The sequence below is a fragment of the Apodemus sylvaticus genome, chromosome 4 (genome assembly GCF_947179515.1).
Source record: "Apodemus sylvaticus chromosome 4, mApoSyl1.1, whole genome shotgun sequence".
Classification (NCBI taxonomy): domain Eukaryota; kingdom Metazoa; phylum Chordata; class Mammalia; order Rodentia; family Muridae; genus Apodemus; species Apodemus sylvaticus.
This window is the reverse complement of record NC_067475.1, coordinates 12,618,604-12,690,692: the sequence shown is the minus strand read 5'-3', so window position 1 is coordinate 12,690,692 and position 72,089 is coordinate 12,618,604.

The following is a 72,089-nucleotide window of genomic DNA, read 5'->3' as shown; positions in this document are numbered from 1 at the left end:
CAGAATTTCTATTGAATTAATTTAAAACCAAAGGTTAAATTTTGCAACATTTAGGTAAACATTTACCTAGTATAACATTACAGAATAAGAAAAATAAATAAAACCAAATCTAATCTCAAGGCAACAGATTTTTCTAAAAGCAAATGAGTCTTGTTGGATCTGCCCGTGTAGGATAAGAAAATTCTAAAGAATGAAATTTGTCATCTTCAAGCTTTCTTTGGGAGAGTAAGAGGATCTTATTGTCCCAGATTCTTTGTTTTAAATCAATACACACATGAAACATGCAATGTGACCTTCAAAATAAATGTCAAACTCAGTGTCAGTAGACAAGTACCCCCATTTTAACTTTTTCTCTCCATAAGATTTTTAGATGGAATGCTTCTTTTTCTTGAGTGCCTAAATATGACTTGATTTAGAGAAACCTGTGACTATGTGTTGGCAAGAAAATATTTTAAGAAGTAATCCATCAAGGCATGTGGTCACTGGTGATGCCTGAATCCAGCAAACAAAACATTTAATCAGAATGTGTATTTTGAACTAATATGTATGTCGTAATTCCTAGGCCAAGGGTTGAATGAACAGTTCATCTGAACATGATTATCAAGAAAAACATGATTTTGACTATCATCTTTCCAGATGCAAATGACTAATAAAGTCACACCTTGAAGATCAGAGCTCTCAAGGTCTAGGACTAAATTACTCTAGGTGAGGTAGGGGCTCTAGAATTGAGACTGAGCTTCTAGATCTGATCAGGTGAATGCACTGTCCCACACTAGCAGGCCTAGGCAGTCGACTGACTAATACATCTGTGACATTAATGGAAATTGGAATATGGTATCTTATCATATTTGTTGAATTAAAATAGAGAATTATCTAAAAGTCTGTTCACCAGGAATCAGAGACTATTTATTGATTCTGAATCAAATGTTATGATAATGTATTTGTCCTGTTTTGTAAATTACAATCTATAGCAATTTCAACTCATTTCATATTATTCTAAATAAGTGAACACTTATTAATTTTGTAACATAATTAATATGCATACATTAATGTAAACATGCTTATAAAATATACATAGACTCACATGATCAGAGGGCACCCAAGTTGTCAGATGATGCTATTCGTGGAAACTAGATTATGTCTTTCATATATTCAAAGAGCCAATTCTTTTGCTTTAAATCTGCTAAATTGTTCTCAAATCAATCTACGAATATATAAAGATTTTCTTCACATGGAAGGAAAACATTTCTTTCTGGCTGCTATTTATGTAAGCTATGCAATAAAAACACAGTCTGTATACAAAATGCTTTTATTTATACATCCATTGCAATTATTTTGAAATGACTTGAATGTATAATCTACTTTTCATGTGAACAAATTAAGGACACTAACCTATATTCTCCCTTGTAATTACCAAAGACACATCGTGACTGAGATCACTGCTTTCCCAATGTATAATAAATGAACATAAAGAAAATAAAATATTTAATTAACCTAATAGCATCCTTCAAATTATTTTTGTTCCAATTCAAATAAATTCAAATTAATGACACCAATTTCTGTTTATTCATTCTGCTGCAAGGGTGTTTCATATGATATGGCTGATTTGAAAAGGTAATATTACCACAACTTCAAACCATAAGGAGCAGACGAATCATAATAGATGTGAGTGGCTGGGTGAAGGTGAGGTTAGAAAAATGCTTTTGTTGGGAACATTTTTTTGCTTCCTTTCTACCATCAGTCCTAAGGGAACTTATTAGCTCTGTTTATCACGTATTTAGGAAAGACGGTGGACAACCAGTGGACTGTCCATGTCGGTAAGTATGGCTTCATGTGCTGGGGTTCCAAAAGAAATCGGGCATCTGGCCTAAAACTCATGAGGCAATGTTCCTAATAAAGACAAGGCAGTGGTCCTAATGAAGGCAAGGCAGTGGTCCTAATGACGCTTGAGAAGGGACACCATGAAAACCAGGCAGTAGGCCTAACGAGACTGAGGCAGCAGGCCTAATGGGAAGCAGGCAGCAGGCCGAGAGAGAGAGAGAGAGAGAGAGAGAGAGAGAGAGAGAGAGAGAGAGCACAGCAGAAACCATTCTGCTTTTTTGAACTTTATCCTAAGTGAACCTACTCAGAATCATGTTGAGATGAGCTTGTCTCACTAGTGCAGGAAAACGAACTGTTAGTCCATTGTCAGAGTCCGTATGCAGTCCATATGCTTTATCCTATTGTGGACACAGGAGGAATGGGACAACTGGTAAATACTGTGCACACCATCACAAGCGATAGCAATCAAATGTCACAGGTCCAATTTGATTTCCTGAATTCCTAAGTTTGTGGATTTTTTTCCTCATTCATGGTCTTTTCCTCCAGGTATTCATCATTATGGTAAAATATTAAAACTTTCACTAAGCATTTATGAAGATTTAAATGATAGGCATGGATATTGTCTTTTAATTAAAACAAGAAGAATGCAAGTTATAGTCTTTCTAATATTTGATATTCAAAATGAAACATTTATATAATTTCCATGGATTTGGGGTATAAAATATACAATACATAGCAGAAATGTGTTCTTTTTAAAACAACTTGAACTGTCACATGCTTTTCCCCTCACAGTTTGTATGAAATGGCTCCTCCTTTGTGGAATTTTCAGTGTAGTAGAGAGACAATGGACATAAAAGAACGGAAAGTGCTATCAACAGAACAGACATAGTGTAGATAATATCAAGCCTGTGAAATCATAATCGCTTGGCCAGAGAAAGAATCATTAATGTGAGCTAGCCTATAAGGCCAAGAGAGCAGAGCACTGACAAACACCCTTGACAGTCAAACCTGCGTGCACACAGCAAGACAGTGTGTAGTGCGAAGGAGGAATTAGGGATTATCACAGGCTTCTTCTGTCCCTGTGTTACCTGGTGAAAGTTTTGTGTGGCCTTATCTACTTACAAGTAAAAATTCAATCTAGAAACAGACCCTTTAGGTAGAAGCTTGTCCGATAAATCAAAAGAAGCATACCGAAGAGCAATCAGAGCCAGCTAACTTTCAAGAAAGGCAGGACAGGTTTACGGAAGTCTGAGTTTTATGAATATTTATGAGATGGACAATATGTGTGTAATTTAGGAATGACCGTTTTTACCTTCCCTAATTATGGTAGACTGAATATCCCCTTTACACTATTTCCATGACCCTTTTCAGAAATCGATGGGATAAGACTTTTAGGGATGAAGACCCTTTAGTCATGTTTGTCGCAACTGAGAAAAGAAAGTATCCCTGTACATTTGTTTCAGGTAGAACAAGATTAATCCATCCATTATTTTCACAACATTCAACCCAAGGAAGTGTTGTTACCCCAGTAGGCACCAATCCTGATGTACAATGGAAGAGTTCTTGCTCACTGCAGTGCAACTCCTTGCCCAACTAGAGAACACAGCTTCCTAGGTACAGCTGCAGTTTTCCTCATTTCTCTCACATCTAATTTGATAACATGGTACCACAGAATATTCGTGCTGTGTAAGCTGACACAGGGTTTCCTGGATTGTGTCATGCCACGTGGTGTTCAAAATGGCGACTACCCTAAACTACCAGCCTTAATCGTCATGTCACGTGTTCAAAATGGCGACTACCCTAAACTACCAGCCTTAACCTAACTTTTGTTAATAACATTATACCTTTTAAATCATGTGCAGTGACTTAAGCCAATACTCTATAGTCAAGACATGTAAAATATACCTTTAAATCTAATTATAAACAAGAACAAAGCATGAGTGGCGTTAGGCCACGTGTAGTTAGTTAAGATAGCTCTAACACTGAATCACCAGTTTTAAACTAACCTTTTCTTAATAACACTATACCTTTTACATAATAACCAATTAATTTATAACTCTTTAGTCAAGAAATGTAAAGCCTTATATCATTAAAACCAATTAGAAACAAGTATAAAGCGACTAGATGAATTTCACAAGTCAAACCAAGGTCTTCCCAAATCTTGAGGTTTCTGGGCTTTTAAGAGCGGCTTTTTCCCCAGCCATGTTTCTGTCTTGGGTGAGTGAGCTACGCTGCTGCAGCGTGGCTTTGAATCAATCCCCACACAAACTGTGGCTAGCTCAAGAGGTTACCAGCAGATGTAATCTTTACCAATTTTTTCTTTTTAACATGAAACAGTCATTCACACAAAGACACAGAGAGGACATAAACATACACATAGACAGACAGTCGGTGCACCGGGACAAACACGGAAAGATACACAGAAAGTTAAGCGTGCTTGTTAAGCAATTGTATCTATTTTCCTCTTTAAACAGCTCTTAGAAGCTGTGGACATATGTCTATTTTTAAAAACCCCTTTCTTTTCGCCGAAATCAGCTCTTACGAGCTTTGGGCAAATGCCTACCAAATTCTTTTCCCATATTTCCCTATCTTATCAACCCAAGCAGTCTTGTGCTGGGTCTACGTAGTATGCTTGAAAAACTGTATCTATTCTTGTACTCACAACCATAGACACGAATTCACTAGCGCTAGTTTTGTCCTCTATGTTGTTTACCGTGTGGACACCATTAATTTTTACCTTTTTCTGTGAAGCTTCGCTGGATAGGGCTACCTCAAGAAATTTTCTCGTGCCAGGTCGCCCCACGTTGGGCGCCACTATGTAGCCGCCCGCAGCCACATGTAAACTGGGTTACCTGTTGAGAGAATTTTGGGGTCATAGGGAAGAGTGGCGAAAAGAAAGTACGGCTAAGTCAATGTTCACTGATCAAAGCCGTAAACTTTAATGGCGCCGGACCTTTTAACAGTTTGGGCAAACCCTTCCCCCCAGACTCCAGGCTGAGTTCCGGTGGAAGTTGTCTAGCTTCTCTTGGAGGTCTTCGTCTTGACTGCTCCGGCAGCTGGGTGGGTCACCTGTTTAATTCAGGAATCCCTATACCAGAAAGAACAATGAACTTAACCTTTACTACGTACACTCCACCCTAGGTGGAACAAGATCCTGGCTAACTGGGAGAAGTTAACCTTGACCAAAGTCAAACTCTGACCAAGTACAAGACTGCCCCAATATGGCTCTGTACACATAGGTAGCCACAACCCCTGGATTTCACAGTCCATAGCTATTCACAGTCAAGGGAAACATTTCTTTATTCTTTCATATTCTTCCTGTTTATAATGCAGTGTACAATGTGATGACCTGTGAGACTTATACTGAATGAGAACTGACTGACTAAATATACTTTTTGAACATTTTCCCTTAACCATAATAATTTCATCATAATTATTACTGTTATTTTTTTAGGTAAAAAAAACCCCAAAGAATGGAAAACCACCTTTGTGTTCAAACAATAGAACTATTGTTTATAGTGTTCACACACATAAATATCTCATCATCAGAATAGTGGGTAGATTAATCAGGATTCATGAATTTGGGAGCTAGGTCTGCGGTATAACACTATGGAATTTAATCATTTAATTCTAAGATACTCTAGACCATACCATTCTTCTAGCAACAGCATCAAAGTTATTGCCATAGGCAAATATGGTACATATCATACAACAATATATAACATAAATGAAATGTAAACATTGTATCTTCAGAAATTACGTTATTTTAATTATGCTAGTAGTCTTAGCATTGCTTTACTTGTTTCTAGAATTATTATCAGAGAAAACCAACCTCAAGTATTTGGGATGTGATTCTTTTTTATTTCAAATTAAATTAGAAGAGAAAGAACACACAATAACAGAGAATAATATGTCTGACATGTGGTTTTCCTTCAGGAGATATTGAGTTTTAAGGTTTTACTAAGTCCCTTGGAAGCTTTAGGGTTCTTACGATGCCTGGAGTCAATTTTGAGCAACTTTCCAATTTACTTTAGGGAATCTTAATTCAAATTCAACAAAACACTGAAAAAAGGAATGCTTTGGGGGCAATCATGCTTCTCCAAGGGCATCAGGATGAGAGTCCCTGATGAGGAAATGGAAGATGTAAATAACACATCTCTGTAACACTCTGTAATGTGTTAAATGGCAGTGATGTTAGAACATTATTGTAAACTGTATCCATTTAATTGAGATGTTAAGACTAGGTCTAAACATCAAACAAAAGTAGGAAAGCCTTCATTGGAAACACAACTTTCATTTAGAGCTTCTATTTTTTTCTGATTTTTCCTTTCCTATTTGTAATTAACTTTTCTGACTATATTGTCATCAACTACAACCAGAACAGGATTTTTGTGTTATAGTTCCAACTATGCCCGCTCTCTCCATTCAAGCAGACATTCATTCAGTGCCAACTATATCAAACATCATTCTAGACAAGGATGGCATTGGTTAAGAAGAATCCAAAGTTCACCTGCTTCTGCCCCAAATAAAATTATAAAGTTGTTCTATGCCCTGATGTATTATGTTGTCTTACAGCAACATATGTTGAAAAGATTCATGCGTATTGAGGTGTTATAAGCACTCCTCATTAATTAATTGTGAGACATTGGTAATGTCTTAGAATCTGTCCCAGTTCCCTTGTTTCTTCCATACAAAATTCTTTATTAAAGAACAGTCTTCCTTACCAGTCCATTTACATTAAAATTCAAAATAAAATATGAGAAATAGTTAAGTTGTTAGTATTATTTGATTCCTGAACACAGAAACCATAAACAAAAGAAATTCTTTCCCGATCGCCGGGCGGTGGTGGCGCACGCCTTTAATCCCAGCACTTGGGAGGCAGAGGCAGGTGGATTTCTGAGTTCGAGGCCAGCCTGGTCTACAGAGTGAGTTCCAGGACAGCCAGAGCTACAGAGAAACCCTGTCTTGAAAAAACAAACAACAACAACAAAAAAAATTCTTTTCCTCTCCTGATTATAATAATCTCAAGACTATTGCCTTACTTGGTGAATTTAGATTCTAGTCCTTATTACTTTTATCCTGGTTACCTTGCTACCTGCTGTCTTTGATAGCCACACATTTTGATGCTACCTTCTTAGTCATTTGAAAACACTCTAGATATTATAGGAAATTCTGTTGTTTCCCCCTGTAGAATATTTTAGACTCATAAACTTCTTTTCCTAGTGTGGAGTGACTTATGTCTCCAGGGGTCTGGGCACCCTGTTAAGGGTCTTATTCAGAGTCTAATCTCCACTTGATGAGTGTGTCCTTCTCAATGAGTCCCACCAGGAGACCTAGTATTGTTGTTGTTTTCCTAACCAATTTATCATAATCTCATATTATTTTGATTAGTATTTAAGGCTAAAAAGCTTCTCACTGTAAAGCCATGCTTTCTTCCCGGTTCTTATAATCATGTAAATGGAGGCACAGATTCGAAAGAAAAGTATTGCATTTTACTTAATGAATACTCCTCATATCAGAAGTAGAAATGGAATCTAATTATTGAGTCTATGGCTATCTCCTGATCCATATATCATTCTTCTCAATTCTTCTTATACAAAGTACTATTTAAAATATAACACCATTATTCACTCAATATCTTGTGACAAAAGCCAGTCAATTAAACTCTGTCTCATCACCTTTAATGTTCTTTGTCCTACATCAATACGTATGTCACTTGGGTGTCATTGTCATCTTGGATTCACAATAGCCAACTAAGCATCACATAAGAATGACAACATTTCTTCTAACTTTCTTTGTTTTAAAAGGTTTAATGAATAGTCCTACAATTTGTCTTAAATTATTTCTGAATAATCACTACTGTGATTCACTAAGATAAAAGAGAAGACATCTTCTATATTATTCCCCTGTCCTTGGGATATTTAGTCATGATATAAATTATTTTAATGTAGATATTTAATTTAATGAAATTTGTAGTGATGACAAATGCCTAAGCTCTTAACTGCGGGTACTAAAATTCAACACAAAACTTTAATAAAGTCTGCAAAAAGACACTCTGAGTGATAACTCTATAGCAAATTGAAGCAATAGATTATGAAATCTCAACCTACATATCATCTACAATTGGATTATGTCTTATCAGATAAGATGATATCAACTACTATGTTACAGAAAACCTTCCAATGGCATTGTTTCCTTTAAATATTGAATATAATGTCAAATTTTTACCTGCCCAGAGTAAAAGCCATAGGAAAAATAGTTTCAAATATATACATGATGTTATATAAGTGCTAAGCAATTGTATTCATGTACTTGCCAAATATATTAAAATAAGAATTTTACATTTATCTATTTCTGCCTCTATCCAGAAAATGATCCTGTATTGAAGGAAGCAAATGTGCTCAAAATCTGAAAGAATTTTCTAATGAACATGACAATAGGTAAGCCATTCTTAACAGTGTGCATGAAAATCATTGTACTATACATGGGAACAAAAGCAGGTTGAGCTGGCTGTTCAAGAATCCAAGAACCAAATGCCATCAAAAGCACTTGCTTCTGTGTAAACCAAAGACTAAAAGAGGGACTAGAAAGTGTCTCAGCAGTTAAGAGTTCCTATTGCTCTTTCAGACCTGAGCTAAGCCCTGAGGTATTACAATATTATTGAAAGTGCAGGGAGAACAGAAGAAATTAGACAGAGAAAATGAAGAAGAGTGGCAAACAAAAATGTTCAAGGAAGTTTGGTGTCTCGAAGCCATTAGCTTTGTCAAATGTCAGGGTGAACCTTGAGGTTGCTCACTGCAATTAACTGATGTGGACTCTCCCCATGGATTGTAGAGTCTATTGGTGTATCTTTACAAAGAACAAGACCCTCTCTCAAATAAAACAAAAGGAGTATTTATTAAGAGGGAAGATAAAGTGCATTTTTAAAACAAATATAGAAGAAATTAAAACTTCTCTATGGTGATGGTGTTGACATAGTTAAATTAGGGAAAGAAAAAAACCTTGATCTTATTTCACAGCACTTTAGATTTCTAACATAATTATTTTCCGTTGAAGAATGGAAGAAGAGAACGTTTATAAAACATGCCTACTTTATCTGACTGCTATACTTTTAAAGATTCAATAAACTCTAGTGTTTCTTCCATCTTATCCTGCAATACTTTCTCCCTTCTTACTGGCTAGTTGTTGTGCTCTTCTTGTCTATTTTCATAAACAGAATGAACACTCTATTCCCTTAAAGGTAGATTTTGTTTTTTTTTAAACGTGACTGTAGGGCACACACACACAGAGGCATGCAGACAGACAGACACTGTATTTCCTCTCCTACATTTTATGTTTAAACAGGAAGTTTCAAACACAAAAAATATATAATATCACATATTATATAAACAACCAATTTTAGGTACAAAGTAATGTTTCCAAGAAGAGACATGACTGTGGACTTATTAGGTAGATTTTTGTGTTTCTTGTCCTGACACAAACAGCTTCAAGGAGGAAAGATTTATTTCAGCTCAGAGCTTTAGTAATTGTGACAGGGAGGGACAATGGGGAGCAGTTTCTATCATTGTGGGCAGATCTTAGGAGCCTGGGAGGATATCTTTAGTAGCTCACTCCCCTACCCTTTCCATACTTTTGGGTTACCAGTGTGTGGAAGAATGTCTTCCATGTTTCTGTCTCACTTCCTCAATCCTCTCAGAAAAGCCCCTGAGGTCACATCCAGAAGTATATTAATGATTTCCTAGGCACTTTTCAATCCAATCACTACCATCTTCATAGAAGACATGCAAATATAATTTAAAATTTAAAATAAAACCACTGACTCTAAAATCTGATACCATGTTTTATTGTGAAATTAAGAACTACCTAGGAAATGACTTTGCCTTTTCAATAGCAAGATCACTAATAGATAAACTGTTTAGAAAATATACTCTGAGGAAGCAAAAATAGATAACATCTACAAGACAAAAGATGAAGTCCCAACCTACACAAGCATCTACAAGCTCGCAAAGTAAGAAGATGCCTACACAGAATGGCTAAAATGATTAAAATAGGCATTTCCCCAAATAAAATATATAAGGCCAGCAAACATGACGGGAGTTCTTGTCTTCATGATCAAGAAAAATGGAAATTGAAATCATAATGACTAAGTGCCCACACCCAGAATGAGATACTCATTCTACGTGTTGACTAAAATCTGACCCAACTAAACTTAACACTATGAATGAAAACAAGCTGCAGACAGTGCTACTCCCAGGGTGTATGCACCAGACACTCACTCCTTTCTTCATTAAACAAGTTGCCTGAAAATGTCCATGGCCATATATTCCTAACACCATGGAAAATGTGAGGGAAGCAAATATTTAAAAAGGAAGCACCTTTATTAAAACCAATATATACACAAGTGCCTTGTAACTATAATAGAATGATACAATGTATTGTATTGGATGTAGAGAACCCTAATAACCAGATTTTGGTCACAAAAGAAGAAACTCTAAATCATATACTTATAATTTTATCAAGTATTATCACCTGTGAAATTGATCAATTGCACATTTATTGACATGAGAATCACAGTTTCACTTTCAAAGGTGGTGATGCTTACTGGGCAGCAAAGTTGCTTTAGCTCTTGCTTTGACACTAATTTCTAATATGTATTGAATTCCTACAAACCCAGTGATCTCTTCACCTAGCCTACAGAATATGTCAATAAAGAAAAAAAAAAACCTTATCGAAAAGTGAAAATAATAGGTAAGTGGTGTGTTGACAACAAGGCTCAAGGTTGTTCTGAATGTGTGACTGGTTTTCCTGTGTATAGGAGTGCTAGCCTGACACTTCCCTCATAGACTGGCTGAACAAACAGATGGTTTTTAAGATACCCTTGTGAATGTATGCAGAACACACTTGGAAAATGTTTGTTGGTGGAGGTCACATCTTCATTACTTTAGGCCAGAATCCATTGCACTTTTGGTATTATTTAATAAGAATATCACTACTCTGTTAGAAGGTTTGGGCAATGCTGATTAAATGGAATTAGTCTTGATGTTACCTCTGTCTCTGCTGTCAAAATCTATTCTGTGTCCTGTGAAAGGACTCATGGAGCAGAAGCTTTCCTCCAATAACTTATTTCATTCAATTAAAATTAAATTACACAATTGACTTTTTTCTTGTCTTTTCTATATAACATTTTAGTTAATTGCTTAATTAAAGCTGAAGCCTGACATTTGTTTCTTTCTCTTTAGGAAAAAAAGGAGGAGGAGAGAGAAGGGCATGTTCCTCGCCACTTTCCCAAATACAGTAGGAATAATTGCCATTACCAGGAAAGAAATGGATTACTCCTTTCCCTTCTAAAGACATACAAGAGTGTTGACTCAGAGTCAGATGCCAGTTCCTAAGACTTGGAACCACGTGCAACAAACGCCTCCAGTTTTCAGTGCACTGAAAGCAAATCAATATTCCAGGCTTACCATCCTTCTTTCCCTTACTATCTTTAGCAATTCTTAGTTGCTGTATTGAATGTGAGGATGTGACAGCAGGTTGCAGTGGCCTTTCTGTGAGTGATCCAGTCTCCATCAATATAATAACAGTTATACAACGTTTACTTTCTGGTCCCCTCAATGTTTTTTTAAGTGTTGTCCATATATTGTTGTTCAAAGAGGTTAGAGAGATGACTTAGCTGCTCAGAGCCCTTTCTGCTCTTGTGGAAAAATCACTCAGTTGAGTTCTACACATGAACACGGTGGCACATAACATTCTGTAATTCCTGTTCCAAGACATAAAATATCCTCTCTTGGCCTTTCTGAACAGATGGTACACATACATATGTGCATTCAAAAAGACTCTGGCCCTTGGAAATAAATAAAAAAAATAAAAATTCTTTTAAATATAATTTTATTTGTCAGTTTCTTACATTTACACAATACATTTCAGTCCCCTGATCACACTACCTCCCTTCAGTTTACTCCGATGCTGTCTAGGTTCCTTCAAACTTTAGTTTCAGAAGCTCTTTCCCCACACATACTAGAGTCTCAACTGTGTGAAGGTCTCGTTACATGCCCATAGACACCTTGCATTGTTGAATGCAAGAGCCCTGGCAAGCTCAGAAGTCAGTGTTTCACAGAGCTCCTCCTCTGCCTCCCACACTCTCTCCTCTCTATCCTTCTCAGTGTTTCTGAGCCTTGCATTGGAGGAGGCTATACTTGATTCTTTCATGGCTGGGTGCTCAGAGTTACTTATACCTGACAGTTTAAAATCCTTTTATCTATTAACTTTTTTGATAGGCATACCATGCTTCTCTGCAGTTAAAACCAGGTATTTGGGGGGTAAGTAGAGATGAAGAAATGGAAACACAAAAGAGTTAAATTATGTGCACGGTTAGAAAAGTTGGAAACAGATCTTGAACCAACACAGAAATATTCACCCTGGTAATTTATCTGTGGCAGTCACTCTGTTTCTTACTGAACATGTTTTTGTATTGTGTCCAGGAAGAGTGATCCATTGGGTAGCGTTTCCTTGAAGCAACAGGGTACATTTTTCTCATTTGTTCATTAAATTATCTGAGATTTATAGATTATACATCACATGATATTTGCTAGGCAAATATCAATGTGAAGATATATTATTTATTCCAATATAGCACAAAGACAAGATATGAGTAAAAATAAAAAAATAAATAGACAAACATGGAATTATAAATGACAATTTACAAATATTTTGACTGTGAGTCAATTTTCACTTTGCGTGTTCAGAATAGATGGGCTTCAGTTGCTAATGTACACTTTCATAAATCCAGTCTTGCAACATGGTTCTTATTTCAGTTACTATAATATTTAACTATGAGTAACTGTACAAGGTATCTGCTGCTGTTCAGTCCACAAAGAGCTACATTAATGTATATGATATATATTTATATATACTATATATGCCTATACATATGCATATTGAGGGTGTTGTTGACAAATAATATGACACTAGTTCTTTTAAAATCTACTAGTGATTGATTTCTCTCCATCTGTTATTTGGGTCCCATCCATAGGTTAAAATCTTGTGTTGTGGTGCTTTTCACTTCTCAGTGATAAACCCATGTGACCTTTAACAACAACAAAATATCATTTCAAAGAAAGAATTGGGGAGAAAGATGAGTGTGCCAAAAAGAAAGCAAAAGTGGTTATATGGACAGTGAAATTCAAATTGAAAATAAATGGAGTTATAGAACAACTGGCTATGTTGACAGTGTGTCCATATGTGAGTCTGCTTCTATAGCCAGGGGAACTTAGTGAAGGCAAATTTACTGACATATATGAGAAAAATGATTTTGACAGAAAGGATGTACATTTCAAGTGAAGGACCTGAGCAAAAACCTGTAGAATGGCAAACTCACAAAAATTATCCCATGCTGCCAACAGCGCATAGAGCTTAATGCTAGAATAGAGGGAACTGATTCAGACTCAGAAAGTCTGCCAAGGCACAAAAGCATTTTAGTATGTATTATATATTACACAAAGGGGGCAATATTTGTCGCACAACTTAGTTTCATCAGCTCCTTTTAACGGTCCTAAGGATGTAAATCAGAATCCTAGACATACCAGTCAACTATTCATTGATTTATTCGTTCATTCATTCATTCATTCATTCATATCCCAAATGTTGTCCCCCTCTTCCCAGTCCCTCCTTGCAGTTCTTCCCTCCATCCCCCTTCCTGTTGCCTCTGAGAGGGCTGTACCCCCCACCCTGGCAAGCCCCCACCCTGATGCAGAAAACCTCTGTAGGATTAGTCTCATCTCCTCCCACTGAAGCCCTTTGCCACATAGTTGTCAGGACTTTGAACTTGCCCTTGTATTCTTTGTGGTTGGTGGCTCAGTCTCAGAGCTCCCAGGAGTCTAGGTTAGTTGACACTGTTGATCTTCCCCAGGGATTGCCAGCTCCTCAAGGGCATTTAATCCTTCCCCTAACTCTTCTACAGGTGTCTTCAACCTCTGTCCAGTGTTTGTCTGTGGATGTCTGTATCTGTCTCAGTCAGCTGTTGGTTAGAGCCTCTCAGCGGCTGCTATGCTAGGCTCCTGTCTGCAAGCACAACATATTATCATTAATAGTGTGAGAAACTGGTGCCTGCCCCATGGGATGGGTCTCAAAGTCAGACAAACCAGACTTGTATGTCAAGCCTTAGGATACTCTCTCCCTCTCTCCCTCTCCCCCTCTTTCCCTCTCTCCCTCTCTCCCTCTCTTCTTCTCTCTCTCCCTCTCTCCCTCCCTCTTTCCCTCTCTCTCTCTCCCTCCCCTTCTCCATTCGGTTTGTATGTATATGTGACTGTGTATATGCACATGTGTATAGTGTATCTATGCCTCTGTATGTGCATATGCATGTCATTCTGTGTGTGTATGTGTCTTCTCTATATACATATATGTGTAGGAATACACACACACACATATACACACACACACATATATACACATACACACATATACATATGTGTGCAGGAATATATAAACACACACATATATTATATATATATATATATATATATATATATATATATATATATATATATACTATATATACACACACACATATACACACACATATACACATACATGCACACACACACAGACATATGTATATATCAGTGTATTCAAGTCCAAATAAGGATGTTAACAGTCTCCCTCTGTTGTTCTCCCTCTTTCTGTCTGTGAACCAGACATCACACTGAGCCTGGAGTGTGATATTTGGATAGGAAGTTGGGCAGCCATCTCTCTGGATTCTGCCACGTCTGCCTCCCAAACACTGAGATTGTTAAGTACCCACCGACATGTCTTCTTTCTATGAGGATGCTGAGGATTTAAATTAGTTCCTCTTCTTATATGACAAGTGCTTTGTGCCAAATCCCAGATCCTTAAACAATTCTAATTTTTCAACATAATATTTTTATTGATATTTGGGAATTCCACACAGTGCACCCACCACTCTAACCTCCCAGACCTCCCATGTCCACGCTCCCACTTACTGAGTCTCCTGTTCAGAAAAACAAAACATTAATTTCAATATGTTTTAAATGATAGTTTTGCTAAATATATGCTAGTTTTCTGTCTTATATTTTTAATTTTCTGTATATTGATTACCTAGTATTTTAATGCTTTGAATAAATTTTTATTCTCATACAATTATTTAATTTTTCCATTGAATGGATATTAAAAATTGCACAATTTCAGCATACTTGGTGATCTTCCGGAGTCTCGACCATTGTGAAAGCGAAGCTGGCCTACACAAATGGAACAGCCCCAGAGGTGAACAAGTGACCCATCTCTTTCCTGTATTCTCACCCTACTGAGAAATGACTGCACTGATATTCTCATATTTCCTCCTAAATATCTGTTGTACATAATTTGGTTTCCTTCTATATAGGTATGAACTTGGCATAACCCTCCTTCTCCTGATAGCAGTATTGCAATGTCATCTTGCTTTATCCCAAATTTTCATTTTCTTTACATCTGCAAGTATATACTATTTGATTTCCTCTTAAGCTACATAAAGAGAAATAGAGTACTCTTTCAGTGTCAACTCAGAAATTAAGATCAGGATTAAATTTATTCTGCTATTTAATCATTGTAATTATTAGTCACATAGCTAGAATTTTTTTCTCAGTGATAATCCAGTACTAAAAAATGACACAGCACACCAGTTGAGTGATGTCTGCAGGACTGCTGGGTCCAACATGATCAACCTTGTTTCAAAGGCTGAGAGTTGCAGTTTAATTCCACTCACCTCGACTTTGGCTGTAATGTTGGAAGGTAGACAGCGGCGGGGTATGGCTTATACTGAGTTACAGAGATCATGCCTGGCTCACTAATATTTTCATATGAGGTGAGAGTGAGGGCTGGAAGTTCCCGTCAGAATTTGTTCCTTTCTGTGCTCTCAGCATGATGCCTGCCTCCTCTTCTCTGCAATAAGCCCGAGGCTACTGTCAACTCCTTCCTTCCCACGATTACCTCCGTGCCATTCCGTGCCTAGCACGGCTCCGTTCCCTCTGTCACTATGCACCCATCTGTTCTGTGGCGCTTACCACATAACAGTTCTGTTTTTTTGTTTCCTTTTAGAAGAGTCTCACTGGGCAGACAATCCCCTCAAGTACATGCTCCTACAAATTCACCTTCTTCCCACTAATGTTTCAGATTTGTAAAGGTTTGTATTTCTGGTTGGGTCCTGGAAGGAGCAGAAAGGAAAGCCATGTTCACAGTAGGCGAGAGTTATTAACCTGGGGGCGGGGTGCAGGCCATGGGAGGAAAAAGCCTCCCAGATGGAACACAGCTCAGAGGAAGATTTTCCCAGGCCGAGGGGCGTCTTCCAACTATGGTGACCATTGATGCAAGAAAATGTCAGGTTCCAGCAGTTCCACTGCTTAACTCTTAGCTTACAAAAGTAGTAGGGGACAGCACCGGCCTTCATCTGAACCTTGCAATAAACCCCAGTGCTGTGGATGTGGTAGCTGAAAACTGCACACAGCTACAGCCCTCACAGCACTCTTTGTCAAGAGTAGGGGCACCATGCCCTATTGGCCGCAGAATCTCCACAGGATCCCGGCAGCACCCGCATGTGTTATCCTGATTCAGAAGACTGCTCAAATGTGGGAACATGCCGCTCTATTCTGAAAATGCCCAGTCAATGACTTTAATTTTCATGGTATGTGGCACTAGGTTATATAGGACAATTCTCATATTGGCAAATAATCACTTGAGCATATTAATCTAATCCTCTGCTCTCCTGCCTTCTTCCCACTTCCCCCCTTGTGTTAGTCCTCTTTGTTTCCACAATTAGTTTGTTTCTAGGTCATCTACCAGGGAAATGCGTGTGAAGACTCCTAAAATACCTGAAGACTTATTTACCCTGTGACTCAACTATACTGGTCCTGGTTGTTGGCTTGCAGGACTTCAAGTCAACCTATCTTAGATATATTCATACATCAATGTTTGTGATATCATTTACAATGTAGAAAATAAGTTATGTGCCAATAGAAAAATGTATAAAGAAACTGGATTATGTAAATGTTTATTGATGTTTGTGCTGCTTAAAACGGTCTTCACTTGTTAGATAGCTCTCCTGTTGATTTACATATAGCCCCTCACAGGTTACCAAGTGAAATCTAAGGTTCTGATGTGCCTTAAACCTTCCTTGGCTGCAAGCATGGTCCAGGCGTGAGGGGGGTGGGTGTGTTTCCCTTGCAGTCTAAGCCTTTGTTCTCTGAGATCTGTCTTTCTAATCCAAATTAAAGTTTCAGTTCTGTGATTTCAGTGCACTTACCCTTAACGCAGTTGTATTTGGTTTCTACTGTGCATGCAGTCTTAAATTTTGAATGATTTACACATGGATCAGGATTTAGGAGCTTTTACTTCATTTTTTTTGAATTACAATACGTTTTCTAAATGTCAAAAATGTCTTCTAACTGTCAAAATATCAAAAAGATCCAAAAAATATTTGTTATTTTACCTTTTACTAAAAATATGCTTTTCTGTTGTTTCAGCCACTTACTGTATGAAATGTATTTATTGAACATTTTCAGATATAAAGCTGCTGTGTTTTTAGGAATGGCACACGGTGAGGACAGTGATTGTGCACTGACCGCTGTGTCAATCTTACAGTACAGCAGGCATTTATGTTACATAAAAAGTCAAAGGATAATATAGTAGAACTCTTAAGATTAAAATAAAACCACAGTGCTTCTCTTTTGAATCAGGTATAAAATAAAGATATGTGTTTTTCATGAAAGTTTGGAAAATAGATTCAAGGAATATTCTTATTTGTGTGTTTTAACCTTTGACATAAAAACACATAGCTTCTAAGATGTTTGCCCGACACAAGATACACTCAGCATAGTAGTTCAATCATTACAGAATACTAATATTTTTACACACACACACACACACACACACACACACACTGAATTTATACACTTTAATTTAAAAGCATCAGTTGTTATCCACTAGCCATTTTATCCCATGAAAGCAAATCCAGATGAGGATGAAAACAATAATCTCCTAATGTCGCTTCAAATAGTAGCTTGTGTTTGAAGACCTCAGTGTGTGAGAACAAATGGCATACTTTTGTTTCTTGTTGCTGCCATAAAATACCCTGGCAAAAGCAACTGAGAGGAGAAAGTTCTGTTTCCTGTCATAGCTCTAACTAAGTTAGTCTATACGGTGGAGAAATCGCAGTGGCAGCAATCTCAGAGGGCATCACCTTCCATTCCTGATCAAGGTCAGAGGAAGCACATGTGCAAGTATTAATCCAACACTGTTCTATATAAATACTCGTATTAGTTCTTGAAAAATTTATGGAGTATATTTTGATTATATTCATACCTCTACCACTTCCCTTGCCTCCTTCCTCCCTCTTCCAACTTCATGCCTCTTGATTTTATATTCATGTATTTCAATTCATGCTGCTTATGATTATTGCTATAAGGTTACTTACATTCATGTGATAGAACTGCATTGGGCCACAACCTTAAGGAAAACTGATTCTCCCCTCCCCCTAAACCACCCACTGGCAATAGCTCATCAGGCAGTGATTGGAATCTCAGTCCCCTATGCTCTTCAAGCTATAGTGTTGAGTAGTTTGGTATTGTGCATGTTTGTTCAGGTAGCTATAATCTCAGTGAGGTCCTGAATGAGAGATTCTGTCACAACCTGAAGACAGTGTCTTGATCCACTTATCTCTGGTCTCTGCTCTTAGAATCATTCAATGCTCTCTTCCACCTGAGCCTTGGGAGCAGGTGTGGTGTAGATGCCCACTTATGGTTCAGGCCTCCAAATCAGTTATTTTCAATTTCTGCACCTACCATTGCACTGCCACCATCCGGGCATCGGATAGAGTAGAAAGTAGTGCATGGTGTCTGAGATGGCAACTGGTAAGGGGATTAAGGAATAAGCAAAGAGTTGAGGTGAGAAATACCCCATCAGGTTTCAGCATCTGGAGGGTTTCTCTTTGCTGCTCTAAAAACCATTAACCTATAAGAGAGATATTTTAAGGAAGCCCATATCACATTTTGGAAATGATCTATAAGATTATCAAGCTTAATAGAAAACTACTTCATGTGGAAAAGAAACATGAAACAGACAGCAAGAATATTATCTATGGGTTAAAAATGGGCAGGCAGTGAATTCTTTCAAATTTTGTGTCTGAAGACCTTAACGCTCTAAATTTTGAAAAAAAATATTTTAGAGCGCTTTAAGATGGAAGTTTGGTGAGTTTTTCGTTTTTTGTTTTGTTTTATTTCAATTCAGTTACTAGAGGATGTTTTTCACTATCTCTACACTTGAATTAGTTCAGACAACACATTTTCTGTAATGCTTATTTCTTTATAACTAAAATTATTTTGTATGTCTATTTTTAGAATTAATATTTCTCTTTGGACATGTTATAACATTATAACATTTAGTTTCAATGTGCTTTAATATAAGTCTCCTGTACCTGTGCTTTAGGGTTTGGGGGATTTCTTTTGATTTTGATTATTTTTTCTAATCTGGAAAATAATCTGAATTCCTCTGTTTCTCAAATAATTTTTCACCAAGAGAGTCACAAATACGTATGCATACATATAAGTACATAGCACTTGCAGCTGTTCTATATTTTAGTAACTATTATGACATATTCTATATTTTAATAACCATTATGAGAGAGTGTGCTGTTGTGTCTTGACACTTCTTGCTACCTTGAATCTCTTGCAAAGCATTCTAGACTTTGCATTGCTTGTATTCCTTGCATTCATAATCCAGGATTTTCTTCAAAGATGTAGTTAGTCTACATAGAATCAATGATACTTTGTTTCCTTCTGCTTTTAAGTTTTGATAAGTGACAGAAAAGACATGTTCACAATAAACAGTAAGCCTCTAGTTTAATAAGGTAAATCTTATTGTTATCACTGCCTCTTAAGTTATGGGGCTTTCTGTATAGTTGCTGACCATGTTCCTAGCATCAGTGTATGCTCTGGAGATAATTTTAAAAATACATTTAATGGGGTTTGTTTAACATGAAGGGATAGTTTTTTTGGGGGGTGGGGTTGTTTCTTTGTTTGTTTTTAGTTTGTCTTCTGTTTTGTTTTGTTTTATAAAGCTTTTCTTAGTGCTTTTGCTCCTCTGTAGCACCACAGAGCCCTTCCCTTTGTAGGTGTCCCATCTCAGATCTTGGCTCTATGGTCTTCTGGGCCTCCTCTCTCTTCTCTGTCTCTGCACTCGGGAAGTCTAAAGGATACTCCTCCTTTTCCCCATCATCCTGGAAGTGTTCTTCAGGAAATTAGTTGGAAGAACAATGGACTCATTCAATCAGTTTCTCCATTTTACCGGAATGCAAAAGGTATGTTTGATAACAAGTCCTAACCCTGCCTCATGTATTTGTCTTGATTTTAGTTGTTTCAGGCATGAGACTAAAATTTCACTTTTTAGCTTTGGTCCCCATTTAAACTAGAAATATTTGAAATCTACAGTTTTATAATATTAGTAGTCAAATGCAAAGGAAATTAGCACAGAAAAAAAGAAACCTTAATATTTGAAACTTTTAAATGCCCAGAGACATAAACACGGCTTAAAGAATAATTATGCAAATAGGTGGCAAAGTTTAAGACAAAGGTGCCAAGTCTTCAACCTCATGTAGTAGAAAGGAACATAGTTTGAACAAAAAATATCTTAATTCATAAGAAAATCTTAGTAAGTCTTATCAAAAGGACAGTGTAAACTTTACTGGTATGGCTCATTAAGTCAGAAATGGACTCAGCAAGGGTCATGGAGATTAGAGGTGAGCTAAGTCATAATCAAAGCAATTAGCAGTGGATTATATCCCTTGAGTTCCTTAGGAAAGGAAATCTCAGTTATGGTGCTAAGGGCCGATTGGTATTTATTTGCCCAGCTGGAACACTACCAAAAGGCAGCTACCTGTTTCACTACATGAATTCACAACATTCTCCTTTGTCTAAACGCATGGGTTGTAAACACTAAGAAATAAATATAAGCCTATGTATGTTACACCAATCACACCTGTGGACTGATTTTCAGCTACTCGGAAATTCCATTTTATAGAAAGTCTAACTCGATAGGTCAATGTATAGCTTGACTTTAACAGAACTTGGTATTTATTATTGGCCTCTAGGGAATACCTAGACATAAGGCAGCACAATTAGTACAGATCTAAATCTCAGCTTCCAATCCCCCATCTGATTTGTATTTTAATGGTTAGTAGTCTGATTCTCCCCCTCCCCATATTCTTTAAGTATAGGGGCTTTGTTCAGTCTTGGAACACTTGTGGGCATGCAGGAAACCTGCGTTTGGCAGCGCTCATACACTACACCAAGTCTGAGACCTCTTAGATTCTGCCAGTTAAAAAGTTTGTAAGGAAAATGACCCTTCTGAGTATCAGTTTTTTTAACCATGAAATGTGGACAGAAGCACGTTTCTTTTCTTGTGTTTCCTAATAGAAAAATTCTTTGAATGGCCACTAACTTTCAGAATGCAGTGTTCCTTTTCAATGTATAAATTTGAATGTGAAACAAAATGTGAATGATTCAAATTCCCCAAATGCCATTATCTTACCTTGTACAAGCACACCAGACATTACCATGTTACATTAATTAAGCCAATAAGGAAACAGCACCCACCAATGAATGAAATCAGAACAAACTGAAATATTGTAGTGATGCACTCTAAGAACAATGACTATGGAATAAGAATGGTGAGAAAACATTTTCTGAAAAACATCATTTGGAAAGCATGAACGCTTTGAAACCGTGAAGCTCAGTAAGCAAAACAGTCATCAGTGGTTCCGTCCATGTAAGAAATCAAGGCTCCACGGAGGACTCGGTTCTAATTTAGCACTCTGCCCTGGCTATCAGCAAGATGACACAGATCAATCTTGCTTCAGCATAAGGTGATGCTTTACTGTAAAATCCTGTACTTACACTTGGCATTCATTTTCCAGCTAATGGTGGTTAGAAGGCACTAGATCTGTGGTATTTTGCTTGTTGGTTAAACATATCACTGTGGAATGGTGAAGCCTTGGTGAAAACATCTTCTCAGTTTATTAGATAATATGAAAATATCATCATTTATATTTTTTAATAGGTACAGCCAGGCTAAAAGGTTATGTCTTTAAAAATAGTCCCTATCTCGGGGCATAGGTTTTGAAATATGGTTAAAGACAGGATATGAGATATTTGTGGAAAATAAACAAAAGATGGAGAGAAAGTAAGGATTTCAATAAAACAAGACTTGTCACGAATTGACAGTTACTAAAACCAGATGGTAAGCTGTTCTTTCTCTCTACTTTTTCATCTTAGAAATGAAATAAATTTATCCCCTTAATATAATGCATTGGCTTCAGCTATGTCTCCTCTGCACTGAGTCTGCACATACCGAGAGGAGAGCAAGGATAGCAGACACCTGCCTCAGAGAACTATTTTGCGGACCTAGAGAGTTAATTTATACAGTGTGCCTAACACATGGCCTGGCTCACAGATGTTCAATGAGAATACTAAATCTAAAGGAAATATATCCATTCGGTGCCCTCTTTTAAACTTAAGCTTTTCACCGTGCTGTAACTGTGGATTCACATGCAATGCTAAGATGCAAGCAGAGAAATTCCCTACTTAATTTGTGCATTTTCCTTCAGTGGAAATACCTCATACCACTATAGTACAGCATCTTGTCCAGGATATTAATACTGATATAATCAGGACAGAGAATATTTCCATTATTAAAAAAATCTTAATGGCACCTCTTTATTGCTGCAGCTATTTCTACCAACTCCTCAATCTCTAGTGGAAACAATCTCAGTACATGCAACGTTGGAAACTTTTGGGACTGGTTTTTTTTCTTATTGCCATGGCCTGGAAATTAATCTAGATAGTAGTTTGTATCAAGTTCACGTATGATTATTGCTGAACTGAATTCTATGACCCAGACGGTCCAACTTGTTTATCCAAGCACGCTGTCCAAAGGCGTATCATCACACATCAGTGAAGACATTTTTGCATGTGTTTGAGTTTTCACTTCTCCAGACTTACTGTCCAGGAATACAATCATTTGGTTATATTATAGTTTTATCTTTAATGTTATATATTCTACCATGAGACTTTAAAGTTAACACTGACATTTTTCTTTTTTTATTAGTTTTTTTATTCAATATATATGTTTTATTTTCATTTCAAATGTTTTCCCCTTTTCTGGCCCCCCCACTCCCAAAAATTCCCATAAGCCCCATTCCCTCCGCCTGTTCTCTCATCCACCCCTTCCCACTGCCCTGTTCTGCTTTTGCCCTATACTGCTACACTGAGTCTTTGCAGAACCAGGCCACTCCTCTGTTCTTTTTGTACCTCATTTGATGTGTGGATTATGTTTTGGGTATTCCAGTTTTATAGGCTAATATACACTTATTAGTGAGTGTATACCATGATTGACCTTTTGAGACTATGTTACCTCACTTAGTATGATGTTCTCCAGCTCCAATCATTTGCCTAAGAATTTCATGAATTCATTGCTTCTAATGGCTGAATAGTACTTCATTGTGTATATATACCACATTTTTTGCATCCATTCTTCTGTTGAGGAATACCTAGGTTCTTTACAGCTTCTGGCTATTATAAATAGGGCTGCTATGAACATAGTGGAGCATGTATCGTTATTACATGCTGGGGAATCCTCTGGGTATATGCCCAGGAGTGGTATAGCAGGATCTTCTGGAAGTGAGGTGCCCAGTTTTCTGAGGAACTGCCAGACTGATTTCCAGAGTGGTTGTACCAATTTGTAACCCCACCAGCAGTGGAGGAGTGTTCCTTTTTCTCCACATCCTCACCAACACCTGCTGTCCCCTGAATTTTTAATCTTAGCCATTCTGACTGGTGTAAGGTAAAATCTCAGGGTTGTTTTGATTTGCATTTCCCTAATGACTAATGAAGTTGAGCATTTTTTTAAGATGTTTCTCCGCCATTGGAAGTTCTTCAGGTAAAAATTCTTTGTTTAACTCTGTAACCCATTTTTTAATAGGGTTATTTGGTTTTCTGGGGTCTAACATCTTGAGTTCTTTGTATATATTGGACATTAGCCCTCTATCTGATGTAGGGTTGGTGAAGATCTTTTCCCAATTTGTTGGTTGCCGATTTGTCCTTTTGATGGTGTCCTTACAGAAACTTTGTAATTTTATGAGGTCCCATTTGTCAATTCCTGATCTTAGAGCATACGCTATTGGTGTTCTGTTCAGGAACTTTCCCCCTTTACCAATGTCGTTAGGGGTCTTCCCCAGTTTCTTTTCTATTAGCTTCAGAGTGTCTGGCTTTATGTGTAGGTCCTTGATACATTTGGAGTTGAGCTTAGTACAAGGAGACAAGGATGGATCAAATCGCATTCTTCTGCATGCTGACCTCCAGTTGAAACAGCACCATTTGTTAGAAAGGCTTATCCTTTTTCCATTAGATGTTTTCAGCCCCTTTGTCGAGGATTAAGTGGCTATAGGTGTGTGGGTTCATTTCTGGATCTTCAATCCTGTTCCATTGTTCCGCCTGCCTGTCACTGTACCAATACCATACAGTTTTATCACTATTGCTCTGTAGTATTGCTTGAGGTCAGGGATACTGATTCCCCCAGACTTTGTTTTGTTGCTGAGAATAGTTTTAGCTATCCTGGGTATTTTGTTATTCCAAATGAATTTGAGAATTGCTCTTTCTAACTCTATGAAGAATTGAGTTGGGATTTTGATGGGTATTGTGTTGAATCTGTATATTGCCTTTGGCAAAATGGCCATTTTAACTATATTAATCCTGCCGATCCATGACCATAGGAGGTTTTTCCATTTTTTGAGGTCTTCTTCCATTTCCTTCTTCAGAGTCTTGAAGTTCTTGTCATACAGATCTTTCACATGTTTGGTAAGAGTCACCCCAAGGTACTTTATACTGTTTGTGGCTATTGTAAAGGTTGTCATTTCCCTAATTTCTTTCCCAGCCTGCTTATCCTTTGAGTATAGGAAGGCTACTGATTTGCCTGAGTTGATTTTATAACCTGCCACTTTGCTGAAGTTGTTTATCAGCTGTAGGAATTCTCTAGTGGAGTTTTTTGGTTCACTTAGGTAGACTATCATATCATCTGCAAATAATGATAGTTTGACTTCTTCCTTTCCAATTTGTATCCCTTTGACATCCTTATGTTGTCTAATTGCCTGAGCTAGTACCTCAAGTACAATATTGAAAAGATAAGGAGAAAGGGGGCAGCCCTGTCTAGTCCCTGATTTTAGTGGGATTTCTTCAAGTTTCTCTCCATTTAGTTTGATGCTTGCTACAGGTTTGTTGTATATTGCTTTTACTATGTTTAGGTATGGGCCTTGAATTACTATTCTTTCCATGACTTTAAGCATGAAAGGATGCTGAATTTTGTCAAATGCTTTTTCAGCATCCAATGAAATGATCATGTGGTTTTTTTCTTTGAGCTTGTTTATGTAGTGGATTGCATTGATGGATTTCTGTATATTGAACCAACCCTGCATCCCTGGAATAAAGTCTACTTGATCATGGTGGATGATCGTTTTTATGCGTTCTTGGATTCAGTTGGCAAGAATTTTATTGAGTATTTTTGCATTGATGTTCATAAGGGTAATTGGTCTGAAGTTCTCTTTCTTTGTTGGATCTTTGTGTACTTTTGGTATCAGTGTAATTGTGGCTTCGTAGAAGGAATTGGGTAGTGTTCCTTCTGTTTCTATTTTGTGGAATAGTTTGAAGAGTATTGGTGTTAGCTCTTATTTGAAGGTCTGATAGAATTCTGCACTGAAACCACCTAACACCAATATTTTAAATGTCTGGTGATTTGAATGACTGATCAAGCTTTTCTACATTGTTTCTGGTAGTAATTAAATAGTTTTGTTTTTAAGAAAACCCTTTAGGCCACTGTGCTTGATATTGAGAATCTTATTTTACAGGAGCCATTTTCATGTTCTTCTTTGAAATCTCTATAAAACATACCTCATCATGTGTTCTGCCCATGCTTGTTTGATAACGAGTATTTAACAGTCTTGCTACCAGGGGCTGGAGAAATGGCTCAGCCCTCCAGAGAGTTTGTGATTCTTGCACACTTTAAGAAGTGATTCCCAGCACACACCCAGGGTGGCACACAGCTGGTATAACTGCAGACCCTTTTGTTATGTTCTTTGGCATTCTCCATCAAAATTACCATTTTCTGTAAAGCTGTGTATTTACTTCAGATTCTCATTTTAATGCCCGACATTTCTCCCAAGCAGCTCCAGGTGTTCTAATTGGGCTTCTCCTAATCTAAAGATCCTTAATTTCCTATACAAAGGTAAGGTGGTCATATTAGCTATTCAGTGTTATTACGCACCAATTTGTGTAACATTACTGAGAATTTCTTTCTCCATAAGAATCACGATGAGACTACATATGTTCTGGATATTTTATGATTGGTCAGCTGTTTAGGGTAGAACTTGCTCCTCCAATCAATGTGTCTGACCTCAAAGCTCTTTCTTTTCTTGCTTTACTGCCACTGGCTAACTAAGAGAGAAGAGATTTCAACAGCTGCTTCTGTGAACCAATTTACAAAGTTTTTAAGATATTAATTTGGTGCTAGGATAATATTTGAAACATACCAAAATGGAGACATTTCTATTTAACAGTTCTTGTCATGGGTCACATTGTATATTTCTAGAAGCACTTTATAGGCTACTTAGAGTACTTTCAAGAATAGGCTAGGTCCTTGGTTGAACTGTATGGACATGGTCTTCACTGTTAGTGCATATTTTTGGCCTCTTCCATGTACAGAATTTAGCCACTACTTAAATCAGAAGCTGTGACCAGTCAAGGAATGAATGTGGAGAGGAAGAGAAAGCATTGGCTGATGGCTCAGTCTGTATCTTTGTCTACCTAGTATATGTTGTGTTGTCTACCTAGTATTTTCTGTGATAAGGCATTCTCCAATATGTCCACATCCATGTCCTTGCTAAAACGGCTAACACAGTATGTACCTTCAGTATTTTCAACGTTCCAACCAGGTGGTACATCGATATTCACGAATCTTCCTTAGCAAACACAGAGGACAGATTAAGGACCATTCCTAATCATAGGTGGAAATTTAAAAGGACCAAAGATCTAAAATATTTCCTGAATTGAAATATAATTCTATCAGACCTTCAAAGAAGACCTAACACCAATACTCTTCAAACTGTTCCACAAAATAGAAACAGAAGGAACACTACCCAACTCGTTCTATGCAGCCACAATTACACTGATACCAAAACCACACAAAGATCCAACAAAGAAAGAAAACTTCAGGCCAATTTCCCTTATGAATATCAATGCAAATATACTCAATAAAATTCTTGCCAACCGAATCTAAGAACACATCAACACATCCCTTGCTTCATCCCAGGGATGCAGGGATGGTTCAATGCAATCCAATTCATAAACAAACTCAAGAAAAAAATCATATGATCATTTCATTAGATGCTGAAAAGAGCATTTGACAAAATTTAGTATCCTTTCATGCTAAAAGTCTTGGAAAGAACAGGAATTCAAGGCCCATACCTAAACATAGTTAAAGCAATATACAGCAAACCCGTAGCCAATATCAAACTAAATGGAGAGAAACTTGAAGCAATCCCACTAAAATCAGGGACTAGACAATGCTCCCCTCTCTTTCCATATCTTTTCAATAATGTACTTGAAGTCCTAGCTAGAGCAATTAGACAACATAAGGAGGTCAAAGGGATACAAATTGGAAAGGAAGAGGTCAAATTATCACTATTAAGATATTATACTTAAGTGACCCAAAAAACTCCACCAGAGAACTCTTACAGCTGATAAACAACTTCAGCAAAGTGGCAGGTTATAAAATCAACTCAGGCAAATCAGTTGCCTTCCTATACTCAAATGATAAGCAGGCTGAGAAAGAAGTTAGGGAAATGACACACTTCACAATAGCCACAAACAATATGAAGTATCTTGGTGTGACTGTAACCAAACAAGTGAAAGATCTATACAGGAACTTCAGGTCTCTGAAGAAGGAAATCGAAGAAGACCTCAGAAAATGGAAAAATCTGCCATGCTCATGGATTGGCAGGATTAATATAGTTAAAATGGCCATCTTGCAAAAAGCAATATACAGATTCAATGCAATCCCTATCAAAATCTCAACTCAATTCTTCACATAGTTAGAAAAAGCAATTCTCAAATTTATCTGGATTAACAAAAAAAAAAAAAAAAAAAAAAACAGGATAGCTAAAACTACTCTTAACAGTAGAAGAACATCTGTGGGAATTAGTATCCCAGACCTCAAGTGATACTACACAGCAATAGTGTTAAAAAACTGCATGGTATTGGCACAGGGACAGGCAAGTGGACCAATGGAATAGAATTGAAGACCCAGAAAAGGCTGCCCCCTTTCTCCTTATCTTTTCAATATTGTACTTGAGGTACTAGCTCGGGCAATTCGACAACATAAGGAGGTCAAAGGGATACAAATTGGAAAGGAGGAAGTCAAACTATCATTTGCAGACGACATGATCGTCTACCTAAGTGACCCAAAGAACTCCACTAGAGAGCTCCTACAGCTGATAAACAACTTCAGCTAAGTGGCAGGTTACAAAATCAACTCAAGCAAATCAGTGGTCTTCCTATACTCAAAGGATAAGCAGGCTGAGAAAGAAATTAGGGAAATGACCCCCTTCACAATAGCCACAAACAGTATAAAGTATCTTGGGGTGACTCTTACCAAACATGCAAAAGATCTGTATGACAAGAACTTCAAGACTCTGAAGAAGGAAATGGAAGAAGACCTCAAAAAATGGGAAAACCTCCCATGCTCATGGATCGGTAGAATCAATATAGTTAAAATGGCCATTTTGCCTAAAGCACTATACAGATTCAATGCAATACATCAAAATCCCAACTCAATTCTTCACAGAGTTAAAAAGAGCAATTATCAAATTCATCTGGAACAACAAAAAACCCAGGATAGCTAAAACTATTCTCAGCAACAAAAGAAAATCTGGGGGAATCAGTATCCCTGACCTCAAGCAATACTACAGAGCAATAGTGTTAAAAACTGCATGGTATTGGTACAGTGACAGGCAGGAGGATCAATGGAACAGGATTGAAGATCCAGAAATGAACCCACACACCTATGGCCACTTGATCCTCGACAAAGAGGCTGAAAACATCCAATGGAAAAAAGATAGCCTTTTCAACAAATGGTGCTGGTTCAACTGGAGGTCAGCATGCAGAAGAATGCGAATTGATCCATCCTTGTCTCCTTGTACTAAGCTCAAATCCAAATGGATCAAGGACCTCCACATAAAGCCAGACACTCTGAAGCTAATAGAAAAGAAACTGGGGAAGACCCTTGAGGACATCGGTACAGGGAGAAAGTTTCTGAACAGAACACCAATAGCGTATGCTCTAAGAGCAAGAATTGACAAATGGGACCTCATAAGGTTACAGAGTTTTTGTAAGGCAAAGGACACCATCAAGAGGACAGATCGGCAACCAACAAATTGGGAAAAGATCTTCACCAATCCTACATCAGATAGAGGGCAAATATCCAATATATATAAAGAACTCAAGAAGTTAGACTCCAGAAAACCGAACAACCCTATTAAAAAATGGGGTACAGAGTTAAACAAAGAATTCTCACCTGAAGAACTTCGGATGGCGGAGAAGCATCTTAAAAAATGCTCAACTTCATTGGTCATTAGGGAAATGCAAATCAAAACAACCCTAAGATTTCATCTTACACCAGTCAGAATGGCTAAGATTAAAAATTCAGGAGACAGCAGGTGTTGGAGAGGGTGCAGAGAAAGAGGAACACTCCTCCACTGCTGGTGGGGTTGCAAATTGGTACAACCACTCTGGAAAGCAGTCTGGCGGTTCCTCCGAAAACTGGGCACCTCACTTCCAGAAGATCCTGCTATACCACTCCTGGGCATATACCCAGAGGATTCCCCACCATGTAATAAGGATACATGCTCTACTATGTTCATAGCAGCCCTATTTATAATTGCCAGATGCTGGAAAGAACCCAGGTATCCCTCAACAGAAGAGTGGATACAAAAAATGTGGTATATCTACACAATGGAGTACTATTCAGCCATTAGAAACAATGAATTCATGAAATTCTTAGGCAAATGGATGGAGCTAGAGAACATCATACTAAGTGAGGTAACCCAGACTCAAAAGGTGAATCATGGTATGCACTCACTAATAAGTGGTTATTAACCTAGAAAACTGGAATACCCAAAACATAATCCACACATCAAATGAGATTCAAGAAGAAAGCAGGAGTGGTCCCTGGTTCTGGAAAGACTCAGCGAAACAGTATTTGGCAAAACCAGAACGGGGAACTGGGAAGGGGTGGGAGGGAGGACAGGGGAAGAGAAGGGGGCTTACGGGACTTTCGGGGAGTGGGGGGGGGCTAGAAAAGGGGAAATCATTTGAAATGTAAATAAATTATATCGAATAAAAAAAAAGAATGAAAAAAAAAAAGGTACCACAATATCTATGCGAATTATTTTTCAGGTAGTCCAATGCTGTTGCCTACTAATTACAATATTAGTGATGTTATAATTTCAAAACTGTGCATTAGATATTACAAAATACATCTACATACATGTAAATATGCCATCTATAAAGGATTAAAGAGGAAAGAGGTTTCAGAAAAGGTTGAGATGTGAATGCTGGAGAAAGAACGTGCAAATAAGTGTCTGCAATGTAAAGATAAGGAACTAAATGGACACTGTGCACCACAGGTTCTTGTAATCTTGGTTCAAGGTGATAAAGTTGTAAGGATCATATTTACAGAGTTGGAGGTGGTGATGGGAAGGTTCCAACTCCTCTTCAATGCTAAACCATTGAACTGAGAGTGTAAAACCATAATGGACCCAAAGTAGCATTAACATGACAGAACACTGGGAAGACTCTGTTGGCCTTGATGTTCTTCTGCCACATACACATACATCCTTCATATCAAATCAGGGTCTAAACTGAAGCTGTCTTTCCGTTGAATAATGGCCATCCCACAGAAATGCCTGTAATGCTCAATGTAGACCACACCAAGAGTTATTGGGATTAGCAGTAGGTTGCTCTAAACATGAAGCTAACATTTTTCAATTCAGTGGCAGTAACATCAGGAGTGAAAGTTATTTTCAATTTCCATTCTCATTAACTGTTAGAAAACACTGTGTGCATGTGCGTGTGCATGTGTGTGTGCGTGTGCATGTGTGTGTGTGTGTGTGTACACAAATCCTGTATGTATAGCATCTCTGAGTCAGGTTTGAGTATTTAGTAAGAATGCAAAGGACTGCTGGTTTTGTTTTTGTTTTTTTTTTTTTTTACTTTTAGACTGAAGTCTTTTATAAGTAATATGTTACTTGAGGTTCTGTTTCTAAAGTCTGAACTAAATTGCACCATATAATCATAACATTACACTAGGTTTCAACTTTTTACCTCAACGCTAGAGTCACACTCTCACAATTGTCAGAATGACGCCCTCAAGTGAAACTGAAAATTGATATAGTTGTTCACAAAAATTCAAACTGATTTATCTCCTCTAGCTTGATTGAGATCAGTCTTTATTGATGCCATGGGTCAGATACACCTTCTCCCAAACGTGTGCTCTGCATCTTTACTTAGTACTAAGAACATCTGGCAAAGTCTTCTGTGGTTTCTGTTGTCACTTTCTGAGCGTGGTTTTGAAAGTATGTAGAGAAGAATAGCCCGCAGATTTCCTGCTGTGGCACCAAGGCACATTGTGACACGGCATTAGGAGCTAACACTTTTGCCACACACCTTTGTTCAGGGGCATTTCACCTCAAATCAATACAATTATGGCTACATCATAATAGCTGACCCAACAAGAAGCCAGAGACAGTGGCAACCCTGTTTCAGCAAGTTGAGTTTTCACAACTTAAGACAGAATAACAATGTGCAGAATAAATTTGTTTGTTGCTTTTATTAAGTGAAAATCTTCATCAGCATTCACCAGGGATGTGGATTGTGTTGACCCCATTGCTGTGAAATCCTTTATATTCAATAACATTTCCCATTTTGTTAATGACTATGATTGGGTATCCACACTCACACCATTTCTCGAGATTGTGCCTGTCAGTTAACTAAAATACCATAAAATATTAACTTGTGTTCCGTGCAGTAAGGAAACCAATAAAACACCATATGTTGAGTGACTACATCATTAAAAAATGCCTTAACATTTCTTCCAGAATATTCTATGTCATGCTAGAACATTAGATTTACCTTTGCCTAGTTAGTATGAAACTATTTCATTCGTATTGTGCTCCTTTGTAAATATTAAAATTAACCTTTCTCACAAAAATATACTAGAAGGTTGGATTAATAAGTAAGTAGTACTAATACTATTCCTTGCCCCACCCAAATCTTCTGTGTTACCAACAGGTGTTTACTGTAAGATATCTAACAACTGTCTTATATGCATCTCCACTCTCTAGAGCATGAAATTTTCTCCAAAGACAAACATTACCAAGGAATAAATGAACACAAAATCAAATTTCCCAGGACAACTTTTTGAAGAATCCAGATGTAGATGAGAGTAATTGAAAAAAAATATCATTCTACAAGATGAAAAATACAAGTACAAAAATGGAGAATTTCAATTTCAGCATGCAGTCTAGTCTGCGAATCAAGGGTATCTATTTATAACTGAAATACAGGAAAACCTTAGTATGATCAGGCAAAACCATGGTGATCTTTAAAACTTGTCTTCAACATCTTCTGCTCCAGATATTTATGTCATCTCCCGTGAGTAATTGACAGGAAAAGGCAAAAACAAAACAAAAATACCAGAATCACATGGAATTAAAGGTGTGTGGTATCTTAGTCCCTTTTATTATTGCTATCAGATTGATACAGAGTAAAAATTTTATAAATGTGAAATTTTTGTCATAATTATGTCATCCAGCAAGTTCAGAAACTGCAGTTGGGGCTGACAAGGACCCTCATGTTATATTATAGATAGCATTGTGCATGGGAGAAGTAGCTCATTAGTATATGAAATTCACTCCTGCAAGAAGCGGGGAATTTCTTTAATTCATTCCTAAAGGGAACGGACTCCTTAGCAGCTTCCCCAACACCAATACTTTGGGATCCAAGTCTTTAGTTTACACCTTTGAAGTGTACATTCAAATCATAAGAAAGGTGAGTGTGCTCACAGAGAAATGTGGTTAACATCTCACAGCCGGCTCAAATGTTCTATGAACACTCATTGAAGTTTTTATTCTTGTATATAATTCAACAACTGTTTGAAATATATTTGAACATTAGTTTTCTGCTTGAGTGAACCCAAACTTTCATTGTCTCTAGAGGGAGAACATTAGCTATGGGGATTATAACCACAGGTTCTAGGCATGCTTGCCATGATGCAATTAGCCAGCGCTCAACATACAGAACATGGGAATAATGTGGGAGAAGGGGGGAAGGACAGGCAATGTTTAATTTTAAGGTGTTGGTTCTTTGACAGTGACCAGCACCACTGCCTACTTGCCCCATGTCAGAAGGTCTCTCCAGCTTCTCCTCCTCCCCAATTGGTTTATGAATGCTGTTTTCTGATGACTTGATTGATTCACAGATAACAAAAAAGTCAATCAAGTTCAAAGATGAGCAACTAGACACCCATTTTAAAATAGATCTCTCTGCAGCCAGAGTTCCTTGACCCAGGAGTTTAGAGAGATGCTCCAAGAATCACTCTGCAAGCTTGAGATGAAACAATGTTTTCCTTTCATCACCTTCCTAATGAAGGGACAAGGAGTAAGATGTGAAGATAGATATTTGTAAAGACTTGAGCTGCTTGGTGAAAGCTAACCTGAAATGTGAAATGTTGGAGACTAAAAAGCAGTGCAAGATCCCTTGTTTCTGCAACATTTGGGAAGTGGAGGCTAAATACAACTTTTAGTTATATCCTACTTTCAATGAAATTAGAATTCAACCTAAAAATTCCTAAGTGCGTACAGCTGCTGGGTGTTATTTTGAGGCTTCCATTTCTCCAGCATGAAGCGGTCACATGACCCTCTGTGCATTGATTCTGAGATGAACTCAATTTCCACGCATCATTCAGCTGTTCACAAAGGTTACAAGAAAGGTGGAGAAACAGATCAAAAGAGCCCAGACTGGTCTGATAGCTTGGCATGAAGTGCCACACAGCTATCCACTTAAGACACTGTCAGTACAGTCCTGTTCAGTGCCCTTGTTAAGCCACGAGGAAGGGGGAAACCCTGGGTTAGGAGATTTGGGGGCTTTTTAATTTCTCATTGCTCTCTTTGTACATCTTCATGAAAAGAAATGAGGTCTCATTAAAATGTGAACATTTTAATTTCAAATGCACAAATTAGCTCTTTATGGAAAATGACCCTTATTCTCAAGCGTTTGGCAATGTCACCTCTTAAATGCTAAGAACAGCACTCTGACCTGGTGCACCTGTGGAACACACGCTGAATCCGGAGTTCAAAGCAAGACATGTGCAGCTCTGGACTTCAGTGGCCTACAGAGAGTCAGGTGACAGACCTGCCACAGGCTACACCACAAGCCAAAGCCTCAACTGTCATTTGCTATTGTCTTATTAAAACAGTCTACAAAGGCCTGGATTACAGTAGGAAAGTGAGCACAGTCCTTCACAGTAACCAAGTCTCTCAGATTATTGTCTTAATATTGGTTCGATCCAATCAAATCTCCCTCCCCCATTCTCTCTCCCTCTCTCTCTCCCTCTCCCCCCCTCTCTGTGTGTGTGTGTCTAACCTTCCTGAAAACAAATTTGTAATTTGCAGCCATAGCAGCAGAACTGAGCTTATTCTATGTTATTCTGAAATTAGGCTTCAAATGGATATTGCTCAGAGACTGGAATCTGGAAGAAGAGAGTAAACACCCCTCTCATATGGATAAGAGCAGAGTCTCTATTATTGGCATTCTATTGGAACCGTAAGGAATAACCCCAATCCCACAGTGTACAACAGACACTTATATGCAGATCTAAAGAGCTAAGATGTGTGTATCAGTAGAACCCTGAATCCTTCCTGATACTCAAGAGTAATGTCTAATCTCTCCACTGTAAGCAAGTCTGCAGCGCCCATTTTGCTATTTAAGTAACATGGAGGAAGACTTTGAAGTTGATGTGTGAATAAGAGTTGGGGTCACAACATACTGGAAGTCCTGCTCAGCATCTGCATCTTTTTTTTCCCTTTTAAAAATTGATTTCATTTTATCTCGTGTGTTTTATATACAGGTGTGTGGAAGCAGCAACTTAAGGATGATAGCCTCATCTGTTTCTATTCTAACTCCCAAATAACTTACACAAAGACCTAATAAGTGTGTTACCAAACTTTTAGTATGATGGCTGGGCAGATATTCATTTCTGCTAACCCTCTAAGCTGTATACTTCCCAGTCACAGGCCCCGTGTTACTTGCAGTCTGAGTTCGGCTTGCCCTGTTCTCTGTGTGTATCCTCATGGCGAATCCCTTGGCCACCTTCTTATCAAGATTCTTCCTGGACCCTCTGTCCCATGGCTACCTCTTCCTTCCTCTCCCTGTTTGGAATCGTCTCATGAGGATCATAAGCCCTGACTTTTCTACCAGCTCCAGGCTGATCAGCTATTACTGTTGCTGTTGTTTTATTATTATTTTTATATTCATTTTATGTCTCTATCACAGCCCCCTCCCTCCTCTCCTCCTAGTCCCACTTTTACAAGTCCCTCTCCTTTTTGCCCCCTCAATTTTGCTCAGAGAATGGGATCCCCCACCCTTGGGTATCACCCCACCCTGGGACATCAAGTCACAACAGGCCTAGTCACATCCTCCCCTACTGAGGCTCAACCAGGCAGTCCAGGTAGCGGAAAGGAATCAACGGCAGGGAACAGAGACCAAGACAGCCCCAATGCTACTTGTGAGATCAAACTGATCTCACTTGAAGATCAAACTGCAGATTTGCTTCAAATGTGTAGAGAGTCTAGGTCCAGATCCTGAGTGCTCCCTGGTTGGTGCTCCAGTCTCTGTGAGCCCCAGTGGGCCCAGATTAGTTCACGCTGTAGGTCTCCTTGTACTGCCCTGGTGCCCTGGCTTGCCCACTTCTATCCTACACTCTTCTGCAAAATGGTTAGCTGTGGATCTTGGCATCTGTCTGCATCTGCTGCTGGATGAAGCCTCTGAGGAGAGAGATATGCTGCATTTCTTTCTGCAAGCACAGCAGAGTATCATTAATAGTGTCAGGTCTTGGCTCTCTTACATGAGATAGCTTGAGAATATCCGGAGTGAGGGAATCCAGAGTCACAGAGTCACATATGGTATATATTCACTTCTAAGTGGCCATTAGCCATAAAGTGCAGGATAGCAAGGCTACAATCCATAGACCCAAAGATGGCAGCTGGGGGCAGGCTCTATGTCAGCTCCTGGCTACAACACACCTTCCTGCCTTCGAGGTCTATCATCCTGAGGCTCACCAGGCTCGACCTTTGTACTCTCCATCTCCCAGCAAACAGCAGAGAGTACAGCTACAGGGGGTTGTGTGGTGGCTGACTGGTTGGCTGTCAGACTGGCTTAAGGCTGGTCTCAATCAGCAACAACATGTCTCTGCTGGAACTTCAGGCCACTGCATGCCACTCTGACCTCCTTGGCAGCTACTGGGCATGACTGCTGTGCCTGTAGGCTTCAGGAAGCACTACTGCTCAGCAATGGTGTGTTTCTGCTCCAGGGAGCTGCGCTTCTGCTGGTCAAAGCCAGCAGACTTACAACTCATCAAAAATGAGTTTTGTGCTTGCAACCTGGTGGCTGAGAGGTGACAGTGAAGTGTATGGATTCGTCATTCTTGGCATGAGGGCTCTGTCCCACCATCTTCCCTTACAATTTCCCGAGTCTACAGTTTTTAATTGATTGATGGATTTTTGCATCCCAACTGCGATTTTCTTTCCCTCCTGTCCTCCCAGTGTCCTCGCTGGTACACCCTGCCCCCAAATCTTTCATCCACTCCTCCTCCACTACACTTCAGACAAAGGCAGGTTTTCCATGGGTAGCAGCCAACCATGGTATATCAAGTTGCAGTAAGACTAGGTGTCACCCTATCTCCTCTCCTATTAATGTTAGATGAGGCAAGCCAGTTGGAAGAAAGGGTCCCGATGGCAGTTAACAGCATAAGGTACAGCCCCTACTCCCATTGTAAGAGTCCAACAAACACTAAGCTACACAACTGTAACATATGGGTGGAGGGCAGAGGTCGTTCCCGTACCGTCTCTCTGGTTGGAATTCTCTGTGGGCCCCTATTGGCCTGGATGAGTTGATTCAGCTGTTTTTGTTGTGGTACCCTTGACCTTTTTGTCTTCTTCAATCCTTTCTCCCCCCTCTTCCATAAGATTCCCCAGACTCTGCCTAATGTTTGGCTGTGGGCCTCTGCACCTGTTTTCATCATTTGCTGGGTGACGCTTCTCTGAAAACAACGGGGCTAGGCATCATTCTATGATTATAATAAAATGTCATTTTGAATCATTTCATTGAGTTGCTTTTTTTTTGTTTTGTTTTTGTTTTTGATTTTGCCATTTGGGTTTGCTTTTATCTGTCTCTGGATTATCCAACCTCTTGGCCTAGGCCTTCCAGGCATGTCTGGGGTAGTTTCCCTCTTGTGACACTTGTCTACCTCTTGTGGACCAGTCATTGATTGGCTGAGCTACCTGGCACATCTTGTAGGCCAGACAAATTGTAGGTCAATGGTTTTGTGGCTGGCTTGGTGGCCCAGTCACACCATTGGAAGTCTTGACTGGTTACAGGAAATGGCAAGTTCAGATTCTGTATTTCCCACTGATAGGTGAGGCCACATTTTAAAAACATCTTCCCATAAAACTTGATTTTTGTCCCTTATTTTGTGACTCTGCAGACTTCTTTTTGGTATTGTGTCAACCCTTAGAACCTCCATAGGTCTCTCAGACTCTGAGGAAGCCCATGGCTGTGGCTATCATATTTGATTTCTCCTCACATCATCTATTTTTAACCATTCAACCATAACTTTATGACAAGCTTCCTAACTTTGTCAAGCTATTCAAGGGCTACTCTTACATATTTCTGCCTTGAGATTGTTTAAGATTTTTTTAAAAGTACATATTTATATATTTTATATATATGAGCACACCATAGCTGTCTTCAGACACACAAGAAGAGGGCAACGGATCCCATTACAGATGGTTGTGAGCCACCATTTTGTTGCTGGGAATTGAACTCAGCACCTCTGGAAGAACAGTCAGTGCTCTTAATTGCTGAGCCACATCTCTAGCCAGGATTGTTTCAGTTTAATACCAGTTAACCAATAAATGTGACTTTCAAATATATATATATATATACACAGAGAGAGAGAGAGAAACTAGATTTGAGCCCAGAAATGATAAAATGGGATATTATATGAAGCCCGCCAGACAATTATACCTTACACAAGAAATTAATCAATTATAGAATATCAACAAACTTGAGTTCTTAAAAGTTAAAAAACTAAATGCTAGTCTGGCAGATATAATTAATGATAAGTTATGCTATGATTAAAACAAAATTTATAATCAAAGAATACATGCTTAATTTGAGCAAAGACAGCACAGAGTTCACCCACAGAAAATGAAAAGCAGCTTTGTTTTGACTGTTAAGTTTTATGAGTTTTGTGTTTTATAGTGGGATTTTATCTCCTTCAGGTATATATGAAAACAGGTCATACCTGAATATTGAAAAATACTCTACAAGATGGCATTTTGTTTAGGAAATAATTTCTTTAAAAATAGATTTTGGTGGAAAGGAAGCTTGTGAGAGGCCTAAAAGGCTGGATGATTCCAGGAATACAGCACGTTGGGCTGTGGCAAGATCAATATTAGTTGAAATGTAGTTTTAAATCATTTTGATATAACTAATACCTGTGTCTTAAACATTTCACCTGGCAAAATATTCCAATGTTGTATCTAAAAATAATAGCATCAGGCTGAAACTCCAGTCTACTTTGCAAAACCTAATTCCCTTATTCTGAAACAAAATGCCTTTGTGATTTCCATTGAAAATTGCTTCTTTACCACCTGACATCCTCTGGGCTGCCCAGCAACTTGTGTGAGAGAGCAGAAGCTTTGGCTGTATGAGGGGAAATTGAATCACTGACTATAGAAATGAAAGGATCTGCAGTTACAAAGTTCTATGTGAAGCCACATCTATTCTTAAGACTTTGTAGGGTTGTAATATACGAGTCATAGCCACAAGGTGATAATTCCCCCTTGCCGTTTTGTGACAGTTGTCATCCTCTAAATCTTGGCATGCGATTGGCTTTCATCCTCAAGAAGTTGGCATAGAGGAAACCATTTCAGTATCCACCTTGGTCACCTTAGACATTTGCAATGGGTCTATGTGCATCTATACACATAAATGTCCAAGTTAGGATCCTTGTGCCATTAGTTAGCACTTGTGTCAAGCATATGAATCCACACAATCTACATATATACACATGTTTTGTGAGAGTATGTCTCGCTGTTTTTGCATAAGCTTGCCCTGGCTTATTGGTCCCTTTTCTCACTACATCTTGAGTAACTAGAATTACAGGATGCGCTGCTACTTCTGGCGTAGCTCATTGCATTTTTACAAGCTGGACAAATGTAAGCAGTTACTAGGGGCCTTGACTATGCTCTTAATGCCTGTCTGTGCTTTCCATCTCTGAACGTGTGCTTTTTAATGCAGCCTGCTCATGGTATGGCCACTTTAGTGAGAAAAAAAAATCTTTAAAAGTTGAATAGATCACAGTTCTATTGTGATGGTCAATTGAGGTCTGTAAATCACATCCTCACATACTAACAAACAAATAAATCTTTCAAGGGTGACTTTTTGAAATTCCAGATATTAGCAAAATCCCTGAGAAGTAAGATTGTTTCTTCAAGAATAAAATTTTAGTTTCATGATAGCAATTTGGTTCATGTCACTTGAACTTTGCAATTATAACCTTTTTCTTTACCCTCTCTCCTCAGCTTGCAGAATCCATGCACGCAGCAGCCTTTAAATCTCAGTATCTGTGGAAACCAGAAGCTACATAAATACAAGAAGGGCAGAGCAGGTCCAGGTCTGGGAAAAGCCCATCTGTAGAGCAGAGGCACTATTGACCTGTTAGCTCCCTGGAAAAGCCTGCTCATAGGATCATGTCATTATTCGATCTGTGTGGGAACTCCCTCTGCAGGAAAAGACCTATCCCTAGAGTGTTTGTAGAAAACATTCAGCAAAAAGCCTTGAACATTACAGATGCCTAAGGCTGCAATACCAGTTCAAGTAAACAGCAGGCTGGATAAAAAATTTAAAGGGATATCTGGGATATACAAGAAGACCGTAGGGCTTTGAAAGGTTCTGACAGTCCCAGGGTGATATATAGACATGTACATAGGCACAGCAGAACACACTCCCAGGTGAGGACAGACATGGCCTCAGTCTCTAGCCACTGGATGATGGAGACTTTTCCAGGGCACCATGTGTAGGCAAATGTGAGGTTATACCATCCCTCTGTGCTAGGCTAGACCTCAGATGGATTCTTCAGTCTAGAGTGAAAGGCAACTGGGGAAATATGACCAATAAATTCACAGATCGTGACGATTTCCACAGAGAGATATGTTGCTCCATGCTACAGGGAACACAAACTTAATCCAAGCGAGTAAGCGCACAAAAGAGTGGCAACACCAAGCTACGAGGGAGAGGCTTCGATATTTATCATGTGATAGATTCCATATCTGAAACACTCAGACATCATGACTAGGGATGGTTCTTAATAGTAGAGAGCTTTCTTATCATGCTCTGGGTCTGACTTTCCATCCCAGTAAAAGAAAAGAAAATATTTACCTTTCAACCAAAACCCTGAAAATAATAAGTAAACAAGAAAATATAGTACACTTACTAAAGGAAGTACATCCAAATTGTTCCAGAATCCAGGTGCTGAACTTGTTAGGGGAGAAGGCATTAAACATGATCAAAGGGAAAATTGAATGTGATGGAATTTTAATATCAGCCTTAAATAGCATATCCACAAATAAGCAAGGACCATGAAGGCCTGAAAGGGACACTAGAATGAATGCACAATCAGTTAAAAAATTGTTATTCATTTGACTTCACAAACCTGATTTTAAAATTTGGGTTAAAATGACCCCTTTCATCTCTCAATATATCTAGAATTGTGTGAACATAAGATGTTTGTAGTTTGGCAGATCTTGGTGAAACTACTGTTTTCAAAGCTAGAGAATCATAAAGGGAGAAAGGCAAGGGAAACACTACCCGATGAGAACTACTAAGTTCTCAGCAAAAGACAAATGAAAGAAGAGGAGACCTTCACAATGAAGCAAATGAAGAGTCATCAGCCAGCAGTTCTGTCTGCAGCAAAATCCCCTGGAATCAGGGCACAGGGTCATAACTAGCAGACTCACAAGACAAGACCCACAGGGCTGGGAAGAATCCTGTAGACCAAATAGAAAAAGCACCAGGCTGCAAATTTTCACAAAAAAAATACAGGACCTAGTAAACTGAACTGCACTGGTAGGTCTGACTGGCAGTCCAAATACATTTATTTGTTTGCAGTTCTCTTATGGCTTAAAATCAAGCTCAGCAAGGAAACATTTAAAAATGTCTGTTGAGATGATTATGAATTTGCAATTTATCACAAACATGTAAGCAAAGCTTTTGTGTGCTACTACCAGTCAGTACTAATTGAAAGTAGATTGTCCTGAGTTTAAGACACTCCAATGTAGTCCTTAGTCAAAATATTGACAAAAATAGTAAAGTCTAAAGATATAAAAGTGTCACTAAAGAGACACATTAAGCAATGTCTAGTTAACACAAAGTAAGGAACAGAGAGGAGAGATGTTAAGTGTGGAAAGGAAAAGGAAAACTGCAGGTGTGAAGCCCACCATGAGAAGTTATATTAAGTATAAATATATTAAAGACACCATTAAAACTGATTTAAAAATAAACAAAACATATAGATATTACTTTTCACATTAAAGATAGGGGAGGTTTAAAAACAAAGACTAGAAATGTCTGTCGTACCACACAGACATTAACCACCGAGTGATACACTGAAACGAGTAACAAAAGAGACAAAGCATTTACTAACTTTGACTGGAGCCTAGCAGAAACATCGTCATAGAGGCTTCATCCTGCAACAGATGGGAGCACATCCTGAGACCAAGAACCAAACATTAGGTTCAGCTTGGGGAATACCGCAGAGGCAGAGGACTGTAGGAGCTACAGGATCCAAGGAGATCACAGGAAAACGCACAGAAACAACTACTGGGGCCTCCTAGAGACTCAAAAACCCTGACTGGGCAATCAGGGCGCCTGCATGAGTCTGACTTCAGTCTTCTGCATTTATGCTATGGTTCTGAAGGTTGGTATTCTTTAGAGACTCCTAACAGTGAAAGTGGTGACTGTCTTTATCTATTTTGCTTGCTTTTGGGGCCCTTTTCCTCCGCTGGGTTGCCTTGTCAACCCTTAATGTGAGGAGATGTACCTGGTCTTATTGCATTTTGATAAGACATATTTGGTTGATACCCCTGTGTGGCCTGCTCTTTTTTTTTTTTTATGAAGGAAAATGGTGGAGGAGAGGATCTGTGGGTGAGATGAGGTAGATGAGAGGGACTAGGAAGGAAAGAGGGAGCAGAACCTGAGGTCAAGATGTAATAATTGAGAGGAGAATAAATTAAAAATATTAACATGAGATTTTTCAAGATGAGCAAATAAAGAAAGGTTAAGATTTATGGTTTAGTAACAGTTATATAAATTAATGACAATTACTAAAGATCTAGACACTCCAGTTTCAAATGTCTTTATAATTAGGCACAAGTTCAGCAGATATATTGGAATCATCCAGAACTGAGAGGTATCTATTGAGTCTGAACTAAAGGAGGTCATTCCATCATTAATGCATATGGGAAAGTGTTTTAGGATGATAATGTGGTCTGTCATAAAAGTCTGTTTATTCAGGGTGCCTTTTTTCTAATATATATATATATATATATATATATATATTATAAACACACACACATATATATATAACATATATATATATATATATATATATATATATAAAACAACAACAACAAAATAGTGAAATTAAATAAGAAATCAATAGTAGGACAGCATAGGAGGTTGCAGGAAGATAGCCTCCTAAATAATCAGCAAGTTACAGAACAAATCACTAAAATTTATGAGTATATTGACATAAAAATTGACAACAATAAGTAAACATAAAACTTATGAAACATGTGGGATATTAGTAAGTATTTATTGGTGAAAGCAGAGCTCTGACACTAAGATGGATATAACTTCTGATTAGGTAAACATCCACCTTAAATCTGCCTAATAAAGACAGCTCAGGAAGAAGAAACTAGCTAATGTTAAGCAAGATTTAACCCAGATTAGATAAAAGCAAGTGAACACTGAAAGTGTCTTTGCTGATGCAAAGCAACCAAGTAAGAAGAAATCGGTGCTCAAATAGCAAATCAAGTGGGCTGAGCTCTAGTTGAGAGTAGATCACTTGCTAAACATGCATTTAATTTCAACCCAGCCCGCTAAATAGGCCAACAAACAGGGGAAACTAAAGCCAAAAAATCTTTGATTGAAGGATTCCATCAAACATTAAAACACAATACAGTTAAAAGTTATTCCTCATTGCATCAGTATTTTATATGAAGAGCACACAATTGTATCACAATAAAATCCTGACTATTCAAAAATCATGTTTTTCATGAATAAGTACACAAAATTTCTCAACAAAATATAAAATAAATACGAATACTGTCTACCAAATCCAGAGGTTCATTTCAATTCTGAAAGTTACTTTGACATTCAAATATTAATCAACATATTATTCCACATGTAATGGGCTCAATATTTGCCCTTCAATTATTTGTACATCTGGAGCCTATGAATGCAACCTTATTTAGAAAGTGTCTGTGCAGATAAATAAGGGATATTGAGTCTTAGTGGATTAACTGAATAGTTTCTAAATATAGGCATGGAACAGAGGAAGAAAAAAGAAAGTAAGAATATAAACCAAGTCCATGGAGTCAGATACTGAAATTAAGTATCCACAAGGCATAGGGCAGCTGAACTTGCAGGAGCTTGAAGAAGAATGCCAAGGAGGCCATCTTCCTTACAATATTTGGAGGATCTGTAATTCCCTGGCAGTTTTTTTTTAACTTTGGCCTTGAAAACCTGAAAAATTTCTATTGTCTCAAGCCAAAAGTAAGGTTTGTAGGAATTTGCTCCACCTACACCAATGCTAAGGAAATAATCAAATCTACATTTGATCATGTCAATAAATACTAAAAAAGGATTTGATGTAGACAGCTATTATAAAAAGCACTCATCAATCTATGAAGAGAAATGAAACTTTCCAATTAATAATAGTTGTGATGTGCTCTGCTGTAATGTCTAAGTGCTTTGCTTTTAGGTTTGGGGGCTATATGACACATCGGATTTTGTTACATCAAATTAACATCAGAGAGCAAATTCCAATTGGGGCAATTACAAGCAAAACTACCTTTCATTTCAAAAGATGTATTCTGTAGAGAAAGTCAAAGGTAATCAACTGAAGACCTTTAGTACTAAAAGCAAGTTCAGCATAGGCAAGACATGAGATCATTACATACAATTGATAGTATATGCTTCCATTGAACAATTTCAATAAAAAATTTTAAAAACTACCATTTACAGTAGCATTTATAATGAGTTCAGTAAAAAGTACAAACCATTGCTGAAAGAAACCAAGAAGTCTACTGAGAAAACTGATTCCATTTTCCTGAATCTGAGAACTTAGTATTGCCAAGATGCCAATATTCTCTAAATTGAGTTATGGGGGTAATCAACCATTTTATAATTGGATTCAAGGACTGCTCCACAGGACGAATTTCATGTCTGGTACCATAAACATGGTTAAATACCCATGACTGGAGAGCTCATAGGTCCTAGGAGGAGAATATACTGGTGATATTTTGCCCTCCAAATATGTATATTGTTTTCCATTTGTTTGTCAAAGAAGCTTGTGTTCGCAGTGAATAATAGCTAATACAGAAGCCTATAACTAGTCAAAATGCTGAGAGACTCTAAACTGAGTGCTCATTGAAAGATGGGTCATTAATATAGTACTTGAAGTTCTACCTACAAAAGGAGATCAAAGGATGCAAATTGGGAAGGAAGAAGTCAAATTATCACTCTTTGCAGATGATATGATAGTATACTTAAGTGACTCCAAAAACTCTACCAGATAATTCCTACAGCTGATAAACAACTTCAGTAAAGTGACTGGATAAAAAATTAACTCAAACAAATCAGTAGCCTTCCTATACTCAAAGGATAAACAGGCTGAGGAAGAAATTAGGAAAACAACACCTTTCACAATTCTCACAAACAATATAAAGTATTTCGGTGCAATTCTAAGCAAGCAAGTGAAAGATCTACATGACAAGAGCTTCCAGTCTCTGACGAAAGAAATCAAAGAAGACCTCAGAAGATGGAAATATTTCCCATGCTTGTGGATTGGCAGGATGAATATAGTAAAAATAGACATATTACCAAAAGCAATCTACAGATTCAATGCACTCCCCATCAAAATTCCAACTCAGTTCTTCATAGGGTCAGAAAAAGCAATTCTCAAACTCATCTGGAATAACAAAAAACCCAGGATAGCTAAAAGTATTCTCAACAATAAAGGAACTTCTGGGGGAATCAGTATCCCAGACCTCAAACAGTACTATATAACAATAGTGATAAAAAATGTGGGGGTAGATCAATGGAATAGAATTGAAGACCCAGGAATGAACCCACACACCTATGGTCACTTGATCATAGGCAAAGGAACTAAAACCAACCAGTGGAAAAAAAGATAGCCTTTTCAACAAATGGTGCTGGTTCAACTGGCAGCTAGCATGCAGAAGAATGCAAATTGATCCATTCTTATCTCCTTGTACACAGCTCAAGTTCATGCGGATCAAGGACCTCCACAGAAAACCAGACACACTGAAACTAATAGAGCAGAACGTGGGAAAGAGCTTTGAACACATGGGCACAGAGGAAATTTTCCTGAACAGAATATCAATAGCTTATGCTCTAAGATCAGGAATTGAACAATGGGACCTCATAAAATTACAAAGTTTCTGTAAGGCAAAGGACACTGCCTATTGGACCAAAAGGTAACCAACAATTTGGGAAAAGATCTTTACCAACCCTACATATGACAGAAGGCTAATATCCAATTTATACAAAGAACCCAAGAAGTTAGACTCCACAGAGCCAAATAACCCTATTAAAAAATAGCTAAACAAAGAATTCTCAACCAAGGTATACTGAGTAGCTGAGAAGCACCTAAAGAAATGTTTAACATCCTTAGTCATCAGGGAAATGCAAATCAAAACCTTACACCAGACAGAATGACTAGGATCAAAAACTCAGGAAAGCTGGTGCTGGCAAGGATGTTAAGAAAGAGAAACACTCCTCCACTACTGGTGGGATTGCAAGATGGTACAACCACTCTGGAAATCAGTTTAGTTGTTCCTCAGAAAATTAGACATAGTACTAACTGAGGACCTAGCTATACCACTCCTGAGCAAAAATCCAAAGGATTTCCCAGCATGCAATAAGGACACATGCTCCACTATGTTCATACCAGCCTTATTTATAATAGCCAGAAGTTGGAAAGAACCCAGATATACTTCAACAGAGGAATGGATACAGAAAATGTGGTACATTTACACAATGGAATACTACTCAGCTATTAAAAACAATGAATTCATAAAGTTCTTCGGCAAATGGGTAGAACTAGATAATATTATCCTGAGTGAGGTCACCCAATCACAAAAGAACATACATGGTATTTACTCACTGATAAGTGGATATTAGTCCAGAAGCTTAGAATACCTAAGATACAATTCACAGACCATATGAAGCTCAAGAAGAAGGAATACCAAAGTATGGATGCTTCAGTCCTTCTTAGAAGGGGGAACAAAACAGCCATGGGAAGAAATGCCAAAAGTATAGAGCAGAGACTGAAGGAAAGGCCATCCAGAAATTGCCCCACCTGGGGATCCACCCCATATACTATAACCAAACCCAGATACTAATGTGCATGCCAACAAGTACTTGCTGACAGGAGCCTCATGTAACTTATTCCTAAGAGGCTCTGCCAGTACCTGACAAATACAGAGGTGGGTGCTTTGAGCCAACAATTGAACTGAGCACAAGGCCCCCAATGGAGGAGCTAGAGAAAGGACCCAAGGAGCTGAAGGAGCTTTCAGCCCCATAGGAGGAACAGCAATATGAACCAACCAATACCCACAGAGCTCCTAGGTACTAAACTACCAACCAAAGAGTACACATGGAGGGACCCGTGGCTCTAGCTGCATATTTAGCAGAGGATGGCCTTGTTGGACATAAAGGGAGGAGAGGCCCTTGGTCCTGAGAAGGCTGGATGCCCCAATATAGGGGAATACTGGGACAAGAAAGTGGAAGTTGATGGGTTGGTGAGCAGGGGAAAGGGGGAGATGGGAGGTGTTTTCAGAGGAGAATCCAGAAAGGGAATAACATTTGAAATGTAAATAAAGAAAATATCTAATAAAAAAGAAAGATGGGTCATTGACAACAGCCTCCCTTTAGCCAAGAGCTAAAGACCGTCTTTTAAAGGGGCACATGAAGGTGAGAGTCTTATAATAAATGGGGGACTATGAAATGCTATCTTCTGGACATTACAGGGATGATGCACACATCAACTCACAGGGTGTGTGCTTGCCTTCACAGGGGTGGGGCGGAGCTCCTGAGGCCACATACCTAGTGAGATATTGCAGTTGTTAAGAAAGATAAGTCCCTTTTCTTTGGAGATATGTTTGCTGGTGATTTCTTATCACAATTGATGCAGTCAACACTAACTGGACTCATGGCACCTATAAAGTAATTTGCAATGGCGAAATAGTTCAGTGGTTATGAGCACTCACAGCTTTTTCAGAGGACCAAACTTTTTCTCCCAGCACCAACATCTGGAGCTAATATTTACCTATAACTTCATCTCCAGGGGTTTTGATTCCTTCTTCTGGATTCTATGGGCATGTGCATTCATGCATACCCACTCCTGTCTGACCGACACATACACACAATTAAAAAATAAATAAATCCTTAAAGAATAAAAGGAGATAAAGTCAACAGTTTTCAGGATCTGAAAGGCAGTTGAAGGGAAATGATGAGGTGGTGGTTATAATCAAAATATACTGCTTTAATGTATGACATTTTCAGTATTAAATAGTTTAAAGGTTTGTATAAAGAGAGTAGAAATAAGGTGAATTTAGAGACTTCAGGTTTGGAGAAAAATCAGAAACTGGGATGTACAAAAATATTGATACACCAGGAAAAGAAGCTACAATGTTTAAAACTGAACACCCACTCCAAAAATATCTTAAAAGGTTACACACTTAGAATCTTTAACTCTTCTGTTTTGACCTAGTCCTACACTAACATGGAGTGAGCTTGTCCTTTGAAAGCACGACATCATACCTAGCACTTTTATTGGCCCCTAGTCTTTCACTATTTCGAATGTTTTTGTTTTACAAACATTAAATGCATCATGCCTGAACTGCCTCAGCTCTGATGATATGCATTTATTTGTGGACTCAAAAATATCTTCATGTTTTAATTTAAAAAACATTTTTTAAAAGACGTATGTATTATTTTAGGTGCATGTCTGTGTGCCTGGGTGTATGCATGTAAACCATGTGCAGGTGCCCACAGAGGCCAGAAGGTGTTCAGTTTTCTGGAAGTGGAGTTATAGGAGTTTGTGAACTGTCATGTTGGTTCTGGGAACCAAACCCAGATCTTCTGTGAGATTATCAAGTACTCTTAAATCCTGAACTTTATTTCCAGCTCTTAAAGTTGTTAGATGTATATGAAATATGTAATAATTTCAGGTGGGTAAATAATAGCAAGGGCTCTTGGACAACATTTAACCAGACAATTGAGAGGGAAATGCCAGTCCTTTGCTGAATGAAGACATACCCAACAAACTGGCTCAGTAAAAAGGCATCAGCACAAGCAATAGAAAAATGAGCCTCAGCACACTGAACTGGGTGGAGAAAGTGCATATTTATGCACCCGTCATGAGTCATTTGTGTGAAATTGCTCTGTGAATGCCTTTGGAACTAGCTTTAACTTCAAGTTTTCCAATTTTTTTTTTTTTTAAAAAAAAAAAAACCTGCTGAAACCGTCTATGACTTACATGAGGCTTATCAGCTTTGATTACCCAAACGCAGTGAATATGATTTGGCTTAAACATGACTTATTACATGGAGAGTCAATGAATGGAATGAAAGAGGCAGAAGCCAGATTTAATAAGAGGAAATTAAGTTCAAGGAATTTGATAAGTACTAGGAAATAGTTGTGCTGTATTGTCTCCACAGATGGATTAAATTCAAGAGAAAAAAAGGCAACCACAAGGATGCCCAAGCCAGGAAGCTAACAAGACAGGCAGCTTGTGTCATGCCCAGTTAATGGCCTGTCGGATTTCATACGATGCATGTCTTTAATCCCAAAGACTTTCCAAGCCCCTAGTCCAAAAGGACACTGGGTAAATAGAAATTCATGGGCTACAATAACTCTGAAGTACAGAAAGACAGGCGAATCACACTTAAGTCTGTGTTCTGATGCAAAAAGCTGGGTACAACCATCAGGCAAAAATGATTCTCCATGTCTTCGGGAAACAGCTCTTTAATTGGGCAGCAGGAATGTTGTGCTGAGAAAGTGATGCTAAGAAAGCCAGTTTCAGTCATCTCGTGGAATTCAGCCTCATCACTTACTGTGTAAATGCAAGGCCATGTAAGGACTATTTGGTGGTAATATGAAGCTTAGTTTGTAAGTGCTTAGAAGATATTTTAATAAATTATCAATCCAAATGTGATATTATTTACCCATTTAGCAAACACTGCCACGGCACAGTTTTTCAGGTTCAGGTGTGAATACCTTAAAAGCATTAGTTTACTTATTTCTCCCCACAAGTGGGTTAGATGAGTACTGTAACATTGTATTTGAAGGAGACACTGAAAAAGTTTCAATAACTTGCTGACATAGCCGTTTGAGCTGAGTTTGTGACTTAACTGCTGAAATACTGCATATATCAGGTATAAACAGCAATCTTTGCTTGCCTTAGGATCTGGTTGCAAGCATAAGGGAGGATTTGGTGGAAAATGAAATAAGATGTCAGAGAAAGAGAGCAAAAGAGAAGACAGGCATGCTGGAGGTGGGCATGATCTGGAGGTGGGCATGATCCTGTTTTCTTTTGGCGTGTTTGCAAGAGGTTGAAATCAAGCCAGGAAATGCACTTTCAACAGTGGACCCTAAAATGTTTGAATATGAAACTTAAATGTTTGCAGTAACTTCAAAAGGGAAAAGGGCTGATCTCATCTTGAGTCATGGAAAATCATATCACCTACTCATAATTGAAATTTAGCAATGTAGAAGCACACTCCAACAAATTCTTTCCCTGTTCCTGAATTAATGTTAGATACCGCTTTTAAATAACTCATTAGTATTACTCTAATCTAGAAATACTTGGAAGATCTAATACATGAGGAAGGCACTAAATGTTTCAGAAACCACAAAGCGAAACAAAGCTATTCATTATATCCAGATTCTTTCACAATAGTAACATAATCTACAAATGTCACATCAATGCTCGTCAAAAAACAATGACCACTCTGTAGCCCTGCCATGTTTCTGAGGGAATGAAGTTCCTACTTCAACAGCACTTACCGGAAGGTAAGCTTGAAGTCACACTCGCATAAACTAAGGATCTCCTCAAAAGCAAAAAGGATGTAGTTGGGTGCATGTCATAAAAATGAAAGGTAAGAGAAATGCATAAGCCTAAAAACTGAAGCATCATTTAGTAGAGGAACTGATCTGAGCATTGGAGGAGGCAGTGTGTTGGGATAGCAAAGATGAAAGAGAAGGCATTTCTAGATAGATAGAAAAGGTAGATATAGCCACTGACAGTGGAGACTCCAAGTCCTGACATCCAAGTTCTGGCACTGTGCACATGAGGTTGAGCAAGGGTCCCACCATCTATCTTCCAAAGCATTATAACTTCATTAACTAGATTAAAAAATATTTAAGAATATATATATATATATATATGTATATATATGTATATGAGGTTAAACAGTATTGATTTAAAACACTATTCATTTATTGCTAAAGTACAGAGAATTAGGTTTCATAAAGGTATATTTCGAATCAAGTAAGTTATTGTGCTTACCCCCTGCCAGTTTGTTTACCCCCCCTCTTTTTCTCCTGGACTCTACTAACCCATTGCCTGATTCATACTTTAGTGTTACCTTTCACCTTTCCTTTCTCTGGACAGCTTTCATTGCTCTCTTGTGGTCTTTTGTCTAGTTTTCCAGGCTGTATTTCTGAATCACAACCCCTTCTTGACACACATGCAGACGGTACAAGTTAGTATCTATAGAGCATTTTATTTTCATCTTTTCGTGATGGTAGAGTTCATACCAAAGGCCTTGAGAATGCTCAACAACTGGTCTTTATCCAGTGAACTTAATATTGACAATAAACTGTAGTTACTTGAAAGAAGGTTAAAAAATGAATTAACATAAAGAAAAGAATTGGATTGTCTGATAATTTATTACCATACACACACACACACACACACACACACACACACACACACACACACATATAATTTCAGAGACAAGTGGAAACTCTATGCAGTTAAAAGGAATATAATAACTATAACAAAGATCCAATGTAAGGGAAAATTAAATGGCCAGTTGACAACGATTTGAGTATTCTTCAACACTAGTTTCTTCATCTTTGTGTGAGCTGAGAATTTCTGTTCTAAGGTTTGAGACAGGAAGAAGGGTGTCTGGAGGAGAGAGAAGCGACAATAAGTTTAAACAGCTAGCAAATATTGTGCAATGCAGAATGGAATATCCAAACAACTGTCAAAAGCTCGGGAAGCTTTTTTTATTAACCAGATGCTACCAGGTCCCAAACAAGTGCAAAGAAGAACCCCCACTTGGGGCACTGTTTGCTTTTGACAGGCCTGATTTATGAAACAGCTGATTTGTTATTTATTGATCAGAGACCTGTTCTCTTCACCCATTTAGACACAGCTCGATAGAAAGCAAGTGTGGCTCTCGTTTGGTTACAAGCAGAAAGTGCCTATTGACATACTCTGTCTACTGGCTTTGATACTGCAGTGTCCAGATGTTCAACACAAACACACTTCAGAAACAAAACAGACTGAAACAATAAAATTTTTAAAAAGGAGCAAAATATTCAAAAAGGAGCAAAAATTTCCATGAAGAAAAACACTCACCAGTACCACACAATAGACTTGTGAAACGTTGTCTTAGTAGAAAATAAGAGGCATTTGTTGGTTTATTTTTGATTCATTCATTGGATATGCCTTCTTCAGGGTCATGTGTTTGGAATTGCATGCCACTGACAGTTTAGACATGCCACAAGTGAGTGCCACCTGTATTAACTGAGCCACCATATTCACCAAGGTGTAGGAACACATCAATTCAGTAGAATTTACCCTCTTGAACAAATTCTAGTAAGTTTTCATCTGCAGCAATGCCAAAGCTCCCATCTAGGCAATTACTCCCCATTCTTAGTATCATAACGCAATTCTCATTTGTCCTACATCAGGAAGTCTTTTTGCTTTGTTTTCTTCCCTAGTCAGTCCTGCGGAAATATAAATGTGTTTTCAGATAACACAAGGAACCTGCATCCTGGTAGCATAGATGTGCTTGCATTCCAGTTTAGAGCATTTAAAGGTGGTGCTGGTGCTTCTATAACAGAGACCATGCTGTGTGGTGATTTTATGTTCTTTCCTTTACCTCTTCAGTCACTGAAAACATGAAACCCTACACTGCCATTTGGGCAATTTATGAATTTTCCTCTTTTCTTTACTATTTTCCAAACGAGAAAAATAATGACCATCTCCACTGAAGTCAGGAGGAAATTGTTTCCTTTCAACAAAATTTCTGGAAATGGCTTTGTTCAATGTGGAATAATAAATACATTTAGTGGTAACTTAGCCTGTCCTCCATTGGGATTTGAAGCAGATTTTCTTTTTTAACTTACTGTTGTCTGGGAAATGGATGGCATTATCACCCTTGGTATTTAGTGTAACAAAACACATCATGGATTCTGCAGTCATTATTCTGAGAACACTGAGGTGAAAATTTGATCATAACACTTGCTCGGTGAGGCTCATAATGAGCTGCCTGCCATTATCTGTAGTTGTATCCCAGAGGGGTGTCTTCAGAATCAAACTCCCTAGAAACAAGAATTCATCTGTTTGTTCCCCTGGGTTATAAAGTACAATAAAGTTAGTGTATGAGTTGTAGGTTTAAACATTTAGAGTGGTTTTCAGGACCTCCTCTTATAGAACAGACTGACCTTTCTGAGGATTTTCCATGTCAACATGGAACTCTGGCCCCTATCCCTAAGTCTCTTTGAATTGATATTGGCTTTAGAACAGGCACTCCACAACAGTTATTTTTATGAAATGGCTGGTCCATGCGTGCTAATAACCAAGAGAAAAACAATCTCAGTTTCTTTTTTCCTGACTGGCCTTTTAAAGGGTTTGATAATAAAGGATAAAAGGGAAGAAGAAGGATTTTAAAGAAAATCCAAAGTAGTGGGAATGATGGTTTTTCACTCTTGTTAGAGCATCTAGAGAAGGATTCCATTTGATTGGCTAAAAAATATTAGCCGGTCTTCATAATGTCATCCTTGCAAGTGAAATGGGAATTTTTGGTTTCTTTGGAGACTCAGCTGTGTCATGTGATGTTTTCCTGGAAACTGTCATATGAGAGGATGTTTTTGTTGAAGCAAACACATGAGAGAATGCTTTTCAGAAAACAGACATGTGTTTTTCTAGAAGCAGCCTGGTAAAAGAACATGTGATGCTTTGCTAGAGCAAGTATTTGAGAGAACACGTGGTGTTTGGAAAGGGTGTAAATATTTATGTTACAAATAACCCAAGAGACAGAAAACAACGCCGTGTGGTATTGGGTTGCCTTGCCACATTTTGCTGGTCATCATTTCTCATGACATCATAGAGAGAGACACAAAGTCATTCTTCTGGTAGCTTGCCTGTGACATCTTGCCACTACCAATTTGTTCCAGATGAACTCCAGCTGCTGATCATGAATAGTATTTGCCACTGGGTCTAGCTATCACTGCTGCTTTGTGTGAAGCAAACTACTGATATCCTGACAGTGCAGACTGGACTTGTCCCAAACAACTATTTCTAAACAGGTCCACACTCTCTTTTCCTATTTATCATCTTTTCTCCCCTAACTTTGGACAGTGAGCTAGAAGGGAGGTCAAAACAACCTTGTCAAAAAGTAGGTTTAAAAAAAAAATCTAACCTTACATTGCCTCTCTAGATAATAAAATAACCTATTCATTTCCCTTTCAAAAGTATAAATTCTACAATATATTATTTGTTCTTTTTGTAGCTTGAGGAAAATAAGTTTGATGGTCAATCTAGAAAAATATAACTTTCTGATGATCACAGTTAACCACACCCACTTATTCATTTGTTTATGTAGAAAAATCATAGTACCTAATTTGCACCAAAGAAAATAACAGCATTACCACTCCCCAAACATTGAAATAGTTCTTAAGTGATGGGAATCTCAGCCCAAGGTGCACATATTCATTTTACTGCATTGTAGACTGAACAGCAGTGAGAAGGCCTTGCCCGTAATGAAAGATCTCACAATTCTTGCTGATCACATACTCGCTCCTTGTGTTATTTTGACTTCAGCCCACAACCACAATACCAAGTCCATATTTTGGAGTTAGAGGGGTGAAGTCTAGCCTTGTTAAGTTTTACATGTCTGAATTCAGAGTTAATGAAGCTAGGCTTGATTCTGCCGAGGGCACAAAATCCATATTGTTTTCTTTTTTTTCTTACCATGTGTGGAAAGTAAAGATTCTCTGGCAGAGGGATATGGAAGTAAAAAGCTACAGAAGATTGTAGCATCTTCAGACATAAACTTTCAGACAGGTTAATAATGAAATGAATTGGAAAAAATTCTAAAAATGAGATAAAGCCTTCAAAATGCTAATGCAGTGAAGTCATTTAATACTTTTTTGAACTACATTTTTCTCATAATTTATGATACAAATACCTCCCAATACACAGGGTTTGGTATAGGGCCATACCTTAGTATATGTCCATTGACTACTATGGGATATTCCCTGTATCAACATTCTAAATAATTCCTATCCGGAAAAGACAATGTTTCTTTGTTGTATGAACTGAGAATATTTCCTCTGAGTTCAAGATTTCTTTCTTCATTAATTTACTCAGAGTTTTATCTGGAGGCTCATGGACACAGAGTAAGCCACTGGTTCAAACAAGTGTGGAGTGACTGCCCCTACTCCTGGCGTTAAGTTCATGTTTTACAGAATAATGCTAAACTTGGAGTTAGAGTGACCATTTGCAGTTGGAGTTTTTATATGTGTGTATAGAAAATCTATGCCCCAAAGGGGCAAGTTTAATTTTTGATTCAAATGGTGACCAATAGAAAACAAATGAGTTTAAAGGAGTCAAAACACCCAGAATTATCCTCATGACTTTCAAGAGTTGCCAAAGTTACTATGAACTCGTTCTGGACCAATAGAAAATGTTAAATAGTATAAGGGTAGGCTGTACCACCATCATTAGATAAAACAGAATTTTAAGTTAAACACACTAAATGCCAACTTTAAGGAAGGAGTTTTTAGTTTTCATCTTTTTTCCCAACCACCTTTGTCATGCTCCTTGCTTCCTCTCTTGTACTTGCTTGTTACATGATGGTGTCTTTGACTAGACTTAGGTGTGTGAGCAGAGAAACCATGCTCTACCTTACCCATTTTCATCCTCAATCTCCAGTGCATGATCTAGCATCCTATGAAAGTGTAGGTTGTGCTTTAGGTAGAAACATGACAGTGCTTGACATTTAGTGAAAATAGAGACAAGACATGAAGTCTATTGTGTTTCACTTCAAATTCCAAATTCTGGGACAATTTCTGGAGGTATTAAGTGTTTATGATGTGAAATGACTCTATCATAGGCATCAACTTGGCTCATTAAGATTAGTACATTATTAAGAACATATGATGTTCATTTTGCTTCCCTGTATGACCTTGTATTCATCATATCACAGGAGTCTCAGCACCCCAGCTTACTTTCACCTCAAAAGTTATGGATGGAAAAATAATTGCTTAAATTATTATTAATTTTAAGCATGCTAACAACTAAAAATTGTGGTAGTCATAACTAACGAGCTTCTAACTTCTAAAAGGGCAGAATGTATGCGTAGAAAAAGTGTGCCCCAGAGAGGCAGGTTTAATTCTGATTCAAATCTTGAACAATAGAAAACAAATGAGTTTAAAGGAGTCAAAACGCCCAGAAAGCTCCATTTGTCGTGTCATAATGTTCTACTCCTGAAGAAAATGTCACAAAATGAAATACCACATTTATATTCCTGAGAATAGCATTACCATATAAAATTTGATCCATTTTTAAAGTATTTGTGAATTTGATCAAAGGTAAAAATTTAAAATAGCTTTTTGCTAAGGAAAAGGACGGATTCTGCCTCCAGTCAAAACATTCACTTTTTAAAGAACAAATTAGCAGAAACTGAAGGCATAATAGCATTTTTTTGTGGCACAAATTGGCATCCCTAGTAAATATTCTTCATATGAGTGGTGGAAAAACTTTCACAGTCTCAGGCTATTATTAAATATTACCTTAAATGAGAATCAAACTAATCTAAAACATACATTGGATGTCAAGTTTAACCAAAACAATGTCATCACAGATTCAAAACATGGCCAGAAAAACGTATGCCTTGGAAAGTAGAATAAACCGTCATGGGGGAAGTTCTGTACATAGAGCAGATCACCAACTCTAAGAGAATAAAGCAAACAAGACAGGCAGCTCTGACAGGTTTCTTCCACTTTAATGAAACAAGTTTCGGTAGAAAACTTAAAAGATTAAAAACTCACAACAAAATAACTCCCATACATTTTTCTTACGGCTGTCTTCAGAGCCCAGATGAAGCCCAGACTTGGCAGTTCTCCTATAATGGGATCAGAGCAGACAGTCAAGCTAAATGAGACACTAAAGAAACTGCATTTTCTAGATTAGTTGTCTAGCCTGATCAAATAAACTATAGATTGGCTAAATTTCCAGTTCATGATATGCTGGGTACACACACAAATCCCAGCTCTATTTGGCCTCAGAGTAATAATCAATTTCCAGAAATAACACATCCACCTTCAGCGTGTCTTTGGCAATGCCTCCATCTTATTATCTTGGAATTACGCTATTTTTCATGGCTTATGAAAATCTATGAAGGATATCCAAACAGTTCTTTTATATTTGAGATTTGTACTAAAATGTATATTGAAATTTATACTCCTTATTATGTTCAACTTATTGACTAGTTCATTATCAGGCAGTGCACTAAGACAGTGCCAATTAAATGCAGTGACATTGTTATGGGATTCTGTGCTGATTTTAAAGAACATGATTATCACCACTCACTCACATGATAAGATTGTTTATTCTCTCATCTGATGACATCACAAACGACTTAGTTTTCATAAAATAACATATTGTTTTGGCTTTTTCTACTTAAAAATGATTTTTGTTGTTAATCTTGTGTGTGAGTGATCATAACACTCCACCTTTAAAAGCACAACAGACATGGAATGATGCTCATACTCATTATCAGGATCACACTAAATTGTTTTCTAAGAAAACAATTTAAGGATTATAGTCTTAGGTCTTCATTAGTAAATATACATTTTTAGTGCCTAAAAGAGGTACCACATTGCCTATAAGCAGGGAGGCAGAACACAGGGATCATTTGTTAACATTTTATCTACATAATTTGTTAAGCTGGTATGACTAGATAAACTGTACTTGGCCAGCCACAGATATCAGAAAGCATATTTTTGAATCTTTCTAGCAATGAATTTGATCTTATAAAATTCTACCATGAAATTATACTCATTTTCAGATTGTTCTTTTTTTTTCTTTTTGCTCATTTGCTTTTAATGGAAAGAACCTGCATTCTCTATCCCTATTAATTATTGGGTAGAGGTAAAGACTATTAATGAACAAAAAGGACCTCAAACAGACGGTTCATACTATTTGACTCTGTCTGACTAATTGAGTGGAAGGCAATTCATTTAATTGAATTTAGGAAGTTTAGAAAATACATTTGGTAAAATTCAAAGCCAAAAAAGAATAAATGGACAAATAAAAAGCATTGTGCTTCAGCTATGTCATAGCCTCATCTGTTCTGCCCAAATACAATTAACATAGTCTTAAATCATTTATTGCAACCTCATTGGGTATGATTGACTAAGACTGTTATGAGCAAGCCCTGGAAAACATTGGAAGCTCCAACTTTGAGCCATTTGGGGTAAATATTGATAGTATCATGCTGTGTGCATATTAAAAATACCAAACACATGGGCACAACATTCCCAAGGGCAAAGATGCATGCCCAAAATATGTAAGAAAATAAAACAAGTTGTACAGTATAAGATAAATCAGATTTCTGTTCTTACTTCGTAGTTCTACTCCCTGATGCCTGAGTGAGTCTGAATCAGTGAAGGGACTATATACACATGTATTTTGCTTCTGGCTTATTAGCAGAGAAGCAAATTTAGGGACATTGGCATTTAAAACCCATTAGTAGCAAGGTATTTGCTGGACATGTAATTTATGTGCTCCAATTTGTTTATAGAAATGTCTTAACCATGCAGGAGGAAACAAGTTTTCTTGAGGGGGGAAGACAAATCACGGCACAATTATTGTTAAAATTCTGTAGAGACCCACATGAAGACCAAGCTGCACATCTGCTACATATGTGCAGGGAAGACTAGGACCAGTTTGTGTGTGTTTTTTGTTTGATGGTTCAGTCTCTGAAATCTCCAAGTGTGGTCGAACATCAAATAAAGAGGAAGGGAATAGAGTTGAATGATATGGTAGATGAAACAGAAGCAGTATGTTAAAGAAACAAGAAGAAGAATAAATGTGATGGGGACCTAACAGAAGTTATTGAGTGTTTGCCTTTTCCCAAATTCCTTGGAACTCAGTCCCTAACCTTGTATAAAACTGGAAGTCAATCTCTGACACATGGTAAGGCTACAGGTTATCATACGGATTAATTTCAGTTTCTTTATGAGAGCTGGGTTCTCCATTATTTAGTTTTCAACAGGAAAATGATTAACCCTCTGTCAAAAGCATGGTAGAAATATCGGTTTTAGAGATCCAAGTATTCTATATGATATTTTTTCACACTAAGATGTTATTAAAGAAATACTATTTCAAAGTTTAGGTACATAATTTATATTCAGAAAATTCCAGAGCAAAAAATGAAAAACAAGTTTAGTTATAGAAGAAATGTCTTATTTGCCATTTACTGTTCATTCACTTAATGCACAGCAATTCTGGGCAAGGTATTATTTCATATGAATGGTAGATCAACTAGGCAAAGTGTATCCAAGGAGCTTATGCTTAAGATAAACATTATACTTCTATGGATATATTAGTGTACACAAATACTTGCTGATATTATTATTATTAAGAATGTTAAGGCTTCGAGTAAATTCTTGTGTTTTGTCTCACACAAATACAAACCCTGCCACTATTTACTGTCTAGTTGGAAAGCAAACTGAAAACATATGAAGAGCAATTCTAGGTAAGATACAAAATTATCGCTGTGTTTTAGGAGTGGTTTTAAGGAGAATGGATCCCATAGGCTCATACACGTGAATGCTTTTTTTTTTCATTTCGTGGACTCTTTAAGAATAATTAGGAGGTGTGACCCTGACAGTTGACTTTTTTTTTTTTAATGGCCAAAATATTTTTTTAAACCGCAGGTTAATTTTTGCTTTCTGCCCAAAAAGATACAAAATGAACACACTGATGGTGAATCCATTGGTTATTTCAATTCACCCTGTCCGTGTTCCCCACAAGGTGGGAAGGATCCGACTCTTAGTACTGCTACAGTGGTCAGCAGCCATGTTCAGGGGAGCTTGTTTCAGGCCCGGCAGTCCTCTGAATACATGTGGGGAAGCACGGCTGTGTTCTCTGCCCACATCTGAACACATCCAGCTACCACGGAAACTACAAAGCAAGGGGAATTATACTCATCCCAGGACTCATTCACTGGAATCTTAAAGCACCCTTTCTTCCTCAGAGACCCTGAGTGGTGATGCTGTTCTAGGCGCTGCTGTGCTTTCCAGCTTGAGCTCCCATTCTCTGAGGGTCCTGAGAAGGGTTGTGGATTGGTCTCGGTACTCTCATGAAAGGAGGGGGCAATCCCAGTGGGTGAGACGTGTGTGGTCCAAAACCTGGGGGGTGGCGGTGGGGCAATCCCAGGGGGTGGGGGCAGGGCAATGTTCACCACTGCTGGAGGACCACTTGTGGGCAGGTTGAAGTACTTGGCAGATGCCTCCTCTTCTGCTGCAGGAGGTGGAGGCAGAGCTCCAGGCAGACCTGAACAGGTTCTAGCAGTGTCAAAAGCTGACAACAGGCACTGTCTCACTGGCTCCCTGCCTTGGGTGTGTGGGTCACATCTAACCTTTACGGCCATGCTTCCTGTTATGGTGATCATAGGCCAACCCTCTGAAACATGTGAGCAAGACTTCAATTGCTTTCTCTTATAAGTTGCCTTGGCCGAGATGTCTCTTCACAGTAATAAGAAAGAAACTAAGAGAGAATGAACTATATGAATTGACAAACCTATTCCTCATTGAGGGTTTTTCTTCCTTCTTATATTGGATGTTTTCTTTATTTACATTTTGGAAACCCCCTATCCCATCCTCCCTCCCTTAGTTGATACTGTTGTTTTTCCTAGGGATCACAGTCAACTTCAGCCCCTTCTGTCCTTCCCCTGTAGAACCATCATGCTGGTTCCTTGTGAGTCAATTCCCATGTTTATGGGGACAAATTATTAGAAGAGATTCGGAAAGTGAAAAGTGGAAAACATAAGCATGGGGTGGAGAGGGTGGGGCAGCCCCAAGCGTTGGTGGGCTTTTTTTTTTTTTTTTTTGGTTTTTTTTTTTTTTTGACCTATGTTTCTGGTGAAACTGAAGGGCTCACCTCTGTTTTTCTTCATTTTGAAACAACTCTTTCTTTGCCAGCATTATTTATCCTCATGTCCACCAATGAAGCTCTCAATGCTGCCTTTAGACACTCTTTAGTTATGGAATTTAGGATTGCCCTGTTGATGGAAATATGACTATATTTGGAGGCTGGCACGTTCTGGGGCTTGATTCTGTTTTCTTGTTTCTTTTAAAATTCAGGATGCATCCATTCATTCATTCATTCTGGACTGGAGATTGAAGACAAAAAGATGACCTTAGGAGAGAAAGCATGTTTGAATTCCCACCTGTCTAAGGAACGTTAGGGATGCTGGCAGCAATCCTTTTGTGCCTTTTGAAAGAATCCAATGATACAAGGTATTTTAAAGGCTTTGTAAGTGATAAGGTCTCAATAAATGTTGGTTTCTTTAATTTACTGTAGGAGCAAATTTAGAATATCAGCTACAGTTATCCTTGCTTATGCATAAGACCCAGAGAAAATCAACTTGGTAAAAGCATTAATAGAGTCACCTGGTATTCATAATTATTAATGGAGAAAATGCTATAAGCATGAGTTGATTTGTTTAGGTAGAGAAGCAGAGCATGTAGAGGTAAAATAGGAATGAAGAAATAGGGACAGTTATGATAGTTCAATGAGTAAAATAATTGGCTACCAAGACCTGAGTTCATTCCCAGGGGAACCCATCTTCTGAAAGGAGAAAATGGGCTCTTTCAAGTTGTCCTCTGACCCCCATACTGTGGTAACCACAGGCTCAACTACATTCACACATATATACAAAAACAAACAACTTTAATAAAAAAATTAAAAATTAAGGAAACAGCAGGGGTCTTTAAACCCTTATGTGCTCACGACATGGCTGGAGATTCAATACACACATGCATATACACACTAAGAACTTTATATATAAAAATTCTGTGAGTTATCATAATATTCATTAATACTTAGGTATTTGTCAATGTACATCATCCCAATCTATTTTTAAAATAGCTATAAGAGAAACATCCTCTTTGATGTGACAAAACCCATCCTTCTCAAAAGTTGAAACACAGGACAAGTACATATACTGTACAAAGGAAAGAGAAGTTTGAGACTCTGACCTCTGGCCTTCCAATCTGTCTGGTTTTGTTTGGGAGCAGAAGGTATAGGAAGGCATCATGAATGGAAAGGGCATTCACAGATTCTGAGAGCCTGAGTCCTTGGAAGTGCTCTGGGTCTTTTGTATAAGAACTTATGAATCCAGGAAACCAATGCTATGGGTTTCATTACATGTACTTGAAGACATGGAAACAAAGTTCAGAGAGGTGAATTCACGCATTCATGATATACCTACAAATCAATGGATTGGAATAGGACTGATGCCCTCGGCGGTTCAGGTGCCTCTTGCTAGCTGAGCATCCCAGATATGAGGAGGTCTGTGAGGCTATACCACTCCTGGGCATATACCCAGAAGACTCCCCACCATGTAATAAGGATACATGTTCTACTATGTTCATAGCAGCCCTATTTATAATTGCTAGATGCTGGAAAGAACCCAGGTATCCCTCAACAGAAGAGTGGATGCAAAAAATGTGGTATATCTACACAATGGAGTACTATTCAGCCATTAGAAACAATGAATTCATGAAATTCTTAGGCAAATGGATGGAGCTAGAGAATATCATACTAAGTGAGGTAACCCAGACTCAAAAGGTGAATCATGGTATGCACTCACTAATAAGTGGATATTAACCTAGAAAACTGGAATACCCAAAACATAATCCACACATCAAATGAGGTACAAGAAGAAAGGAGGAGTGACCCCTGGTTCTGGAAAGACTCAGTGAAACAGTATTCAGCAAAACCAGAACTGGGAAGTGGGAAGGGGTGGATGGGAGGACAGGGGAAGAGAAGGGGGCTTACGAGGAGGTCTCATTGCATTGTTAGGACTGGTGGATACTTGGATTCCAGAACCCAGATAAATTTGTCATTGTAGAAAAATTAAGTAAATGGTATCTTCATATTTGGTTTATGTAGCTGAGCACACATCCAATAACACATCCATATTTAAAAACAATGCATCTGGTACATTGATTGCAAAATAAACTACACACAAAAGAGGACACCCAGAGATGATACAGCAACCTTTAAGATGAACTGGATTCCTCCCTTTCTGTTTTGCCTCCATCAATTTTTCTTTTGATGTTGAAAGTAATTGCCTCTTTTTCTTCTCCTGAAGTTATTTGATTTTTAATGTGATTATCACAATATCCAATTTTAAATCTTTGTAAGGTTGTGACTTTTTAATGACACTGAAAAAGAATGCCATACTTGTGAAATAAAGCAAGGAGGACTATATAGGCAATATTACAGGAAGGAAGGGAGAAATGATGCAATTTTATTAAAACTTCAAAAGTAGAATTTCTTTTAAAAAGTTAACTGGGTTTGAGGGAGCATGCCTTGAGTTCTAGAACATGAAATGTAGAGACAGACAGATCTGAGTTCAACCTAGTCTACATAGTTAATTCTATTCCAGGCAGAGTTAGGTAGACCTTGTCTTTAAAAACAACAGCCACTACAACAAAACAGTTTTCAAAACATGTGTATCTTTCTTTTTGATAGAAATGAGTTTTTGGAGAAGATTCAATAATATTCAATAATACATGTCATATGATAAATTTTACTAAAATTGGCTCACCAATTCTCCTTTTATCCTATTAAATAATTTAGAAATGAGTTTTAAGGGGAAATATATCCTTTTCCCTTACAAAACCATATGGCATGAAGAATGTCCAAGCTTTCTCAGTGTTCCTTCTATAGCACACATTTCTCATTCACTACAAATATGCCATCCTTCCCTAGAACAGTATATTTACATTTAAAATAAATGTTTGATGGAATATATGTACTTGTAAGCCATGTATTATAATAAAAATGATTGTGAAAAGTTTGTGTGAAATAAAAATATTCAGTAACTATTTTAAAACTATTAAGAAAACCATTAAACTTTCATAAAACCTAAGACAGAACTTAAAAACCATTATTTTATCAGTCACCCAATTTTCAAAGTATATAAGTATATATATATAACTATTCTTTAGATTTAAATAATTTAATGAATCCTATATATCATGTCACCTGTAAATAAATGTATATGTAACCAATAAACAACAAAACGATGATTTCTTTCAAACAACACAGTTAATGTCAATCATTTGAATAACTTTCTATGCTGAAGACTGTTTTATATAAAATTTAGCCAGTTTTAAGTGTGCAATTGAATGATGCTTTTTAAAATGTATTTTAAATTAGCTTTACTCTTTATAAAAGAATTCCAGATAATACCTAGAATTCTCTTACATTCTTTGGATTTTTCCAATATAAGCATCTTATAACCAGGGAGCATTTATGACAACTGAGTGTCACACTGGCGTGGCACCCAGGGCACTCTTCCCAGTTTCCAGCAGGTCTTTCACTCTTTTCCACACTGGGAGCTCAGGCTTTAGTCAGCCCATCCCCAGTCTGCACACGCTGTAACCCCTCCCTGCCTTCCACAGTTGCAGCTCTTTGATGAAAGCAAGTCAGTTACCTTGTAGAATATTGCTCTTTTTGAATCATCCTGATGACTCCCTGTGACTTGATAGAAATATCTAGACTTGGGTGAGGAATATTATCAGGACCCACTGTCGCTGCTGGCTTGTCCTAACGGGGCTAAAGGGTGCCCGTATATCTTATTACTCATGACCTTGACCATTTGCTTCAGAAGGCATTTGCCAACTTCTTACACTATAAAGTTACTATGATAATGAATTTTATTAAATGCATTTTTGGCATCTTTAGAGATGATTTTTTTCTTTTACTTTATTAAATGATGAATTATATTAATGCATTTCCTAATGTTTAACCACCTTTATGTCTCTGGAATATACTTCATCAGGTCATGATTCAATGGTTCATTTTAAGTACTTTTCCATGTGGTAACTAAAGAATCTTTTTTTGGTGCACTAGGTTTTCAAGGTCAGTTCCCATCTCACTAGAGAACACTGTACTATTATTTAAGACAGTTTAATCTGGTAATCCAGTTAACAAAGTACTAAATGTACTGCAAGCATATAAATAATACCTAGCCCCGCTGTATTGCCTGCCACTGTCAAAGTCCTCCAAGCCCCCTGATATTAAATACTATCAAATCCAAAGAGTGGGGTAGCAATGAGGAGGCCATCTTCCTGCTCAATATTAGTGATGCTTCACCCAGTCACATCCTCTCCATGGGTGACTCTTATTGAGTGTGACTGCTCGGCATCTGTAGCACATAAGTCTCACAGTTTTATTACTTTCTAGGTCTTTTCTTTCCAGAGGTATGGTACCAATCAAAAATACCTCCCATCCATCATCCACCCCACTGACTCTTCCTTGCTCTGTGGTCCACCGTCCAATCAGTGTTGCATTTGGCAAATCTTCACTCTGAATAAATACAACTCCGTGATGATGGATTGATTGCTTTTGCTGTTGACCAAGTTTCCTCACCAAATCATAAGTTTCTTAGAACACTGGGCTTATGTATTCTTCATCATCACCCAGGCAGCCCATAGTATTATTGCAGTTCATAAAAAACTAGGTATTTAATGAGTGTTAAGTGGAACTGAATCAAACTTGACACTTTGTAAAAGATTGTATTTGATTTTATTTGATATGACACAGTTTTTATGAAATGTCCAATTAACTGGGGGGAAAAAGAGAGCCCTCAGATCAGAAATGTTTCCACCATTCTTCACACTAGATATTTGCCTTTGACAAATGCAAAGCCTTCCTTTAGTAGGTTGTTTGCTTCGGAGAAGGCAAATCCCTTGACAACCAAATGTCTTTTAATTTCACTTTTGGTTTAGAGAAATAAAAAAATGTCCTTTATTTATGAACCTTACAAAACATTCTTATAATGTCTGATGCACAAATATTGATCCAGGAAGGTGTTACCTCCTGTGGCTTCCCTGTGTGTTTCCACTTTGAATTGCCAAGGAAGGCTCACAGAGATAGAAAGAGAATGTCATGTCAACAGTCCTTTGCTGATTCTTAGCTGTGGAAGTCATATATGTCATTTTCTTAAGCTCACAATAACATCTGCAGAATCTAATGTCAGAAAAATAGAAAAAGGCAGTATACTTCAAAAACATACTTGCCTATTTTGAAAAGCCGTTTTTAACTTTTATTGACTTTATTCTTTGACAATTTAATTCATGTATATAAATACATCCTGCTTTTTGTAAACCCCACCATCTTTACTATCCTACCCCATATTATGCAACCCTAATCTCATCCTTGTCTCATATTCATGCCTTTTGGGGACTTCCTGGGCTTATGCAAGATCATCTATATGACCATGGTGTTGAACTGTCTCTTGGAATCTGTGGTTTTCCTCAGGGTACTCAACTGAGAAGAATGACTGTTCCTTTCCCAGAAGCCATCAAAGGCCAAGTTTAACAGGAGGAGTGGTAAACCTCTTCGATGGTCCCTGAGGATCAAGGACACGGTGGACTGTCCTGCTCAGGGATGAGGACTTACCTATAACCCATTCTCAGCACTATGAATAGATCTGTATCTCTACCTGCCCCAGAGTTCATTGCAAAGAGATGTTTCTCTGGTTAATTTTGGAAGTACCATGTGTGTGAGGGGTATAAACATAAATATTGAAAAGGCAGCTTGGCTCCATGGCAGCTGAACAGCAGCAGTAAGTAGACTTTTAGGACACAAGAGCTCCTCAGCCATGGGTTTGTTTTTTGTTTTTTTCTTGTTTGTTTGTTTTCTAACTAAATTTAGAGTACTAGGAAGGATTCCCTGCTGTGGATTAGGCTCCACACTCAAAGGACATTGGTTAATCCTAAAATGATTATGTCACTATTGCATCAATGAAGCCACCTTACTCAGTAAGTTGATATAGTAGTTCCTAGAATTCTAAGATAGGAAAGCCAGGCTATAAAACACAAAAAACTGTGATCTGCTTGGACTTGAGCTTTGCACAGGAGATAAGAATGTATCAATTTGCATTATTCTACTTGTTGAATGACAGTTGAATTGGCACCATTTGTTGTAAATGCTGTCTTTTTGCCACTGGATGGTTTTAGAACCTATGCCAAAGATTAAGTGACTTTAGGCGTGTGGGTTCATTTCTGGGTCTTCATTTCTACTCTATTAATCTACTTGCCCATCACTGTACCAATACCATGCAGTTTTTTATGATGATTGCTCCGTAGTCCAGCTTGAAGTCAGGGATGCTGATTCCCCCCAAAAATCCTTTTTATTGTTGAGAATAATTTTTGCTATCCTTGTTTTCTTGTTCTTCCAAATGAATTTGAGAATTGAGTAGGAATTTTGATGGGAATTACATTAAATCTGTAGATCGCTTTTGGCAAGATGGCCATTTTTACTATATTAATCCTGCCAATCCATGAGCATGGAAGGTCTCCATCTTCTGAGGGCTTCTTCAGTTTCTTTCTTCACAGTCTTGAAGCTCTTGTTATATACATTTTCCACTTGCTTGGTTAGAGATATTTTATATTGTTTGTGATTATTGTGAAGGGTGTAGTTTCCCTAATTTCTCTCTCAGCCTATTTATCCTTTGAGTATAGGGAGGCTACTGATTTGTTTGAGTTAATTTTATATCTGGCCACTTGGCTGAAGTTTAGACTGAAGGAAAGGCCATCCAGAGACTGCCCCATCTGGGGATCTATCCCATATTCAGATATCAAATCTAGACACTATGGTGGATGTCAAGAAGTGCTTGCTGACAAGAGGCTAGTAGAGCTGTCTCCTGAGAGGCCCTGCCAGAGCCTGACAAATACAGAGCTTCATGCTTATAGCCAACCATTGGACTGAGGATTGGGTCCCCAAATAGAGGAGTTAGAGAAAGGACTGAAGGAGGTGAAGGGGTTTGCAACCCATAGGAAGACCAACAATATCAACCATTCAGAAACCCCACAGCTTCCAAGTACTAAATCACCAACCAAAGAGTACACATGGAGGGGCCCATGGCTCCAGCCACATGTGTAGCAGAGGATGAGCTTATTAGGCATCAATAGGAAGGTAGGCTCTTGGTCCTGGGAAGGGTTGATGCCCCAGTGTAGGAGGATGCCATGGCAGGAGGAGGGGGTGGGTGATTTGTGGAGGAGCATCCTTATAGAGGCAGGGCTAGAGGGGATGGGATGTGGGTATTGCAGAGGGGAAATTGGGAAGGAGGACAACATATGAAATGTAAGTAAATAAAACAACAACAACAACAACAAAACCTTTTATGAAGCAAAGGGAAGACTAAGCCTACTGACCCAAGTTCAATCCTTATCTCCTACACAAAAGGTGGAAAGCACAAATTTGGGCTTCTTGCCTCCACCTGCTCACCAGAATGCCCACTACACACACACACACACACACACACACACACACACACAAGTGAAAAATATTTAAAAAGATAGAAATAATTTATAATAAATATATGTTAGTTATTCTGATAATAAAATGGTCTTTGACACTCATTACACAACTCTGCCTAGTATACCAATGAGTTAATACTACTTTCATATATATATATATATATATATATATATATATATATATATATATATATATGTGTGTGTGTGTGTGTGTGTGTGTGTATTTATATGAATTCATAATATTGAAATCTGATATGAGTCATTTCTCAACTTAAATTGTATAATCTTAATGCCCCGTTACAGCTAACCATTTTTTTTCTGAGACATACGTATTCAGGCAACTACATTATTGTACCTTATGAAAAGTGTACAATGGCAACTATTTCTCCAATGTTTTTGAAAGAAACATCTTATTATCATGTGCTCAAATTTACTGAATATTTAACTACATAAAATGAATTTGGCTAATCATACTACTTTTGTATAAGGTTATAAAAGTAAAAATTGACAAGTCATGGGAACTTTGCAATACCCATTTCTACACCAAATACCTTTTCCTCTATCATTATTTTAAAACTAGTAAAGATTTTTCTCTATGGAGAAAAAAGTGGCAGATTTCATTATTTTGATGTTTTCTTTTTTAATTTGCATCCTTAAAGAAGTGTTCCTTCATTCCAATTCATGAGTTTACTCGTTTGCATTTAAGTTCCTGACAGTACACTTAAACTATTCAGTCACATCTACCTCTTCTGGGAAATTTTGACATCTTTCTCTAAGATGCTTGCACTTTTTTAGGTTTTCCTTTTAAATTCAGTAGCAGATCATTAAGCCTTTGAATATGGAACTCCTGGCAGTTGTCAAAGCAGAGAGCCATACATGTTTGCACACACAACAGATGTTCTTCTAGTTGACGTGAGTGTGTCTGTTTAATGAATGGAGGCTGAATTAATCAAATTATTTTTTCTGTATTCCAGAGCAGAAAGTTACTAAAATTAAATTATTCATGTAGACTAGGATCCAAGAGCAACAGCTATCATACTCTGAAACATGTTAGCAAATTATTTGAAGACCTTAAGTCCTACAAATATATGTAAAAACCTGTTCACAAGGGAAAGCCCAGGAACTCTACATGAGATCCGAGCACTTGTAACTAATGTTGTTTTCAGATAGTTGTTTCTCCAAACTTACTATTTCTAGCATGATTCTTAAGTCACTGAAAATTAATATTTTTGTAATTTCTGATCTTTATGTATATGTGTATATGTATACCTTCCTGCATCAGTATTTATTAAGTATACTTATTATGTACCAATACTAAGTTGGACTTCTGATAATCATACATAGAATTCTGGATACAGTAAGAGTGCCTGTGAGTCACTTAAAACATCATAGATGTGATATAATTCCACTAAGAACATTATATGTCATTTTAGCGACCATGAAACCACCATGATTTGACTGTGTTTTGGGAGGACTTTTATTTGGTTTATCAGTACAAGAAGTTTCCTTTTTTATTGAGACAGATATAGAAGCAAATGAAGTATTTCTGCTATACTAAATTCAAGTATGTGGATAAGTGTGATAACTTATTTAAGCCTCAATTTCCTTATCCTCAAAGAAAAGCTAAATCGTGCTTACATATTTTGATCTGGAGGGGCATAAATAAACAGCTATATAAAATATAAAATGCATATGTAGGAACATGCATTGTATATCAGCTTTCTGGTTAACAAAGATTAAACACAAACTAAATGTCAATCATGAGAAAATTAATCAAACTAGTAAAATAGAAACAGAGAAAACATAAAATCATAAGATTTAAAAATCTGTTTATTAATGGATACCTTTAGTATGGAATATTATATAAAATTAAATTTTATAAGAGTGTATATTGTATACTAATAGGAATAACATATATTAATGGGTTGCTTTGTTTTTAATATGTCATATTAATGTACATATTAATATTAAAAGGTAGTTATTTTCTAAGGCTTTATTAGATTTTAAGATTAGGAAATGATTCTCTCAAATCTGTATTGTACTAAAATGTTGATTTACTGTGAATAATCTTTATGGCCTTTACATAATTTTTTTCTTACTTTTAATCATTCTTGAAACACATGGCTAATGTCCTAGAGAGCTTACCATTATCGTATATTTGTAAATAAGGGACTACTTAAAGTATAAGTCTGCATAAGCCCTGTTTTAGGGACTACTGCAGTAAGCTCTCATCTTAGTGAACTCCTTTGCACCTGTCCTGTGAAGTTGGGGTAAAAAGTGCTGAAGGTTGGTGTTGAGAAAAATGGCGGTGTCCCGACAGCCTTCCTGGGGACCAAGCTCATCTTTCCACTCTAGGTAAGAATACACTCTTAAACTATGTAAATCGATTGGTAGTTAGAAGAACAAAAATGAACATCTGGTTTTTTAGATGCTGACCTAAAAGATGAATTCAATTTTAGAAATTATGCTATGAATAAAAATAAAAGCATGTGAATAAGGGTGTTATACCTGACTAATTTAGGAAGTACTCTCAAGTTGGCAATTAATGAGACTGTTTCTTGAATGGAGTATATTATATATGCAGTTATTGAAGAAAACATGCAAATATCAGACTGTTACGGTTTGGATGTGAAACTTCCCCTACAGTCTCTTGTGTCTGAACATTTGGACACCAGGTGGTGAAGCTGTTCTGGGAACGTGTGGACACTCTGTGTAGCAGCTGAGCAGAGTGAGGAAGCCATCTTTGAGCCCAACTTCTGGTTTAGCTTTCTGTTTTTTGCACTGCCAAGATGTTAACAAGAAGTCACTCACCTCTTCCCTATCCCAGAGTAGCCAAGGAGATCCGGATATTCTCAGATCATGAGTAACAAAAGCCTTTCAGTATTTTACGGAATATGCAGGAAAGTTGCTAGTAAACAAGTACACATTTATTCCCTCTTTTTTTTTTAAAAAAAAAAAGATTAACTGTAATATATTTTAAATAAAATTAACACTTCTAACTTCTTTGCCATATGAAATAAAAATTTTATATAAAGTATCAGATAGCTATCGTGAAATGTGAAACCCAAAGAGAACCTCTAAGGAGATTCCATTGTCAAACATGCATTGAAGTTGGAAATAATATGATGATATGGAGAATATATAAGTGTGAAGATCAGATGTTTAACATAAATACTTTAATTAAAATAATACTTTCTATGTTGGATATTTAGTAAGAAAATAATTTTAATTTCTTTCATTTCAAAAGTAAGGCCCATATTTTAGGTGACAACCATATTAATTTACTTGACTATGGCAAAATATTACTACATGCAAGTAGATAAAAATCATTCTGAAAACCTCAAATATATGCAAAATATCCAATATTAGTTTGTATTATTTCCTATTTTGACAAGTAAAATAACTCCACTGTAGATTCTCTGTAGAATTTTCAGCTGTTTATTAATTAATGAGTTTTGGGGAAAGACTTATGCTTTGGGGAATCTAATCACATAGAATGTCCAAATACATCAACTAAACTTACAAATGAAGCTAGGGAGAAATTTTGTTAGATATTTGTGAATTCTTATTGACAACTAAGGTGCGAATTCTGCAAAACTTTGAAGGATAAGGGTGAATTTTGAAGGCCTCAGAGCATTATGAAGGAATTTTTGAAAAAAAAATCTAATATAT